We start from the raw sequence: 72089 nt of genomic DNA on the forward strand, positions 1-72089 counted from the left end.
TCAACTGGTTGCATACTTGATCAGCATTATCCCATTTGTGTCAAACTTAAGCCACAGTCACAACTCTACCAAGTCAGCTCCACAAGCAAGGCTGATTGGGCACCAAGCCAACATGAGTAACCCCACCCCACCCCCTTTCCCCCACCAAATAAAAAAAAAAGCTTGAATGAATGAGTAACAAGTTATTGGGTCTAACTCGTGGCATTACCAACCCTTTAAAAACCAACTATACATTGCTAATTAGAGGGTTTTAGCTAGGGGTGGCAATCAGGTCGGGTTGGCGGGTCAGCATACCTCAACACGAATCCGACCCATTTATTAAATGGGTCGGCTGTGGCAAACACGAACCTGACCCATTTATTAAATGGGTAACCCGTTTAATAAACGGGTCGGGTTTGGGTAAATGGGTTGGCGGGTCAAGTATGAGTAAACGGGTTGACAGGCAGGTTGGGTAAACGGGCAGGTTGGCGGATCTGGTTCGGGTAAACGAGTTGACCCGCCTGCCTAACCCGTTTATTAAACGGGTTGGCGGGTTGGCATGCCCCTAACACAAACCCGGCCCGTTTAATAAACGGGTTAAGCGGGTCGACCCGTTTATGACACGAATCCGTTTAAGCCAAACCTGAACCCTGCTAAGAAGCGGGTTGGCGAGTCGTATCAGATTTTGCCACCCCTAGTTTTAGCCCTTGGTGTTCATACAAGAGAGGTAGCAGGTCCCCCTCCCCCTTTGATGGATTCTCTCTATATTGGATCTTCCCCTCCAAGTAAGGCCAAGCAAGAGTGACCGTTGCTTCTCCACTTACTCACATTTGGGTGATGGACTTGGGGAGCGGGGAAAACAAAACTTCTACCGCCATTTTCGCCCGCCACCAACCTCATCAAAATTTGATTTCCAAACACCCTTCGGGAAAATTCTAGAAAAATCGAAATGAACCGTAGCGCCTTTTTTAAATTATTATTTTAAATGAAAAGACTTCCATGCCCTCATCCATTGGAAAACCTACCCGTCACACCCTAATCCTATTTACTTTACCATATCCACAAACTCATATGTTCGGCCTTTAAAAGAAACTATCAATTATGCCCATGATGCATATGATTGTTATGGGTGCCGGAGCAGATGGGTTGCAACCGAGCACAGAACTGGCTTGATGATCAGGAAGGCAGCGAGCCAACCGTGGGTCTGGATACGTCCAGAATGAAACCAAAATTCGGACCCAAACCCTTTCTTAAACTGCATGTTTGATGTTGATAAAATTGTCACCGCTTAGTCAAGCATTAAAGCCTAGATATGCACAGGAGACAGTTTTTACAAACCCGATTTGGGGAAAGTTGTGGCTTCGGAATAAATTTAAAAAAAGAAAAATCCGTTTTTGATTTGACAAAGCTTCGAGCCAGATATAAAGAATATTGATTTCTCTTAGTAGACCGCTGTTAAGGAAAATATAAAAAGAGAAGAAAGAGAAAAAACTTTTTTTCTAGAGCTTGGTTTACATGAAAAAGAAAATAAATCAATCTATTAATTTCATTCATAACTAATAAAAAATAATATAATTTATTTATTTGATGAAGTCTCTATCCAAGAGTTAAAAAAGAATAAGACGAATCCTAAAAAGAATAAAAGACTAAGAAAACTAGAAATCCAAAAAAGAGAAGCAACCACCGGTCGTTATCAAACTGAGATTGTTGAACGGATCCAAATCTTGTGGATCCTAAATCTGCTTTTAAACGAATCCGAGCCAATCCGTAACATAGGCTAAGGCGAGTCCGAGCAGGCCGAGTCTAGAGTGAAGAGTTCAGACCCTTCAGGTTGCAAGCGTTCATGTGGTTCCCGCCTGTGTCATTTCATAATTGATACGGGTACAAAAGTCAATCAATACAAATAAAAGAATTAAACAAAAAATCTAGTTATTTTGAAAAGGAGGAAAAGAAAAAGAAAAAGGAGCGGGTGAGCCATGAGGCGTTAGGGCTGAGGGGAGGCGTTGTGTGCAGACCGAAAACGTAGGCGAGTAAAAGGGAGAAAAAGAGAGGAGGGGGGAAGAGGCCTCTCTCTCTCTCTCTCTCTCTCTCTCTCTCTCTCTCTCTCCCGATTCCCACACACACATACCCGTTCCCCAAAAGGAGCGTAATATTGAAAAATGAATGCGATGCGAACGTTTTAGCTCTCGGACGGACGCGGCAACCCAGCCGTTCTTCTCCATCTCCCCACAACCCTCAACCGTCTTCTTCTTCTCATTCGTTTTCTCCTCTTTCATCCATCTTCTTTGTCGTTCGGTGTCATTTTTTGGCGGATTTAATGGTGGATAGACGACCGCAATTCAGGTATTTCTTCTCTAATCCAGTTTCCCCTCTTCTATGTTTTTCCCGTTTTTCGGTTCTGGTTTTGTTTCCTTGTTCCGCTATTTTGAACCTTTGCCTTGATGATGATGATTTAGAATTAGGGCAAAAAAGCAATCCGAACTTGCGATCTTAATTCGGATGTCTTAGAGATTACATGGGTTATGATTTGTGAATACACACAAACTGAAAACCGTAATTTGTGTTAGGTTTTCCTTGGGTTTTGTTTGATTCGATGGATTTGGAAAAAGTTAGGGCTCCCACGAGGAAGAGGGGGAGGGAGAGGGGCGGTGTTGTGGATGGGATGGGAGGGTCGGAAGAGTCTGCGTCGGTTGAGGGAAAAGGGCGGGTTGAGAGAAGGGGGAGGCGGAGGTTCGTCGGCGGATATGTGAAAAAGGAGTTTCCTGGATATGGAGTCTTCCTAGGGAAGGTGGTCTCGTTCGGTGCTGGGTTGTACATGGTTTGGTATGAGGATGGGGACTGCGAGGAACTGGATTATGATGAGCTCTGCAGGATTTCCGTCGACAAGAGTGAGTTCGATGAGAAGATGCTGAGTAGAAAGAATAGTTTGGATCAGTTGGTTTATTCAGGCAAGTTGATCCCGAATGCTACTCCTTGGAAGCGGACGAGACGGAAGGCTTTGGCTGCAAATCACGACTGGGCAGATGAAAGCTCGAGAAGTGGAGTTAGCTCCGAACCTGAATCGCTTGTTGTGGATAGGGTGGAAGAGATTGTTTCAGATGATGGAAGAACCAGTGCAAGACGCAAGCGGCAGAGAGTGATGGCCACAAAAGATGTGAAAGAGGGTTCAATGCTGGAAGACCAACTCAAGTTTTCTACGGTTGAACTGCAAAGTAGGGGTTCTACCAATCCTGAAACCAACTCATTGGTGACCCTAGAGAAGACTACACCCTCTCCCACTTCGCCTCGTGGTCCTTTGTTGTATGTTGATGATGGTAGTCGTACTTTTTCAGATGGAAGGTCTGAACATTGTCTTGATAGAGAAGCTGACTCGTATAGTGATTCTTGCGACTCCCAAGATCCTGTTCAGAGACGTGCATCACCTGCCGACAGCAGAACTATCCTTCCTCCGCCACAGCCTCTTCCTCCATCTTCATCTGATATAGATGTGCCACTGGAATCGGTGGGAGAACTCTTTTCTGTTTATAATTTCCTTCGATCATTTAGCCGCCAGTTATTTTTGAGCCCCTTTGGCTTTGATGAGTTTGTGGCGTCACTTAATTGTGGTTCTCCAAACTCCATCCTTGACGATGTTCATGTGTCTCTCCTGCGGGCTTTGAAGCGCCATCTTGAAAAGCTCTCTTCAGAAGGGGATTTGCTTGCATCAAGAATTTTGAGGTATGTCACATTTATTGCTCCTTCTCTCTAGTTTCATTTTTGTTTTGTACTTTTACAATTGAGGTGGCTATGCTTAATATATGGTTGTATCGAATCATTGAAGTCTCCGTATCATACTTGGAGTAAGTCGTTCCCTTCCATATCTTCATCTGGTTTTGATAAGCCTTGTCAACTTGATGTAATAAACCACTACCTCATGTAGAAAGTTTGTACCCAAGTTGATCAGGAACTTAAATCCTTTTTTTTTAGTTGGTGTATTTGGTTGCGTGTTGGCCAAGAACTCAGAACCTTTTTTTATTTATCTTTGGTTGTTATTACTACTAAAACATTCTTTTCAGGCACCTTGATTGGAGTCTTTTGGACGAGTTGACTTGGCCGGTTTATGTTGCTGAATATCTTATGGTATCTGGAGCTATCTCTAAAATAAACATGAAAATAACTGTTGCTGATCTTTTAGATGGGGAATATTATGCTTCACTGGTGTTCACCAAGCTCAGGATCCTGCAGACCCTCTGTGATGTTGTTATTGTATCTGCAGAGCTAAAAGCTGAGCTTGATATGCGTGAAAAGAAAGAAATATTCATGGATGATGATGTTGATCCAAGCCGTCCTAGAGAAAATGGACTTGCAGCTGCTTATCCTGAGCGAGCAAAACCCTTCTCTTCTGTTAAGTCAGATCTCCCAGGGGCCCCTGTTAACAATATTGATTCCTTTCTACCTGTTTCAAAGCCATCGTGCAATTCAAACTCTTCAGATGGTAAGGTTGAAGTTCCAGTGATTGACACAGAAAATGCTGCTAATGATGGGAATAGTGATGAATGCTGCCTTTGCGGCATGGATGGGATGCTGGTCTGCTGTGATGGATGCCCTTCTGCATACCACTCACGATGTGTTGGTATAAATAAAGTTCTCTTACCAGAAGGATCATGGTTTTGCCCAGAGTGTGTTGTGGATAAGATGGGGCCTACTTCATCCAGAATAGGGAAGGGATTAAGTGGAGCTGAGCTCTTTGGTGTTGACCCATATGGACGTGCGTTCTTTGGCACATGCAATTATCTACTAGTGTAAGGTTTCTAGATCAGTTGTCTTTTGTTCTTCTATTTCGTATTTTATTCTGGGTTTTCTTATGCTTACTCCTCTAGCGCGTGAACATGCTTATCAGTACTTTCTGAATTAAGTTTTTGTTCCTCGTGTCTTTGATCTATACTTCTGCTTAGTCCTTTTTTACCATACTCCTTCACAAACTATGAAGCAATCTGTGCCAGATGTCTCTTGAAATAGTGGCGACCATGGGATAAAATGATGTGTTATGAGAAACTGGGAGCCGCTATAGGAAGGAAGAGAGACAAAAAACCACCCCCACTCCTATCCCACCCAAACCACCACCAGTAAATAAAAAGAACAAAGGAAAATAAAGAATTGGGTAAAAAAAGGGAGAAATATTTACTGAGTGAGCTTTATCTATAATTTATATCTCTTTCCTCATACAAAATACCTTATAAGTGCCCACAAGGGCTCCACTCATCTGGTAAGGGTGACTTGTGAATGTCAACAAGTTGACAGGATGTCACAAGTTCAAAACTCATGGGTGGCATCCTTGCTGCAAGGTCGAAACTGGGTGTATTTCCCAGTGGGCAAGGGGGACCTCAAGGGTTTCACCAACCAGAGGCCAGCGAATGTGCGGTCCATGATGGGATGTTTTTTTTCCCTTGGACTATCCAAAAAAAAGGAATACCTTATAAGCCCATCCAGTTTTTCAGAAAATTGAATTTTGTGAATTGGGTTGCTTTTCAGTTTTTTATTTTCAAAGGAGCACTTGAACCATGTAATTTGTAGTTGGCACAAATGACAGACAGTGGTTATTTGTTCTTCTATGAAATGTTTAGATATCCCATATAAAAAGATGGTGCTGCTAGTGCATAAAATCTTGAGCAACTTATATAAATGAAAAACTGTTCATGCATAACTTCAGTGCATATGCTCCATTTATTTATATGAGTAAGCATTTTTTCTACCTGTTTGTTTGTTTTTCTTTTTTCCTTGTATGATGTATGGTTGAGGTGATTATGGTGTGCTCCCTGAAATTTGTATACTCGTCTGAAATTTGCTATTTATCTTTTAACTGCCCCATAAAATGGATATTGCAGGTTCGAAGATTCATCAAATCAAGAGGCAACTTCCAGATATTACAATGTGGATGATATTCCAATTGTCCTGAAAGCACTTTGTTTATCTGAGCACAATTCTTCCATATATTCTGACATTTGTAAAGGGATTTTTCAGTATTGGGGGATTTCACCTAAGGCATTATTTTTGAATTCAATAAATGATGCCCCTAACTCGGATACTGTAGCTGAAAAGGAAGATGCCAATGGAACTTCAATGCCACTTGTTGCTAAAGAAAATGATTCAGTTTTGAATAAGGTGGAGATTGATAGTTGCACAAGTGATATATCTCAAAGTCTTAATACTTGCAGGACATTATCAGATCATCAAGATGCCTGCCATGAAAGTGGGGGCTATGGTTCTCCTGCAGAGTTTTTGAGGAAGGTTGATCCTCCAGGCATTCAGCATTGTGATGGTGGGACCTGTGGGGAGCCTGTTAAGGAGGAATCAGAGGCTTCAGAAGTCAGGATGGGTGGAACATTTGGTCATTTTGCTGATGAGAATGCTATTCTGGCAGCTAATCCTTCAGGCAGTTCCATTAAGGAATATCAAAATCTCAAAATTGATCATGTGACAGTTGTTTCAATTGACTTGCCAACTGATGCTTTTCAGCAATGTAAGCAGCGGTTAGATGTGGAATCAACTACATGTGCGTCTGCAACTGTAGAGCAGCCTACTGGTACAAAAGAAAGTGATGCAAGAAATGAGAAATGTGTTACTACAGGGGGATCATATCAGAAAGTTGACTTTGTGCCGTATGCATACACAAACCAGTACACCCTTGGTGATATTGCAGCCTCTGCCGCTGCTAACTTGGCTATTATTGCTGCTGAAGATAAGAAAAACTCTAGCAATAATGCTTCTTCTGTAAATATCTCTTTACAAATGAAAGCATTCTTGGGAGCAGCAACCCACTTCTTTTGGCCAAGTTTTGAGAAGAAATCCATTGAGATTCCAAGGGAAAGATGTGGTTGGTGCATTTCATGCAAATCTTATATAAATAATAGTAATAATAGGAAAGGCTGCCTACTAAATGCAGCTGGCTTAAATTCAATGAAAGGAGTTGCCAGGGTTCTTGGCGGTGGCCTTCGCCCTGTAAAGAATAGTGTGGGTCATGTTGCTGCAATTGCTGCATATATCCTACATATTGAAGAGAGCATACGTGGCCTAATTACTGGTCCATGGTTAGTTCCAAATCATAGGAGGCAATGGCGAAAGCAAGTTGAACAGGCAACTACCTGCAAGAAACTAAAGCTGCTCTTGCTTGAGGTATGATTTCTAGTTTTATGAGATGACTTATCCTAATAATTCTTTAGTGGATCTTTGATGTGATTCCAAGGAGACCTGGATCCTAATGTACTTACCTGTCTGTGTGGAGATTAGTAAAAATAATGATATATTGGAGATAATGACTGCATTTTGCCTAAAAGTGAACATGCTTATGATCTAATATTGTATCTTATAATTGGCTTAATAATAAAAAAACATGTAAAAACCCTATAGTAAAGGAATCTGAAGCAATGCTATGGATAAGCTGATTGACACAAAAGTGGCCTTGGCTTGCCCTATATGCTTCAATGTTCATTTTTTCCTAAGTTAGTGTATATTCTAAAATCTAAACCTTCCATCCACAATGTCTTGCTGCATGATGAATTTGAAATTTTGTCTGGAAAAATAATAGGTCCCATGTATGTATGTTGTGGTCTTTCAATATATTACAGCCAAAATATTTGAATGGCTGTTTGGTTGCCGCAAAAGGGATAGACATAGGATAGATCCTAGAATTAAGTGGTGGGCACTGAAAGGAGCTAAACAAGGAATGTTTGTAGAGCAGGTAGTTAAGGAAGTTGATTGGTGTCTCGAGGAGGATTCAGAATCAATGTGGAATAAGATAGCGGGTGGTATGAGAAAAGTAGCTAAGGAGGTATTGGGTGAGTCTAAAGGCGGTGCACCACTAGGTAAGGATACATCATGGTGGAACGAGGATGTCAAATTAGCTATTAAGGTTAAAAGAGAGTGTTATAGAAATCTAAGTAAGAGTCGTGATAATGAGAATTTGGAGAAGTATATGATAGCAAAGAAGGAAGCTAAAAAAGTTGTTCGAAACGCGAGGGCTAAGGTATATAAGGAGGTTTATGACAAGTTGGATACCAAAGAAGGCGAGAAGGATATTTATAGGCTTGCAAAGATGAGAGATAGGAAATCGAAGGATTTGGGTATGGTTAGATGTATCAAAGATGAAACGCAAAGGGTTTTAGTCAAAGATGAGGAGATTAAGGAGAGATGGAAAGATTATTTTGATAAGCTATTTAATGATAGTCATGCTCAAGATCTTGGAGACTTCTCCATTCCTTTTCATGAGATAAATCGTGACTTCATGCGCAAGATTCAAAAGAAAGAAATTGCAGAGGCTTTGAAGAAAATGAAATCAAGAAGGGCAGTTGGCCCAGATGGTATACCTATCGAGGCTTGGAAATGCTTGGGAGAGAAAGGTTTAGAATGGTTGACAAATCTTTTTAACTTGATTTGGCGAACAAATAAGATGCCTAATGAGTGGAGGAAGAGTACTTTGGTGCCTTTATATAAGAATAAGGGTGATATACAAGATTGCACAAACTATCGTGGTATAAAACTCATGAGTCATACTATGAAACTTTGGGAGAGGGTGATTGAGTCTAGGTTGAGGAAGGTTGTCATGATATCGGAGAATCAATTTGGTTTTATGCCTGGAAGATCAACTATGGAAGCTATACATCTTCTTAGACAACTTATTGAAAGATATAGAGAGAGGAACAAAGATTTGCATATGGTTTTTATTGATTTAGAGAAGGCATACGATAGAGTACCTAGGGACGTTCTCTGGTGGACAATGATGAAGAAAGGTGTTTCTCTCAAGTACATTAGTATAATTAAAGATATGTATGAAGGAGTAGTAACCAATGTCCGCACTTGTGGAGGGGTGACAACCAATTTTCCGATAACGGTTGGGTTACATCAAGGATCTGCTTTAAGCCCTTTCCTATTTGCGATAGTGATGGATGAGCTTACGAGATCAATTCAAGAAAATGTACCGTGGTGTATGTTGTTTGCTGATGATATTGTTTTGATTGATGAGTCTAGAGCTGGGGTTAATGCTAAGTTAGAATTATGGAGACAGACATTGGAAGCTAGAGGTTTTAAGTTGAGTAAGAGTAAGACTGAATATATGGAATGTCGGTTTAGTAAGCAACGAAGTAGTGATGGGAGTGTAGTGAAGCTTGGTGAGCAAGATATACCGGTGAATGATTATTTCAAATATTTGGGTTCCATCATTCAAAAGTATGGAGAAATTGATGGAGATGTAAATCATAGGATAAAGGTTGGGTGGATGAAATGGAAAAGTGCTATTGGAGTGCTGTGCGATCGTAGAATGCCATTGCGGTTGAAGGGAAAGTTTTATAGGACGACTATTAGACCCGCTTTACTATATAGTACGGAATGTTGGGCTGCCAAGAGACATCATATTCAAAAAATGAGTGTAGCTGAGATGCGGATGCTTAGATGGATGTGTGGAAATACAATAAAAGATAAGATTCGGAACGAAGAGATACGTAAGAAGGTAGGTGTTGCACCCATTGAAAATAAGATGCGAGAGAATCGTTTACGGTGGTTTGGACATATTCGGCGAAGGCCTAATGATGCTCCAGTTAGAAGGTTGGAGAAATGGGAAAATATATTAGTTAAAAGAGGTCGGGGTAGGCCTAGGAAGACTTGGATGGAGATGATAGGAAAGGATATGAATGCTTTGAACCTCACCGAGGACATGGCGTTGGATAGAAATGATTGGAGGAAAAGGATTCATGTGGAAGACCCAAAATGAATTTCTTTTTTGGTTCATATCGCTGACCCCAATTGTTTTGGGATGAAGGCGTAGTTGTTGTTGTTGTTGTTGTTTGGCTGTTTGGTTGCCAGGATAAATGTCTCTTTAGGGTTCTGTCATGGCTACCCATGGTTTTAGCCAAGCTAATTCAACATGTTATAGGTAATTATATTTGCTTTTGCGCTCCATCTAGTGGTCATTTTTAACTTCTCTTTTTACTTTTGTCCATCACTAATTTGCTTGTTCTCGAAGACACATTTTGTTGCTGTGGGTGTTTCAGTTTGAGTAACAAGACTGTTATCCTTCTCTATGAAGAATACAAGTTTAGATTGTGAAGTGTGCACTTGTAACTCCATGCACCTGCATACATATTTTTTCTCAAAAAAAGACATACACATGCATGCATGCATGTATGTATAGCTGCATCCCCAGATCACTATGTACCTGTACCTGCACCCATACCTATGTGACATAGATGCATATGTGATTTGTTGAGTCTTTGTAGGATACTGCCAAACTAGGTGACTGGTTAGCAAGGATTTAAAAATACAAACTTGGTCTCTTTCCTCTCTTTTCTTGCTTGCTTGTCTTCTGTTGTTAAAACGTGATTTGTTGATAGTCATACAGGCCACTGACCATCCAGGTGATTGGTGAGCAAGGCTAACTTTAAAGTATGCAATCAGATTCTTTCCTCTGTTTCACTGCTTGTTTGTGTTGAGATGTGCCTTGAATTCCATGTTACAATCCCGACACATGTCACTTGACGAAAACCATATTGAGAAATTTTTGGAAGTCTGTGGTGGTAACTTATAGCCCCAATGGACCGATCCATTTGTAACAAGGTCCTATAAATACTCTTTTAGGGTTTTCCTGTTAAGGTAACTTATTTTGTGAGTTTGGGTGTTCTGTGCGGCTTTAGGGTTTTCTGTGACAGAGAGCCATTATCTACCTTTGTAATCCCTTTTTAACATAGTTAAAATCCCTGCTCCTCTGTCGCCCATGGACGTAGGCCTTTGGCCGAACCACGTAAATCGTGTGTCATTGTGTGTGCTTGTTTTCTTCTCTCTCTCTCTCTCTCTTTGTCATGTTTATTCCGCTGTGCAACTTTCTAACAGTTTGGCTGTTGTTAGCTTCTAAATATCTTTATCAAATGATTACCATGTATTATTTGCAGTTTGAGGAGAATATTCATCTTCTGGCATTTTGTGGTGCTTGGATCAAACAAGCAGATGCTTGGTTGTCTGAGGTTTCAGCAGCAGAAAAAGGTGTCATTTCTGTTCGACCAATTCAAAAGCATGGTACTAGTAAGAGGGGAAGGAAAAGTTCAGGAACTTCTGGAAGCACATCTGATTCTGTTGAACCCAGTTCAAATGATTTTCACTGGTGGCGAGGGAAAAAACTATCGAAGCAGATCTTCCAGAAAGGGATTTTGCCTTCTGTCACAGTAAAGAAAGCAGCTCGGCAAGGTAACTCTAGTTTTTTAAGCGGTCTCTGGCATCTATTCTTCTTTGTTTTCTGATCATCTGTTCTTTTAGCTGTTCTTTTTGAAATGATGACTCTGGCTCAATGACAGGTGGTTCTAGAAGGATCCTTGGTGTTTTTTATTCTGAAAGTTCTGAAATTCCCAGAAGAAGCCGGCGTATTGCTTGGAGATCTGCAGTAGAAATTGTAAAGAGTACTTCTCAGCTTGCTCTCCAGGTACGTATTTTTTGCGCGGCTTAATTCTGCATGTTAATACAATGCTATCAATAATAATCTTGGAAATATAACTCCTAACAGGTTAGATACCTTGATGCTCACATTAGATGGAATGATCTCTATCGACCTGAACACGTTTCTCAGGATATGAAAGGGGCACAATTGGAAGCATTTAGAAATGCAGTTATACGTGCAAAAAATGTTGTTGATAATGAAACGAGGTATGTTCTAGATTTCGGGGTTCAGAAAGATCTCCCTGCACGTGTTATGAAAAATGTTATAATAACTGATCAAGGTGAAGATGGCAAGAGCGAGTTCTGGTTTTCAGAGAATCATATCCCACTTTACCTTATTAAAGAATATGAAGAGAAGATTCCTCTGACATCTGCAAAGAAGTTGATGATGCTGTTCCATAAGCATCAGCGAAGGCAGTCAGTAATACTCCACAAAGACATCTTCTCCTATCTCATTCAGAAACTGGACATGCCCGAGAGGCCCTCTTGCGTTCAATGTCAAAAGGATGTGTTGCCAAAGTAATAATTCTTTATTATTTTTATTTTTAAAACCAGGGCAAGATCAATGTTCTGTTCTCTATTTTACCTTGAAAAAAACCTGATTGCTTTTTTTCTGGTATTCTCTGCAGGGTTGCTGTCAAATGTGGATTTTGTCAAGGTACAGGATGGAAAATCTCTGGCACATTCCTTGAGAAAGTTTTTAAGGTCCAACGGTATTAGGATGCTGATAGGATTAGTTCATAGATTTATGTAACTGGCTCTTCCTGTTTCAGGTTCTTTCCACAAAGACTGTGTAATGGTGACATCAATCATTGGGGAACAATCAAAAGCTGCATTCACTTGCTATGCATGTCACAGCAATGAACAGGATGCACAAAGTAATCTTTGTAATGATTATTCTGGAGGTGGTAAAGTTCAAGGACAGCTGAACAGTTTGAATCGTCCAAATTATCAACTCATGGGACCATATCTATATCCCTTTACTCCAGCTCCTGTGGAGAGTGTAGAACTGCATTCGGAGGTTCCCACTGCATTAAAGCCCCATCCAAAGTGCATTAATAAACGTGGGGATTCTTCAGACTATGGTCTTATATGGAAGAAAAATAAGGCCTATGAATCTGATGTGGATTTTTTGAACAAAAGCATTTTGCGGGAAGGAAACCAAAGCATTGATAGGTCAATCAGACCTATGTGCGGCCTCTGCTATAAGCCCTATAATCCAGAGCTGTTATATATCAGATGTGAATTTTGTGGAAGTACGTCTTATACTAGTTTCTCATGGCATTGGTGCCAATCTATTTTTATTATTTTCTTTAATGTTTTTTCCTCCCTGATATATGCAGAATGGTTTCATGGGGATGCTGTCAAGCTTGTGGAAGACCAGATTAATGACGTTGTAGGATTCAAATGTTGCAGATGCCGGAAGAAAGGCATGCCTAGGTGCCCCTACTCTGATGTTCAAGATACGAAGAAAGTGATGAGAACTACATGTAAAATCAAGCGAGGAAGCAACCGACAATGTTTAGCTGCACAAGAGTTGGAAAGGATGCCCAGTATAACTTTACAGGAACACATAACTGTTGATGGCACTGAAGCACAAGATGATCCTCTTCTTTTTTCTCTTGAAAAAGTTGAGCCTGTTATTGAGCAATCCATATCGGAAGTTGGATCTACATGGGACAACTCTGGACCATTATATAGAAGTCCACAAAAGCTAGCTGGCAGACGGCGTCATGTAAAAGAACAAAATGGATATCTGTATAATTCTAGTCACTCAGAGGCTCCAACATGTGAGGGAAAGTTGGAGAGCATGATGGAGACAGTATCTTCTCATCTGGCAGAGTGGCAATTTTCAGCTGCAAGCCATAGTAAGGATGGAGAAATGATGCTGGGCCTTGGTGAAGGGCTGATTGATTGTGAAAATGGTGGTCTTGACGATATGCAGTTTGAGCCTCAAACATACTTCTCATTCACAGAGTTGCTGGCATCTGAGGATGATGGGGTAGAAGATATGGTTAATATGTCTATGGATGCCATGGGAAACTGGGATACATCCAGTGCTGCTGCTTTTGGAACTAACGAAGTAGTTGCAACAGAAGGCTGCTTGCAGCCTGGCATCTCCTTGGATTCATCCTTCATGTTGGGTGGGTGTGGGATTTGTGCTGTCAGTGACCCATCACCTGACGTCTCATGCACTAACTGTAGTTTTTTAGTACACAGGGCGTGTCTACCCTATCCCATTACAGAGAACGGGTGGAAATGTGGTTCGTGTGAGAGTTAACTTGTGTTGCTTAGAATTCCCCTATATTCAACAAATTTTGTTCTACCATATTCATTTTTCTGGAGTAATAATAGTTCATAACTGAAGGATCAAAACCAATCTCAGACCTTTTGATGCTCTAGACTGAGATTCAAGTTCTGGATTCTTACTGTACAGCACTTGGGGGTAGCAGTCTTGCAAAAAAGAAAAAAATTTCAAGGGACTACAGTAGGAACTGATTTTCCTGTTTCAAGCCGCAGTGCATTTCAAGCATTGTGATACCATGGGGATACTTCTTTCTGTCGGACAGAGGAGGTAGGATTGAGCTATATACAAGAGGTGATTTTTTGGACAGGATTTCATAGTGCATAACATTGCTGGTAGATGGGATGATGTAAAAGTGTAAACCTGTAAATTAACGTGGGAAACAATAGTCATCTTTTTTCTCAAGATACTTTTAGCCATTGAAGTTTGTTTTTGCTCTTTTAACTGCTTAGTTTTCGGTTTTTGTCATTTTTCTTCCCTTGTGGTGTATCATGCGTGAACAGATTTTCTCCTTTCGTGCCATCTGGTCGTGGTGGGGGCACTGAGGCACAGCCTATGCTGGTTTCTTTCCCTCTTGTTTTTTTTTACGTTAATAATTTGAAAGGGGAACAATTCCCGTGCAGTAGGACTTGGAAACGACTTTGTCCCAGGGAGAGCTCAGATGTGCACTAGTAATAGATACTGATCGACCAGGGGTCGGCAGTTTAGACCGTATGTATTCCCTGCCTCGCCGTCGGTCTGAAGCAAGAAAAGAGGAGAGATGGTTCAACTATGAGTCTGTAAGGCACTGTCTCAACTGTGACTCTGATTGTTGCAAATCTGAACTTGTCTATAAACATAACTGAGATTGCCAGTTGCAAACTAATATGATGATTAAAGAAATCGAACGAAAAGAACAATAGCTCTCAACTATTTCATGCGGGTAAGGTTAAAAGGACAAGGGACACGCTAAAGGGACACGCTATTGTTTCTTTAAATTTTCTTTGAAAATGATATGCATCAGGACATGACAACCCTGATGTAGCCTGTGATTTTGCTCTCAATCACGAAAGATGAGACCTTTTAACCTGTGAAAGTTGGTCACAGGTTTTAGCCTATAACCAGGGGGCGGAAGAATCAACAGCCGTGACCAAAACAAATGTGCTGTTTTGTTCAGTTCATCCAAAGCTCTCTGCACCATTGAAACCCGCTTCTATTTATAATGAAATTGCAATAAAATACGATAATAGGTGTATCATCGCTTCAACCTGCATGCTTCAAGAGTTTAAAGAACAGTACAAAAAGATGATCGGATTATTCCAATGTTCATGAAATATTGGATCCAGAACTGGGTCCAATCCTGCTTACAAGTTGATTGGGGTTTCAGGTGCTGTCTGCAATTCTCATTTATTTTACTGTAGCTCCATTCCATGCATGATCGAAAGTTGAGTGTTGCCGCCACTGAATCAGCAAAGCGAAAATGATGGGATGGGAGAAGGGGAAGGTGGTGAGCGTGGTTTACAGGGGGCTGACCTACGCTCTCACTCCCCTCATCTTCCTGAACTTTGGTTTGAGGAGGCTTCGTGGCCTGGAGCATCCCACCCGCTGGACCGAACGCTTCGGCTTCCCTTCGTCGCCTCGCCCAAATGGACCCCTTATCTGGTTCCATGCCATCTCCTTGGGTAGCTGTTCTCTCTCTCTCTGGTTGTTGATGTTATCTATGTGTTGGTGGTGCCGTGTTGTTAGCAGGTGAAGGAATGTCTGCTCTTCCCGTCATCAGACATTGTGTCCAACACCATCCTCATGTCAACGCGCTGATGACCACCACCACCACTTTCGCGTTGTAAGATGACATGAACTCTTAACACGTTGCCTCTCATCAACCCATCTCTTGTCAGGGCTTTCACTCTTGTGAGTCTGATAGCATCACCCATATTGTTGTTGGTCTAACTGAGCCATTTGTGGTGATGCTCTCAATTGCGTCGCTCGTTTTACTGTAGTTCTATTGCCTGTCTTAGACTTGTAGATGTATTTGTAAAACCTCATAAACATGGTACACTGTGAGTCTTTTCGTGTAGGATAGTTCTTTACATTGATATTCTGCTTATCCATGAACAGAGTAAGCTGTCAACTATGAAAGGTTAACAGTCTGTTTGTTTGGTTCTCCTTAATCTCTTGGAAACATTTCGTTTTAATGATTTAGGATAGTTACTATAGTCCATGCTGCTAATAATTGATATTAGAAGGAAGAAATCAGTATTCTTCCGTCAAAAATATATATTCTAACCTCTTTTGGGATGTCAGTTGGGGCAATGAATATGTGACGACCTCCTGCTTTTGCAGCAATGTCATCAAGGACCGGCTCCCAGATCGTGTTATCTATCAGGTACAATTTTTGAGCTATTTGCCTTTGGCATTGATACTAGTAAAAAGTTGATTGTCTTCCATACACGCCCATTGAAACTAGTAAAAAGTTGATTGTCTTCCATACACGCCTAATGAGTTCTGCGATGCATGGATCTATAAATGTGGGTGGCATGAATGGTATCTTTAAGTTGGTTTGGTATGTTATATTTTGCAACATTCATGCCAGTATTAGTTTTTATATTCTAAATTATGCGTACAATGGAATGGTGCTTCATAACAAGGGAGGAAATACTGTCACAATGTGGAAGCTTCAAAGTTTCTCATTGCTGAGACCTCATTGAAACAAAGAATGAAGTGAAATTAAATTACTAAAGTTCTCTTTAAACTGAAAGTTGTTTCTACCTGATATTATCAGGGAATCTATGAACTTCATAATCATTTGATAAGTGGCAATTCAAAAGTTTCTCTATTATCTAATGTGCATTTGTTGGATAAATTTTGGTGAAACCCTTGATGACTTCCTTGCCAGAGATCAGTGTTTGGTGTTTCGTGCACTTCTGTAACATCAACATACATTCAATGATTTATCTCTATCCTTCACAAGCATGAAGTTTACATCCTTGTTTTTCTGTTTAAATGGCTGTTTTGCTGTTTCTGTAGAGGGGAAAATAAAAAGTAGTTTTACGTAATGTCATGATATTCTAATTGAGAGGCACCAGTGCGACGGTCAGACACACCGGTTGAGTGAGCATTAAAATCTTGTGTCATCCTATCCTTCCTGTGAAAAATACAGGCTTTTATGCAACATCATGAAAGGAAAAAACTTACAAGTTAGCCACAAATTAAAAAAAATGAAGTATATCTTTTAGTAGTATCAGACAATATGATCTAAATTTTATATAAGGGTGTCAGCAGAGCTAGGAGTTCAACATAGTATCCCATAGAAAAAGGTTGCTTACAGATGGAACATTTAGGGAGGGGAAATTGAGGTGCAGCCCATTTATATGCAACCATATATGCTCATGTCATGATATATTCTGCAATATGGAACACACAAGTATGCTGTAATCAAAGTCTATACGTGCATTGTGGATTCTGTTATGATGTCAGAGGGCCACGATAACCACTCATGGCAGTGATGTGCAGACAAGTGGTGCATAATGGGCTGCATACTGTATACCTTTGCTGTTTCTGGAGTTAAGTGGATTGCCTCCATGTTTATGTACGTTAGCACTAATGGGCAACCATGTGTGCTCTAGCCTGTTTGTGAACGAGTTCGAGTTTTGTTTGTCATCTTCATGCCTTTCTTAATTTCTTTTGAAGACACTTTTTATTCATATCAGGCTAATAAAAAATTCTACCATATATGAAGCTATTTAAGTTGTGCGGGCAATTGTGCTTTGCCAGTGTTCGAGATTTTCAGGACTCTCTGCTGAAGTTTTTAGTTTTGATACGACAAAGTGCTATGGAAAACTGATATATCCAAATATAGTTACAAATGATTCTTTTGGTAAGTTTTTCTTCCTCTTCCTCATGTATCACCTTGAATTAGAAAAGCGTACTATATGATCATTGAACTTTATTACGGAATATTATTTCATGCGTTTCTGAAGGCAACTAATTTATCACACACTGCAAGTGTAACTCTTGATTCCCCTAGTGTTTTTCTCAACTCTTGTTATTCTCAATCTGCTAGAACCTGTGATGTACTTCTTTGCTGTTCGTGGATGTATAATTTTGCTTTTGCAGTTTACACCATCCATCCTTCAAATTGAGTTTGTTTGACACTTCGACTCTGTATATCATGAGTATTTAGTAGCTTGAAGGGCAAAACAGGTTCAACTACTCATAGATCTTGGTCTTTCTTTTATTATTTGAGTTTTATTTATTTGAAATGATTCTACCTTCTCCCAAAAAATTACTTGGAAAGTTGGAATGATTCTACCATCAGTTAATACAAAGTTTTGCACATTACCCTTCCACATCCTGTTCTGTAGCCTTCTATTCAAAATGACCTTGTGGGTGTGTTGGGTTTTCTATACATAGTTTACTCAAACTTTGGTTGCCTAACGTGTTGCAGTATGCTCCTCTTGACATTCCTACTGCTGTAGATGCTTTCCTTGATTTCTGGAATCCTGATGCAGCGTTTTCAATGGAAAATGAGCTTTGGCCAAATCTTTATCTTGGCTACTTCTAGAAAAAAGGTCAGTTATCTTTGTGAATCCAGATGGTTTCAGTTGTTTTGGACATTTAATCATTGATGGTGAAAACTAATTGCACCACATAGAAGAACAATTTACTGGAAATGCTTCCTGTGATCTGTGTTCCTGTTTCCAAATTGATATGGCTTTTATGTTTCCTAAAATTTCTTGTGGAATTACACTATCATAACAATATATAGAAGGCACATAATCTCCTCTTGATGCCAAAGAGAAGGGGTAAAAATGTTAAGCACCATCACTTAACATATGAAATATCTTAACTTTGTTGGTGGAGTTGGTTATTCATGTTTGATGGATGACAAATTTGAGGGAGAATCAGTACATGCTCCAGAAACATAGATTGTAGGTTCTAGATCTCATAACTTATTGTGTACTTATGTGGTAGTTTCTGGATAGGCAAACCTGCAAGCACTTAATTTATTAGTGCAGCCAACAAGGTGGGAATACTTCAACTTCCAAGGAGATACCTTCAAACTTTTTTTTCACTGTATGTCCGACCTAGAGCAACTGCAACTCCTTTGAGTAAAGGTGGTCCTAGATATATAAACAGAAAATTTCCTTTAAGACAAAGAAATCTTTAAAAAGAGCTAAAGGCAAGAAACAAGACTTGCTTGCATTAATTTTAAGGCTAGAAGGTTTTCTAGATATCTTCGTGGTGGTCCATTGTGTTCCCAATCTAGATCCTTTCTTAAATACATTTGCACGCCAGTAGATTAATATTGTATGTTACAACATGAGAAATCGAACAATGCTTTTGATTTTTACTAGGAAGACATTTTATGGTATAAGAATAACTTTCTGGTGAAAAATGAGTCGTCCACCTCTCTTTGGTTGAATAAAGGGGAAACCGACCTTTGGTATCTACTGAAAGCATGATTTTGGGATAAAAAGTAGAAGAAATGTTCTTCTCTTATATCGTGGAAAACAACAAGAAAGACTCCAAGTTTCTTTCCTTTTTTTTTCAAAGTAGAAAGGAAGGTGATATTTATTTTAACAATTGTTCTAAAACTTTGCCACCTAGCTACATCAGCTTAAATACCACAGTGGAGTGAAGATTTATTATAAATATTAACTCTTACTACTTTGATCTCTCTTTTACATTTTTTTCCTCTTTTAAATGTCATTGCCTGTATAACTTAGTATAGTGATGCAGCATGACAATCAGATTGCCACACTTTTATATAATAAAACTGGTTTTTAGAATATCATTAAGGCTTTTTTGTTGGAATCGTTTTGTGCTTTTCTTGTTGCCTGATGTCCGTAATTTTGCCCTTTCTGTTTAAAAGCATTATGACCTTAAAAATGTGAAAAATAAGATCATATAAGAGCTTTTGTGTTTAAATTCTTAGCAACTTTCCTTTTGATTTCATAAGTTAGCTTCTCATCCTTATATTGATTTGGCCTATGTTTTACCTTCATTGAGTTTGTTCCAGATTGCATTGGCATTGTTGAATGCACACGTCTATCAAATCCTTCAAACTATGGTCACAACTTATCGTGAAGCCATTGATTTCATCAATGTTGTCTAGATTTTCATTGATTGCACCACTAGTAAGTTTCCAATAAAGCATTGTGATATTCTTCTTTATTTTTATTGTATATTGATTTATATCTGTCTTAAGAGTACAGATGAGGCAATCCAGTTCCAACTGCTTGGAGCACCACCATTTATCATCAATTTTGCTGGTGATTTGAAATATGGTATGCTCATCTTTTAGTGCTGCATAATATTCTTATTGGATAGAAATGATTGGAGGAGAAGGATTCATGTGGAAGACCCAGAATGATTTTCTTTGTTGGTTCATATCGCCGACCCCGATTATTTTGGGATGAAGGCATAGTTGTTGTTGTTGTTGTATAATATTCTTATTGGAGTTGGGAGAAGTATATGAAATTATCTTAGTATTATTTCCTCTTTTACCTAAATGTCACTTTGAGACTCCAACATGTTACAGTCTGATTTGGTTCCAATTAAATGTTTATCAAATTAAGTGAAAGTGTACAACTGGTTCATGCAAGAGAAGTGGTCTGGAGGTGAAGATGGTGACATTCACTCTCTTAGAGAAAGAAGAGATCATCACCCTATATGTTCAATAAAAGTAAGTTCCCTATGGTTCTTCTTTCAGAAGCCATAACACAACACCATAAATGACTAAATTGTGATATAATAAGATGATATTGCATTCTCTCGATAACTTTAAATTTGTCAAAAATGGAGGCACTAAGAGTTTGCTAACATGTTTCCTGAAAATGAGGAAATCAGTGAGATTATGAATAGCCTCTGATAAAAGAAACAGAAGAAATGCTGGGTTAGGAAAGACGACAAGCTGAATTTGCCATTGATCAAAAGTTAAAATCAACCTCAGATTACAAACTTAGGCAAATTAAAAGCAATATCAATGAGAAAAATCTAGACTAAGAAGCTTTGCTGTTGTTTTGCTATGGCTTCATATTCCAGCTGAGTATATGATTGGTCAGTTCTTTTTGGGTACATGTGGGCCTCCATGGAAGTTGTTAGGGAGTGTAAGGCCTCCATGGAAGTTGTTAGGGAGTGTAGGTGCACACTGAATTTCGCCTGACCAGGCCCAATACAACTGGGAAAACTGTGCTCTGATTGAGCTTGACATGTGTTTTGTTGGACGTGCCTAGGCCTCAAGTATGTAGCATAAAGATGGGCATGGCATAAGTGCAATAGTTAACATACATGCAGCAATACAGCAATTTTAACACATTTATATATTTAACTACTTAAATATTGTGCAACTCTATACAAGTGCTTATGACTCCATATCTGTTGTTAACAAATCAAGATTCAGTATCATTAAAGAAATACAAATGTACTGTCATTGACAAATTATAAAAAGGAAAACAGCAACTAAATGAATCAAGACCATAAATAAAATGAGTGGTGTTAAGAGGCATTGACTGTGTCCATGAAGCGTTGGGTATTTGTCTGTGCTCTGTTGATACAAGGTACATGCTGAGCGGATGTGTCCATCTGAAATATCCTAGGTCTGGTTAATTTAGCTGAGGTTCATAGTCCCAGCGTCAAGCATATTTGTGTTAAGCTATGTCACATAGGTGCGTGTGCGGGTGCAACGATGCAGTACTTTAAAAAAACTTGGGTGCGGGGGAGCGGGAGGGCATATATATATAATTTTTAACAATTAACAATAACACTAATGAAATAAAAAACAATTATCATAATATCATTAAATCAATTCATCATGCATGCAATAAATCAAATTAACAATCTACAATTCTATTCTTGTCATAAAAATTAACACCACAATTAAATCAACCTAAATATATTATAGAAACAATCCAAGTAAAACAGAAAAGAAGTAAATTATACAATATACTAATAAAAGAAACAAACAATGCATAATTACATACCAAAAGTATATCCTACATAATGTATATGACGATGAGGTAATGAATCCTAATAATTTTTTGTTTCATCGTCAAATGCATCATAAGAAGGAAGACTAGGCTCAGATAAGTCCATGTTTGTAATGTTGAAATCATGTTCTCCTTCTAAGTCACACTTTTGTGGCTTTACATCCCAAAATTTGAACGATCTTTGTCTGCATTACGAACTCAATTTGAAAATATTAAATACACGTATATTTAAATGAAGAAACTAATAAATAGTCAAATAACTAAGAGAGTAATTAGTACCTGTATTCATCATTGGTTTGCAAAAGTAGTCGAAGATTAGAATGAACATATACTAAATCCTCTGCATGCTTGTTGGTGAGTTTGTTTCTCTTCATGTTGTGGATTTGAGAATATGTACTCCAATTTCTTTCACAACAGGATGAACTAGCAGGTTGGGATAACAATCTCAATGCAAGACGTTGGAGAAGAGGTGTTTTTGATCTATATATTGACAATCATGTGATAGGATCTATATTCTCCTCCTTTCACGCTATTAATGCATGTCCATATAATCTTGAAGATGAAAATTTTTTAAACTCTTGTTAGACTTGATTTAGAATATGTGATTCTCGATAAAGTCTTGCCATACATATGTTTCTATGCCTTGATAACTTTGGGTTTAAATTTGGAGGGACATGAACAACACCACCTTTCTACCACTTCTTTGCATAATATTTGGAATTGAGAGAATTTGCTATGCAATACAAATGAGTGTTGCTCTTATCTTATCTTCTGAATAAAATTGAATGAATATAATTAAAAAATTGTGAATCATCAAATGCAGGATTTTTTTCCTCGTGCTTGAAAACTACAACTTGTATTTTTTCAATCATATTATTCCACATTTCATAAACTTTGTGAAACATGGGCTCATCCTTATCAACTTCTCTCAACATTTCCCAAATAGGTCGCGTAAGCTGAAGAAAGTATACGATTCTATCTCCAAACTCATCATCAACAATGTATTTCTTAATTACTTGAGCCTTGACAACATCATCAGTATGATAGAATGTCCAATTTTCATCAATCACCATGTTAACCAAAGCATTTCGCTTCCTTAATCATTTTCACCATTACAATGATGGACGCAAAACGTATTTTAACAACCTTCAACAATTTCAGATCAGAATGCCTGTTAAATATAGCGTTAGTATGATAGTGGTTGATAACAAAATTCTTAATGCTTTTGGCATTTTTCTCTAATTCCTCAATCTATGAACATAGAGCATATGCTGGTGAATTTTCTTCTTCTTTGGGGTTGCAGATGCTTCTGAGGGCTAGATTTAAGCTGTGTGCTACATAGGAGTTCAAAAAATATGAGGATACTCACTCTTCAAACTCAATGTTGCACTTTTACAAACTAGAGCGTTGTCTGTGATGATTTGCACTATTTTATGATCACCTACTTCTTTTATTACTTCTATAAACAACTCTTTCAAATACTCAACATTTTTATATTGCCTAGATGCATCAACTGCTTTCAAAAATACTGGGCTACTAAGCGAAAAAACAATGAAATTAATCAGTGAATGCCTTTGAATATCTGTCCACCCATTAGAAACAATGAAAACTCCATTTTGTTCTCATGATTTTTTTTATTATCTAGCGATCTCTCAACATTTGCTCTCTCTTATGTAAGAATTATCGTTCGTAGTTTTTTTGAGCTTGGAAGTACATAGCCACTCAAGTTACAATTTGCCAGTAAAGTAATTAATGTTAAAATATGTAATCTCATATATTGTAATCTCGTATGTAATCTCATAGGCACATGGCCTCATGTATTTTTCTTTTCTTTTAGTTAGTATTTAGTTTAGTTCTTTCTAGTTGAAATATAACTAGAAAGAACTAAATCGGTCTCCTTTTAGGACATTTAGAGCCTCCCCTTTTTGACTAGTCAAAAAGTACATTTTTGACTAGTCAAAAAGGTGCACCCCCATGGGAGCCGTTGGACTCCCTACGACTCTAATAGAGCCGTTGGGAGTCCAATGACTCCCTTAAGGCTCTTCTCCTCCCTATATATATCCCTCCTATTTCCCCTTGTATTGTATTTTTCTTGTATGGGATTTTATCCCACTCTATTAAACTTATTTATTTTATATTTTTATACCCTTGTTGGGTTGTATTTGTTTGTGAGTTATCTTTGTGAACCATAGAGGTTCTTGTGGTGTATTTGTGAGAACTTGTTGAGAGATATCTTTTGTGGTGTATTTTCACTTTGTTACATGGTATCAAAGCCGTTGGTAGACGTGCATTGGGAAGCATGCCATTCAAGTTTTTTTTCAAGAAAGTGAAGGTTCTTTGAAGAATTGATTGTGTGTGGCCATGAAAAGCTTGGAAGGCTACCTATTCTTGTTCCTTGTGGTAAAAGTATTACCTTTCTTACTTGTTTTTCTTCTTCCCCTCTCTTTCTCAAGATCGTAAAATGGATGACAATGATAATGTCACCATTAAGCTCATAAAACTCAACGATTCAAATTATGTAACATGGGCTTCTATCATGAAACATCTCATTTGGGGAAAAGGTTTATGGGGCTTAGTTGATGGAACCGATGAGGAACCTCAACTAACTCTCACTAAAGAAGGAGGTAAAGAAGTACCTCTTTCGGAGGTAGAAAAAATTAAGGCTATTTCCATGTATGAAAAAAATAGGAAAGAATGGAGAATGGGTTACGCCAAGATCATGTCTTGGCTAATCTCTAGTGTGGATATAAAGAAGTGTTCAAACCTCGCAAAATTTGAACACACCAATGATGCATGAGAGCAGAGTTATCAGTCGAGGAAGCGGGAGCGGGAAGCGAGGCACTTTCAAAAATTTAGGAAGCGGGGAAGCGTGGGACCACTTAGAAGAAAATTCTGAACCGTCTCGGAAGCGACCTAGGAAGCGAATCGGAAGCGAGGGGGAAGCGAAAAAATTGGGGGAAGCGTGGGGGAAGCGCGCTTCCCATAAAAGGGGGACGCTTTCCCTCACGCTTCGGAAGTGCGACGTTTCACGCTTCCGAAGCGCGCTTCCCCTTTTACCTAGGCGCTTCCAGTAACTCTGCATGAGAGTACCTTAAGATAATGTATTCTCTTAAAGATATTGCTCACATTTGTAATTTGCAAGAAAAAATTTGGAATATGGTTCAGGGGGAGAAAAGTATTAGAGAGTACTATAATAGCTTATCCGAGTTATGGGAAGAGTTGGCTCTTCTTGAACCAAAGTGACATTGTCTACAAGATATTGAGCTTCGCCAAAATCAAGTAAATGCGGTGCATTTCTTTCAATTTATTAATAGGTTGAGACCCGAATTTGAAACAACCAAGTTTGATCTTCTACATAGGGGAAAGGTTCCCTCTATTGAAGAGCTAAGTATGAAAGAAAATAGACTCAAGAAACGAGTCACCAAGAGTGATGATGATACAATTCTAGCTGTATCAAGATCCGACAATCACATTCACACATACAAACCACCACATATTGGGAGGACAAATAATGAAAGGCAAGGAGGCGATTTTGAAAGAAGAAAAGTTATTTGTTATTACTGTCATGAACCAGAACACGTTAAAACTTACTATCTAAAGTTGAAAAAACCTTATGAGAAGAAGGTAGCTACTCTGGAATTAACGAGAGAATCCAATGAGACATCGATTGGAAATATGTCTCTAACTCAATCAACTGGTGGAGGCTCTACAACCTCTCCTTAAAGGAACTTCTTCCTCTGCTGGAGCTGTTGTTTCTTCTGTTGGCATCTCCGATCCAGGTAAACTCCTATGACTTCTTGACTTTGGTGCTTCTTTTCACATGACATCAAATTTAAAATTACTATCACACTGTTATAACTCAAGTGGATTGAATGTTTTGACTGCGGATGGATCAACCCTTAAGATAAAAGGAATAGAGAATTTCGAAAATAGCTCTCAAAACTCAAAAGGCTTTTGTGCTCCAAAAATTAGATATATTCCTAAGCTTAATCTAAACCTCTTATCTGTCTCACAATTAACTGATCATGGGTGTAATGTTTCCTTCTCTTCTCATGATTGTCAAGTACAAGATCACCAGTCAGGGAAGCTGATTGGGGAAGACCATAGAGAAGCAGGATTGTATTACATGGACTTTTTGGAATTACCCAAGAAAACATTATGCCCCAATGTTCAAAAATTGGGCATCGATCTTTTACACCAAAGATTTAGTAATCCTTGTATATCCAAGCTTCAGTATTTTTCCAAACATGGAAAATTTTTGTAATTTTGAAACTTTCACTTGTGAAAAATGTCTTCTTGGAAAAATGAAACGACTACCATTTCAAGAAAAAAACTTTTGTTTCTACTCGACCACTCGAATTAATACATTCTGATGTTTGGGGTCCTGCACTGATTATTTCAAAAGGTGGTTTTCTATATTATGTCATTTTTGTAGATGATTTTACTTGATATACCTGGATTTACTTCGTTAAACACAAGTCTGAAGTGTTCTCATTTTTTCAAATATTTCATAATATGGTCAAAAATCAATTTAAAAATGATTTTCAATATTTCGCACTGATTCAGGGGAAGAATATTTGTCTACTGAATTTAAAGAATATTTGAACTTACATGGAATTTCACACCAAAAATCTTGCTCCTATACCCCTCAACAAAATGGGTTAGCCGAGAGAAAACACATACATATTATAGAAACAACTAGAACGTTACTTATTACACATCAAGTTCCTAAGGTTTTTTGGGCCGAAGCAATTTTGTCTGCTGTTTATCTTATTAATAGAATGCCCTCATTCTCGATAAACAATATTTCTCTCACTGAAAAGCTTTTCAAACAAACTTCTGATTATTCTAGATTGAGGGTATTTAGGTGCAAATGCTTTGTTTTTACAGATAGGAATGATAAATTCTCTCCCCGAGCTGTCTCCTGTGCATTTTTAGGATATGCAAGTCATAAAAAAGGATACAGGTGTTTTGATCCTAAAAACAACAAGTTATATGTCTCAAGGAATGTATCCTTTCTAGAAAATGAAAGTTTTTTTTAAAACAAAAACTCTACTGAAATAGATGAATATTCCTTCTTGTTGGATCTAGTTCCAAGAGATAGTGAAAGATAAATTAATATGGATGATCAGACGGATGTGACTTATTCTGATCCTGTTAGCAACAATCAGGATTGCATTCAATACTTCTAGACGAGGAAACTTAGAAAGACAACGCGCTCTGGATAAATACATAAGGAAACAAGAACCTGTGACTTTATCTAGGAAATCCACTAGGATCTCGAGGGTTCCTGAAAAGTTTGTGTCATATGAGTCTTTTTCACCAAAACATCAAGCCTTTATTGCCTTAATTCATTCTTATGAAGAACCTCCTAGTTATGAGATAGCCAAGATTAAACCAGAATGGGTCAAGGCTATGAAAGTCAAATTAGAAGCCTTAGAAAAGGCAAATACTTGGTCCATTCAAGACCATCCTCCAAACAACAAGAAACCTATTGGGTGTCACTGGGTGTACAAGGTGAAAACTAAGAGTGATGGCACTCTTGAAAGATTCAAGGCTAGATTGGTAGCAAAATGATACGCTCAAGAGTATGAAATAGACTATGAAGAGACCTTTGCTCCAGTCGCTAGAATGACCACTGTTAGAATTTTAATAGCGCTTGCATAAATAAAAGGATGACATATTTATCAAATGGATATCAAAAATGCTTTTCTAAATGAAAATTTAGCTAAAGAAGTATATATGGACCCACCACCAGGAATGAACGTCCCTAAAGGGAAAATTCTCCATTTGAACAAGGCTTTATATGGTCTCAAACAAGCTCCAAAAGCTTAGTATGATAGGTTTAGTAAGGTTATGCTTGATTTTGGTTTTCGTTTTTGTCTTACTGACAACTTTATTTGTTAAGAATTCTAATGCAGGTATTATCATTCTTCTACTCTATGCTGACAACATGATCATCACCGGAAGTGATAAACAGGGAGTATATGACATTAAAAAATTTCTCAAAACACACTTTGAAATGAGTGATTTGGGTTTCTTGAAATATTTTCTTAGTATAGAAGTTGCTTACTCACCTAGAGGGCATTTGTTAACTCAATCTAAATTTGCATTGGATATTGTTGTCAGGTCAGGTATTTCAGATGAGAGACATGTTGATACCCCTGAAATTGTGAATGTCAAAATGAAGATTGATGATGGGGAACCACTCGAGAATCCAACTCCCTATAGACAACTTGTCAGGGCTCTATCGTATTTATCCATCACAAGACCTGACATTGCACATGTTGTTTATACAACTAGTCAATTTCAGCATGCCCCAACCTCTGTTCATATGGGAGCAGCTTTGCGCATTATTAAATACATTAAAAATTCTATTTCTCGAGGTTTATTTTTATCTGTTTTTTCTAATTTAGAATTGCTTGCCTATACTGATGCAGATTAGGGTGGAGATCCAAATGACCACCACTTAACTACAGAGTTTTGTGTCTTTTTGGGAGAATCCTTGGTGTCATGGAGATGCAAGAAGCAACAAAATGTTTTTCTTTCATCAACAAAAGCTGAATATAGGGCAATGGCTACAACCACGATGGAATTAGTCTGGCTTCGACGTCTTCTTTCCGATATGGGAGTTGAAAGTTCAAAAGCATCAAATCTGTATTGTGACAACAATAGCTCTATTTATATTACAAGCAATCAGACATTCCACGAACGCACCAAGCATATAGAGATGAATTGTCATTATGTTCGAGGGGAATTCTTGCGCGGCACCATTTATCTTTCTTATATTGCTTCAGAATATCAGTTGACCGACTTCTTCACCAAGCCTCTCACTGCTCCTAGATTTCACTTTCTCTTAGGCAAACTTTCGGTTATCCAACCGTAAGTTTGAGGGGAAGTGTTAAAATGTGTAATCTCATAGGCACATGGCCTCATGTATTTTTCTTTTCTTTTAGTTAGTATTTAGTTTAGTTCTTTGTAGTTGAAATATAACTAGAAAGAACTAAATCAGTCTCCTTTTAGGACATTTAGAGCCTCCCCTTTTTGACTAGTCAAAAAGTACCTTTTTGACTAGTAAAAAAGGTGCAGCCCCATGGGAGCCGTTGGACTCCCAATGACTCTAATAGAGCCGTTGGGAGTCCAATGACTCCCTTAAGGCTCCTCTCCTCTTCCCTATATATATCCCTCCTATTTCCCCTTGTATTGTATTCTTCTTGTATGGGATTTTATCCCACTCCATTAAACTTATTTATTTTATATTTTTATACCCTTTTTGGGTTGTATTTGTTTGTGAGTTCTCTTTGTGAACCATAAAGGTTCTTGTGGTGTATTTGTGAGAACTTGTTGAGAGATATCTTTTGTGGTGTATTTTCACTTTATTACAATTAAATCCTTCCAATAAGGATTTCTAGCTGCATTAAATGAAAGTGAACTAGAATAAAAATACCTCTCTACTTTTCTATCAATCTTCTCCCTTCCATATGTATTGAATGATGCTTGTATCGTTCATTTTCCTCTGCCTCTTATGTCTATTTTTCTTTTTTTTTTTAGCATCTTCTTGGTGGCTTAAAAAGGGTATATTAATTACACAAGAATCACTCATTGTCTTCCTTTTCTCATATTCATCTTGTATTTTCTTGTATTGTCTTTATATTGCTTCATCAACTATTTTGCATTCTGAAATGCCATGTTTTGATATATTCAACAAATGAGCCTTAACTCTTGTTTAAGGCCCAATATAATCTCTCTTACAAAGCTTGTATCGAAATTTCTTATTTCCATCACCTCCTCCAACTTTTTCAAGCTTATCCACATGTGCCCATAGTGGGCCCCATCATCACATGTTGCAGCTAACAAACTTGAATCAACATTCCCACTATCACTACCTGCAACACTAGTAGTAAAACTTACATATGGGAATGAGGATGACGCAAGTTCTTTTCCTTTATCCGTCATTTTTGTCCTTAAAACAAAAAAAATATTATATTAAAATAAAATTCATAGAGAAAAATAAAAACAATAATCATCGATGAAAATACAGAACTCATAAATAACAAAATTAGGAAAATAGAAAACTTACAGAATATTCACACAAATGTTATAAATTTTATGATTATAAATTGTGTAAATTTTGATTAATAACCCTGCAATATCAAAACAAAAACTCAAGGATTTCAGCTTTCATGTTTGGCAGTGACATTGTAAATTTTCTGATTATAAATGGCTGAAAACATCTTAATAGAAAGAAGATTCTCAATGAGTCTGCAACCCTGTCCCTGGCATACCCTGAGCCTAGATTGCTAAAGTATATTCCGCCTGCACGACAAGAAAATTTAAGATATATATATATATACACACACACAAACAATTACCTGATCGAATCCTTGTTTACGCACTGTGTTACTTGAAAAATGAGATAACGTCTAGAGAGATACTCGGATCCTTGTTTACGCACTGTGATACGTGGTCAAATCTTTTTTTTTTTACACATAATGTTACTTAACCAAAGAGAATACCTCTCAGCTGATCACATCTAGAGAGATACCCGGATCATGATCAACTAAATGAACTTCCCACCATCCCCATTAGTAGTAGTTTGAAGAGTTCCCTCACTGATCCCCTGATGCAGAGTAGGGCAAGATGGGGCCTGTACTGCGTAACCCAGGCATGACCAGGGAACCCGACCCACCACAAGGGATGGACGATCGGATCCAGGAGCTGGATCCGATCACAGGTAAGGTGACCCGATGCAGGGACGTACTGCGCACCTACTCCAGAAGAGGGAAGGCCCAGATCGCCACCGATCCGGCTCCAGAATGAAGCCATCTCGGGTCCAGGACCGGACTGAGACCCGAATCCACTTACATCTTTAAATACTCTATTCTAGGGTTGCGTGTGGCAGACATTTGCTTTTGAGAATTGCCGCAACCCTCTGTTGATTTGTTTTCTTCAACATTTTTTTTCTCCTTGCTTGTTCCTGTTTTATTTGAAGTTTATTTCATTGTTCGGTTGAAGATTATATTGAAAATAATAAACAAGTGCCATCATTTCGGTGGTCGTTCTTCTTATTGTTGTGCATCGCACGACCGTCAGGGTCGTGCCCTCATCTGTCGAAGCTAAGAACATGAACGTCGGTTCCCTCCACTGCATCAACTTGGTATCAGAGCCCAGGTCTTCCTCCTTCGTCTGCGACATGGTTCAAGAGGCGAGGAATGATCCCCCAAGTGGTAAAGAGCGAGAGTAAACCAACATCGACGATCCGATGATGCGGGTGCTCGACATGGTGAGGAAGATCCAGGAAAACCTACTGCGCGTAAGCAAGGATGTAGCCGGTATGTCGAAACATAAATGAAATCAAAGATCGGCTTGTTGTTCTCGAGTCGCCGGTGGAGATGCTCGCAACGACCGTGCTGAAAACGACTATTGGGTTGGGCGACGAGACTGCAAACCCTGTGGCTGCTATGGTGCTCGAACAGACCCACCCGAAACCCCACCAACTTGCTGTGCACCCAGATGGTACCGAGGCAGGCCTGCGTAGAGGTGTCGATCGTGTGACGTTCTAGCAAGGGGTACCGTTCATGAACCCTGGCGTGACTGCCACTCGGGTGGTCGAAGACCTCCAACCGACCTAGGGGGCCAATGACGGGCCTTTCAACACAGGCCTGGCCTCATGTTGTTGGGCCTGTGCCGCAGCACAGGCCTGGTTTGTAAGGTCCCAACGTGATGCTGGGCCAGACTGCCGGCACAACAACGTCAATCAGGGTCGAGGCTTACCCGACCTACTTACCCGAGCCCACGCATGGGTCCATTGCTACGACCCACCAGCGTGCAGGGGGTACCGGGTCCTCGTGGATGGGTCCGAACCCGCGAGGGTCCGGACCAGACCATGTGACAGCAGGACCCAGACCTGTATTCTGGGGGCCATCCTTTGGGTCCCAAGGAACGGGTTCGGGCTTCGAACCCCTTTACCCGACCTACCCAGTTGGATCCGGTTCACAGGCCACCCCGAACCCGATCCAACCTAATACTTTTAAACCCTAATTCAAATCCCCTGCCGACCCAAAATCATATCGGACCCGGATGAAGCTCCAGTTTGAATTTGAGCCGTGTCAAAACCAGACCCATCCTGTTATGGATCAAGGATCGAGTTCAAACCAGGCCTTCTCACACTACAACTCGATTCGTGATCCTACCCATCCCATTTTGGGTCCGACGAATAGTTTACGACTTGACCCGATCAAAATCCAATCGGGTGAATCATTCTAGTATTACACCAACCAAACCCAATGCCCACACCAGACCCAATCCATTAACCCATCCCCGATCCAGAACCCAGTACCCAATTCACTATCCTAACCCAACCCATAACCCAAACCCATATTATCCCGTTCCTACCCACCTAGAGCCCGAGACCTGACCAACCCTTCTACCTTTAGCAGGACCCCCTTGTCATATCGGTGCCTCAACGTCGGCCGCAGATGGTTCCCACTCACGGGCGAGCTAGACAGGGACCGATTCTTATGCAGATTCAGCAGGTGCCAGCGCAATCTGAGCGCCGACCACATGTTATGGGAGTTCGTCAGCACCAATTTCCAGGCGAGCAATACCGTGAAGATGGTGATGAAGTAGTGTTGGATGATAACACTTTCTGGAATGGGTATCTTGCAGGAATGGTGGAGAATCGTCAGTAGAGAGCACCAGAGCACCCCTCCACCTACGGGGTGAAGCTAGACCTTCAGAGTTCGCAGGACGATTCGATGCAGAGTAGTTCTTCGATTGGGCCTATACCGTACATTTTTTCTTCGATTACCACACTGTAGCTGAGCATCGTTGTGTCTCTCTAGCGACCACTCGGTTGAGGGGCCTAACGCAGACATGGTGGCTTGAGCTGCAGAGGTCGAGAGAGCGGCAGGGATAGAGCACATACAAACATGGGAGATGCAGCGGTTGATGCAGTCCAAGTTTGTGCCTTCAGACCACGTCGAGCGACCCTAAAAGGAGTACCTGACCCTGCGTCAAGGCACCCGTACCGTGGCGGAGTACACTACTGAGTTCTATCGTCTATCCCTGCGAGTGCAGATCGAGGAGACCGCCCGCTAACAGGTCACGAGGTATATTTCTGGTCTCTATCCTGCTATTTCTCACGATTTCAGTTGTGTCACAGTCGAGTCATTAGATCAGGCAAGCAGTTATGCCATAAATGTGGAAGAAAAATTGAGGAGGCAGGATTATAGAGTCTCCCGCATTGACCAGTCTAGTCGACCCAAGTCGAGTTTCTCAATCAGAGAAGCGAGCTCCCCTAGGAAGGAAGACTCAAAGTCCAACCCTAAAATAGACCCTATCAAACCCGACCAGTCTGGACCCGCATACCATACCAGATCCAAGGCCAAGCCTAGTGCGTCTACCATCTGTTGTTTTAGGTGTCAGGAGTTAGGACATGTCGCGTCCAAGTGCCCCACCGTGAGCAAGAATGCCCATTTCGTCGAAGGTATTGTTGAGTCAGCGTCTGATAGTGAAAGTGAGGGTGAGTCATTGGTTGGAGAGGATGACGAGAGGGAAGTCGTAGAGTTCAACGACAATGTCGAAAATTTGTTATCTATACGTCATGTTTTGACCGCACCCCAAGAGTCGACCCCTGCAAAATGGTTGCGGAATAATATTTTTTAGAACCCGGTGCAACTACGAGGGGCATGCATGTGATGTTATAATTGATACTGGGGCATGTGAGAATATGGTGTCCGAGAGTGTCGTGTCCACCTTGAACCTGAAAACGGAAAAATTGTCCCAACCGTACAAGATGACATGGTTCAAAAGAGGAAACGAGGTTCCCATCACCCAGCGTTGTCTAGTTCGGTTTTCCATGGGGGAGCATTACCACGATGAGGTGTGGTGTGATGTAGCCCCTATGAGTGCGTGTCACATTCTTTTGGGACGTCCTTGGCAGTTTGATCGCAGGACCATTCATGATGGCCGCAGAAACATGTATTCATTTATTTTTAAGGGTCATAAAATAATCCTTCTCCCTATCAAGGAGACCGGTTTTCTTACTGCGGATAAGCCTGAGCGAGTTCCTCGGCTTGCGGGCCTATCGTATCGGACTTTCTTGAGCCATTGCAAGGAGGACAATTATTGTTATATCCTGGTGGCTAAGCCGACTACGAGTACGTCGTTGCCCGTTCCCACAGACATCGCACCCCTTATTGAGGAATTTTGCGATATTATGCAGGACGACCTTCCCGATGGTCTACTTCGATGAGGGTGGTACAACATGCCATCGATTTTATCCCAGGATCGAGTCTACCTAACCTTTCTGCGTATCACATCAATCCATCCGAGCATGCGTAATTGTTGAGACAAGTTCAGGAATTACTGCAAAAGGGTTTTATTCGTGAGAGTGCGAGTCCTTGCGAAGTACCCGCCCTGCTCACCCCTAAGAAAGATGGGTCCATGTGCATGTGTGTTGATAGTCGAGCGATCAATCGCATCACTGTCAAATACCATTTTCCCATTCCTCGTTTGGACGATATGCTCGATATGTTGGCTGGTGCCTCTATTTTCTCTAAAATTGATTTAAAAGTGGGTACCACCAAATCCGTATCCGGGAGGGGATGAGTGGAAGACGACATTCAAGACACGTGATGGATTGTATGAGTGGTTAGTCATGCCATTTGGGTTATCGAATGCCCCGAGCACTTTCATGAACATGATGACCCAAGTGTTGCGTCCTTGTATAGGGAAACTTGTCGTTGTATACTTTGATGACATTTTGATTTATAGATCGTCCTTGTCTGATCATTTGAGTCACTTGCGTCAGGTCTTAGAGATTTTGAGGGAAAAGTTATATGTCAATGCCAAGAAGTGTGAGTTTATGACGTCAAGTGTTGTATTTTTGGGTTTTATTGTGTCGTCTGATGGAGTTAGGAAAATTGTTTTTAATGATGTGATTATGACAAGTAATTAGGTTTTTAAAGGGGTCAAAAAATCAGTGTCCCGCAATGTGCCAAAATTTCATAACTCAAAAGATCACATTTTTATATCAGAAAAGCACGATCCAAGGCTTGATCCTTAGCAAACAAACCATGCTGAATACATCTGTAGTTAGATTGAGTCGATACAAATTGCACCTATGATTTCTAGATCATTAGTTCCTTATCTTCATTAGTAGCAAATATTTTTCTATACAGTAATGTGTAAGTTCTATACCATTTATCTCCCGAACCATCCCAGACCCTTTTGAAAAACATATTTACATCTGTTTTTTACTTAATCTAAATGCGTAGATGTGATCTCTATGCTTTATTTAGTAGAAAACATGTATTGGTTTAAACATTTTTCATGTTTAGATGTATTTTTAGCTGAACAAAAAAAATCAATGGTTCATATTACACTAAAAAATTGATTAACTAAAAATCAATAATTCTTGTTAAATTGATTCAATCCAAACTATGACTCTTAGTCAATAACCAATGATAAATTCATCTACATGTTTGGATTAAGCATTAAACACATGCAAGTGCATTTTTAAAAGGGTCTGGGATTGTTCCTTTGCGACTTACATTGTAAAGTTGCGTCTAGAGTCTGTTTTGCTTTTGCTGAGTCTGATGTAAGCTGCCCGGCTCAGGTGAATCAATACCCCGAAGGGGCAGTCGTATACTTGAACTGTAATAGCTTGCGGGCAAAATTGTGAATGAATTAAATGCGTTGAGCTTTCTTTTGTTCACCCTCGTTGTGATTGCTTCTTGTGATTACAATTCTTCTCCCTTTATTCTCTCTTGCTCTCTTGCGCTCTGATTACAAGCTTCCGCGACTGACAAGCGAGCTAACAAGTAGGCTTGTGGCGGTGAGGAAGGACCGTCACTCCGCGCTGGCCTATTGAAGGAATTAGGCCTATGACAAGTGGTACCAGAGCCCGTTCTCGTGCTGGGGAAGGGACTCTGGAGTTGGTGTCGACAGAGACGCCGACAAGTTGTGATTTGTGAACAAGACATTGTGGCGCCTTATCAAAACTTGCGCAACATCAAAGGCAAGGCAGTTGCCGAAACTGAGGAGATGGGTTCACCTCGGGGTCAAGAGGAGATGGCTGCAACTGTCAACAGGGTGGTGGAAGATGTGACTTTGCACGAGGAAGCAATTTCATGCGCAATTGAATCATTCGGTGGACTGAATGATGTGGTGGCGATCCTGCAAGAGCAGGTGAACTTACTAATGGGGTAGGTCACTCTTAGAAAGAAGGCCTTTGCGCTCACCTGTGCAGGAAGAGGGAACGAGATATTGAGAGAAGAGGCTGTGGAAAGAAAAAACGTCAAAATGAATTCAGCGCATCTTACTTCATATTAGGTTTTGAGTATATATTTAATACATAATTTTAGGGTACAAAAATACCCTCTAACAACAAGCTTAATAACAACACTATTAACATTTAGATCTTGACCCGATCCAATACAGAAGTTGGGTCTAGTCCTGCACAGACCCGACTTGGGTCCAAGACCCAATAACGACTTCTTTTCAGCCTCCCTCAAGTTGTGCATGGTCTTGGACCATGAACAACTTGCCTTTCAGAAACCAAAATTTGTCCTTTGTCAGCCCTTTGGTGAAAATATCCGCAACTTGCTTTTCAGTTCGCATAAACATAGGCTCAATCTCTTTTTCTTCAACCTTTTTCCTGACAAAATGCTGATCTATCTCAATATGCCTTGCTCGACTATGATGAATGAGATTAAAAGACATATTGATGGCACTTTGATTATCACATAACAGCAATGATCGAGCAATCGGTTCTCCCATCTCTGTTAGGAGATGTCTTATCCATGTAGCCTTAACAGTGGCAGCAACCATCGATCTGTATTCAGCCTCGATACTCAACCTAGCAACCGCCTTTTGTTTTCTACTACTCCAAGAGACCATGTTCGATCCAATGAAGCTGCAATAACCAGATACTGACCGTCGTTCATCTGGATCACCCGTCCAATCAGCATCAGCATAAATAATGATTTCATGACCACCTGGATTTTCACTTTTCCTGTACACCAGCCCATCACCAACTGTACCCTTCAAATAACGAAGTATTCGTTTAACAACCTCCATGTGCGGTGTATGAGGTTCATGCATAAATTGAGATACCTGATTAACCGAATACACTATGTCGGGTCTAGTAAAGGTTAGGTATTGCAGCATGCCAACTATGCTACGATACCTAGTGGGATCTCCATATATATCCCCTTCTTTAGAACTCAATTTTTGATGGATGACACTTGGAGTTGCCAATGACTTACAATCTTCATGTCTGCCCTACTAAGAATATCCATCGTGTATTTGTGTTGAGTAAGAGTGAGTGTATCACACGTCTTATCAACTTCCACCTTAAGAAAATATCGCAGCTCCCCCAGATCTTTCATTTTGAATCTTTGATTTAATAACTTATTTACTTCCTCAATATGATTTCTGCAGTTCCTTGTGATAATGATATCATCTACATATATCAATAGAAGAGTGGTGACCTCTCGTTCATTGTGGATGAATAATCAGTGATCTAGAAGAGACCGAGAGAAACCGTGCTTCTGTATTTCTAGCAAAAAACTCTTAAACCAGGATCGAGAGGCTTGTTTCAATCCATAGAGTGCTCTTTTTAGCTTACATACATACTGATTGGCGTCTTGTTCTGTATACCCAGTGGGTTGTTCCATATAGACTTCTTTTAGATCCCTGTGTAAAAAACATTTTTTACATCTAACTGACTCAATGTCCATCCATGTTCAATGGCTAGACTCAACACAATACAAATGATTCCCATCTTAACGACATGACTGAAAGTTTCATCAAAGTTCTGTCCTTGTTCTTGTGTGAATCCTTTGGCTACAAGTCTAGCTTTATACCTTTCGATGCTCCCATCTGGTTTATATTATATCTTGTAGACCCACTTGGACCCAACCACATTTTTATTTATTGGTCTAGGCACAACTTCCCATGTACCACATTCATATAAGGCTTCCATTTATTTATTCATTGCTTCGATCCATCTCCTAAAACTTGCAGCTTGATAGAATGTGAGATGCTCGTCCTCTTTATTTATGGACGTTAGGAATAGTTGAAAATCCAATGAAAATTTTTTATAGCTTACCCACCTGTCAAGCGGATGTCGAGTCCGAGAGGATCTTATGATGTCCAACATTTGTGGAGCGGGAGTAGAAGGACCCGTATCTGTGCAAGGAATGGATGAGGGCTCTTTCTCTCGCCGGGTGTATACAACACCCTTATACCTTACTGGCTCCAAGTTTTGTGTGGTAACCTCATCTGGTTGAGATGCATTTGCTGATTCCTCATATATCTCCTTCTGACTGCAATCTGCAGGACAATCTTCCTTAGCATTGGAGAAAAGTTCTGAATTTAACCATGGATAGTACACCTTAACACTGGGACTTGAGTTAACATGAAGACTTGAATTAGCCGGCTGATCGTCAAAATTCATTTCGTCAAAAATGACATTTCTCGATATTTTGACATGTTTGCTCAATGGATCATAGCACCTATACCCCTTGTAGTCTTCAACATATCCCACAAACCTGCACTTTAAGGCTTTATCTTGAAACTTATATCTCAATGAGCTGTCAATGTGAACATAGCAAACAAATCCAAACACACGTAATTCATGATAATCGGCTTGTATGCCAAATAGAGAAAAAAATGATGACTTATTTTCTAAAATGGTCATGGGCAATCAATTTATCACATGGACTATGGAGTGGAAAGCTTCTGTCCATAGTGTAATAGGGAGATTACTCCCGTGCATCATGCTCATTGCACTCTCAATAATATGTCGATGCTTCCTCTCAGCAATCCCATTTTGCTGAGGTGTATGTGGGCAAAACACTCTTCTCTTTATCCCATTATGTTGAAAAAACCCAACAAAATCACTAGAAGAGAATTCACCTCCTCCATCATATTGAAAATTGAAAATGTTGGTAGAGAAATGGTTTTGGACAAAGGAATGAAAATTTTGAAACAATCCAAAAACTTCTGATTTGTGCTTCATGAAAAATATCCAAGTATAGCGTGAATAACTATCAATGAAAATAAAGTAATATTTACTACCAGAAAGAGAAGCAATCGGGGCAGGACCCCAGACATCAGAACATATGACCTCAAAGGGCCTTGAAGCTCTCTTATTAATTGAATTGAAAGGCAAAACACGACTCTTACATAAATGACAACTAGAACACTTTATATCAATGACTTCTGAACTCAGACTGGACTTAGGAATGAGATTATTCGAGACAAGTTTTTCAATAAACTGACGACCACAATGACCCAAACGACTATGCCAAAGAGTTGGCTTATTACATTCAGAGATGGCAAACACAAATTCAGAAGGAACAAAAGATGGATGCTGATGAGGCTTCAAGGATGAATAGGCAGAATGAACAGAGGAAGGATCTTCCTGAATGATATACATGTTGTCCCGTCTCTTTCTCTCAGCGAATGTCTCTCTCGTGCGAAGATCCTTGACATAAACAGAAAATGGAGTAAATTCAACTTAGGCATTAACATCATCAACAAGTTTTGAGACAAAAACAATGTTCTTCTAAATATTAGGAGCATGAATAACGTTTGAAAGATTAAGAGAAGACTTGGACATGGGTATAATGACATTTCCAATATATGAGATGGAGTGATGAGAACCATCTCCTGTGACTATGCTATTTTTACCAACATAAGGAGTAAGATTCAAGAGTTTACTCGCATCACCTGAGACGTGGGTCGCTGCTCCGTAGTCGACATACCAAATGCCTTTATCATTTTGTTTCATATTCAAGCCTGCCAATAACAACTGCTTCACTTCTCCATCCCTCTTAGCGTTTGCTTGTGGGTCCCTTATTTTGAGGATTGAACCAACAATTTGCTTTAATATGCCCTTTCTTATTGCATAGGAAGCAAGTAGGAATGGGCTTTTGTCCCTTATATACTGAGCGTTGGAAGTAGACCACGACCCCCAAAAACATTTCTCCCTTGTCATCTCCTTGAGAGAAATTTCCTCCTCTACCTCTACCATAAGTCATCCCCGTGGCCAACACATCTTGAGTTCCTGAATGCACATGGGTGTCCTCAGAAAACCCTTTCAGGGTCATTTCATACTGCAGTAGCTTTGCACGAAGATCTTCAAATTTTGGAAGCTCTGGGAGACACAATAAAGACGTCGCCAAAACATGATAGTCTGGCCCCAATCCACTCAAGGTCTGCTGCACCTTATCTTTATCACTGACGAGACATCCCATAATAGCCAGTTGATCTGTGGTGCCTTTCATTTTATTCAGGTACTCCATAATAGACATCGAATCTTTCTTCAACATTTGAAATTCTCGCTTGAGAAACATGATTCTCGCTTCAGAGATTTGCGAATATGTCTGAACTAGCTTGTCCCACAACTCTTTGGCTGAACAATCATCGAGAATGGCTACAAGAACTTCCTGTGAGAGTGTTGAGGTGATGTATGCCACTAACGCTTGATCTCTTTTCATTCAAGCAACATATTTTGGATTTTTGAGCAGAACAATAGATTGCACCCCTTTATCGTCCGTCTTTTCCTGCGAAGTGAACTCTAGAGGGGGTGATGTTAAAATGTATCATTCAATCTTTGTAATTTTATATACATTTTATATATATATAAAGGATGATACATATACATATATGGTATATATGCATATGTATCTTCCTAATTATATATATAAAATATATATTTCTCTATTATTAGGCATAAGGGTAGTTTAGTCATTTCCCCTTTTTATGCATATTTCATTTGGAATATGTTTGTAATTTTATTTTTATTTTTATTTTTTTATTTTATTCATTCTTGTGGTTTGCGCCACCTAGGGAGGCTCCCCAAAGAGTCGTTGGGGGCTCCCAACGACTCCTTTGGGAGCCCCCTATGTGACTCCTCTCTTGTTATAAATAGGGATCTCCCCCTTGTAATTTATTTACTCCTTTGGAGGAGCCTTTGCTCCATGTAATGGGTGTTACACCAACTTATGCCTTATAGGCATTTTTGCCCCTTTATGTGTTTATGTGTTAGCACATTATGTGCTTGTGTTTTCCCCTTTAGTGGGTATATTCGCACTTCATGTGCATGTGTATTGGTTCATTATTGAACCTAATATATTCAAAGCCGTTTCCTTACATGGTATCAGAGCAAGGTTGGGATCGAGTTGCTCTTTGTTGCATTGGAAAGCATGCTATTCAAGAAATTTTAAAGAAGAATGGTGAAGTTCTCGTTTCTCTCTTTTACTTCTTAAAATTATTTGATATGCATTATATTTTTTTAAGTATTATGCATTATGAAGAATTATATGTTTTTTCATATGTGTTTCTCTCTTTTGTTTCTTAAAAATGTTTGGTATGCATTATATTTCTTTAAGTATTGAGCATTATAAAGAATTAGATATGTTTTGCATTTGTGTTCTTCATGTCATTATGAGTTTGGATTCTTAACAATTTCATTGAACTTTTTATATTATTCTCTTTCGTATGTCTTTTCTTGAAAAATAAGTTTTTTAAAGAAAGTTATGTTAGAAGTAAAATGTTTGTGAGAGATGTAGCATTGCTCACATACTCTCATCATAATTATTTCATATTAAAGGTATGTGTTTACCCTCTAAAATGTCCTATATGAGGTTTTTTTTTCATAATAACATGCGTCTTTGAAAAATGATGTTTTATTTTTCTACCTAATGAGTTCTTTTTCATACGAGCAATGTTTGATTAAGAAGGCATTTTTATAATATCGGTTGGATTAAGTTTTAAAAATGATTTCATAAAATATGGTTATCCTCTTTTCATTCTTCAATTCAATTTCAAGAATATGTTTTATTATTTATGGTCTTCATTAATGTTGCATACTTATTACATATGTTTTAAATATTTCATGTTGTGTTTATTTAAAACATATTCATGCCATTGGTTATAATCTATTAAGTCATATAATATTATGAATTTTTGTTTATAGATTTATGCCATAACGCAATCCTAGTATTATCTTTGGGGATTTTTTTCACTTTAATAAAGTTTTCCCTCTTTCTTTGAGAATTTTGTTTGTTGGATCTCTCCTTGAGAGGCCTTTTTATCCTTGTGAATCTTCTTATGAGCATATACTCTTTGAGAAGATTTCATGATTGTTATAAGCTTCTTTTTAATATTAGTTTTTTTTTATGAGATTTTTTTAATATTACCATCTTTGTGAAAGCTTGAGAGTCTCAAGCATTTGCTCCTTTTTATACATGCATTATTGCATGTTTGCTATTATTATGCTTTTTGCGTATTTTGTTCAAATGTTGTGAGAGTGTCTTCGTATACTTCTTTTATAAAGTATTCATGCTTGTATGCATATTGTCTATTCAGACATTTTCACATGGTACTCTCTTTTCAATAAAGAGATGATATATATTGCCTTCCTTAGGGCTTGTTTTGTCCTTTAGTGGACTTGTGAGATTGTTCCTTTTATCATTATAAGTACTTCCGCAATTTCTTGTTACATGTTGTCCTAAAATTGCTCATTTAAGATTATTGTCATTCTACATCTTGGTATGCATATAATTGCAATTTATAGAGGCTTGATTTGATTCTTGGATTATTCCAAATCCGTCCTCACAACATGACATTGCTTAAATATTTCATGTTGTGTTTATTGAGTCTTTTGATAATGATCATGATTGAACATAATTTCGTATTTATGCAAAATTATTATAAGGCATATTGTTGTGATTAATTATGTTGACCTTTGAATCGGCCCTCTTTGTAAAATCACATATTTGGAAAATGATTTCCCTAAGTGTTCATTGCCTTTTTATGACATTTATTTTTATCCATCACAAGTTATATGATGCATCAATCCTTTTTGTACGGCCTTATAGTTATATTAGAGATAATTGTTGAGGTGAGTTAAGGGCACCTTGTGTTATGTAATTTTAGATTGTCCAATTACCATATTAAAGATGATTGTTGAGGTGAGTTATGGGCACCTTGGGACTCTAGAATGATTTGTTATATGATCTCTAATTATGAGTGTGTCACTCGTTTTCTTTTGGCCATTGATCTTATGGATGCTCTTATTTATATATAAATGTGATAGATATATGGTGTCTTGGAACCTTAAATGTTTTAAAGTATATTTAATTCAAGGGTGTTGGGGATTATTGCCCAACCTTTTATTGTTTATGAATCTTATGAGTGCATTTGCACATTTGTGATTTCGTGTTTTGTGCACAAGTGTTCCAAGTGTTCTTGTTGTACGTATGTGCACATATTTATTTTCAAAATATTGTCCAAGGTTTTATATATATGTTTGTCATTACAAGTTTTATTGCTTCAAAAGTCTTCTCCTTTTATAACTCTTATCTAAGTGTCATCATATGTAGACAAGAATTTTATTACACCTTTGTGTGTTGGTAGCCCTTTGTTGGTTTTGTTTCTCTTGGTCTAGTAGCTGAACACACTTGTCTTGAGTGTTATTATATGTAGACAAGGCATGTTGATTCACACCATGGTGTGTGATCTTTAGTCCATGATGACATTTGTGTCCTTGTTCTAGTCGCTGAGATGTATGCCCATGGTTGACTTCTTTCACTCAATTCAAGTGCCATTTTATGTAGACAAGAGATGTATTGTGTTTTTAGCCCATGGTTGGCTTGATACTCTTGTTCTAGTAGCTGAACATACTTGGTCTTGAGTGTATTTTTACGTAGACAAGAGATGCTTTTGGTCCATGTTGGCGTGTATTCTCTTGTTCTTATCGTTGATGCACTCATTTCAAGTATTATTACATGTAGACAAGAGGTTCTTTGTGTGTGTCATTTAACCTTTAATAGCATTATATTTATATTCTTGATTTAGTAGCTTATACACTTGATTTATGGGTTTTGGAGGACTAATGAGGTAGTTGCTTGTAGTGGATGAACTATTGTTGAAAGTTATGAAATTACATTCATTTTTTGCCCTCTTTTAGATACAACTGAATCATATATTTGATATGCATATTTTAAAATCAAATCAATATTTTGGCATTTAATCTATATATTAAGTGCTTATGGTTTTTTGGCCACTTTTTGATATGCAAAATGAGTTTTTTTGTCATTTGAGTGAAATTTTCCTAAAAGTGTGAGGTTCTCTACTCAAATAACACTCATTATTTTGCCTCTTAAATGGATTTAAAATCTTTTTGAAATCTTGTGCTTCATACACTCCTTTTATGCTCTTGAAGCATTTCCCTCTTGAAATCGCTTTCAAAGGAATTGCTAAAATCAATAACCCTTGTCTTTCTATATGTTTGGAGCATGTTCATTAATGTTTCTTTTAAGTGTTGATTCATTTCATGATAATATATGCATATGCTCATTTTGGCCTTTTAGGCCCTCATTCAATAAAGCTTATATAACTTATGCCTTTTCGTAGGCTTCTTGTGGTGTCTCTTAATGGACCATTGTGTTATTCCTCATTATGAGGTTAGGTTTGTCCAATATTGGACCTCATGAATGCATTATGCACTCTTTAAACATGATATATGATTATGAAAATTGGTTTTCTAAAATCATCTTGCATACATAAGCAATTATCTTGTTCTATCAAAATCTTGTATGCATAGAATATCTTTTTGCACCATTACTTTTGGATGAATTATATAATATGATTTTTTTTTGGTTAATTCATCTTATTTGGAATATTTCACTTGATTTAAGTGCAAAGATATTTTTTACTTGGACCTCTTCTTGATTTGTTCCACAGGATCTTGAAGATGAGAGGAAAAGATGTACCTTGGATAGATCATGAAAGATGCTCATCGTTAAAGACTTTGGAGGAAGACATTTGCAAATTTCAATGGCATTCAGACTGAAGGCTCTTGAAGCCTTGAGATTCTTCCTCTTGTATTCTTCAATCTTTTCGTTCCCCCACGCAAAGTTTGAGGGGAGGGTGGTAAAATGTATCATTCAATCTTTGTAATCTTATATATATTTTATATATATAAAGGATGATACATATACATATATGGTATATATGCATATGTATCTTCCTAATTATATATATAAAATATATATTTCTCTATTATTAGGCATAAGGGTAGTTTAGTCATTTCCCCTTTTTACGCATATTCCATTTGGAATATGTTTGTAATTTTATTTTTTATTTTTTTATTTTATTCATTCTTGTGGTTTGCGCCACCTAGGGAGGCTCCCCAAAGAGTCGTTGGGGAGCCCCCAACGGTCACAAATGTGACCGTTGGGGGCTCCCAACGACTCCTTTGGGAGCCCCCTATGTGGCTCCTCTCTTGTTATAAATAGGGGTTTCCCCCTTATAATTTATTTACTCCTTTGGAGGAGCCTTTGCTCCATTTAATGGGTGTTACACCCTTTCTCTTTTCAATAATATCAACTTATGCTTTATAGGCATTTTTGCCCCTTTATGGGTTTATGTGTTAGCACATTATGTGCTTGTGTTTTCCCATTTAGTGGGTATATTCGCACTTCATGTGCATGTGTATTGGTTCATTATTGAACCTAATATATTCAAAGTCTCCTTACAGGTGAGACCGATCCATCCAGATGACCAGAGAGATCCTGACTCCTTATAAAAGGAACAATTTGCCTTTTCTAGGTCAAGAAGTTGGAATTATTCAGCTTTTCAGAGACCAATTGGCCGAGAAAATTAGAGGAAAGGCCTGACTGCGGATAAGATGAGTCCATTTGAAAATATTGTGAAAAGGAAAGAAGAAAAAGAAATGCCTGGACTGGACAAAGAAATCAGTCACTCGAATATTCTGTCTTTTTTTTTTGGAGTGACGAATATACTATATTCGGGTATGATCAGAGAGAAGAAAGGAAACTGATCAAAAACTGAATATCAAAAATTGAATCAATGTCAGATTCAGTGAAGACATGAAACAGGGTTATGAATGCTTCAGGATAAAAGTATTACAAACTTAAACAACACAATATTGATTTCAGAAAGTAGAATATTCAGACTGAAACAACACAATAATGAAGAAATGGTTCCAGATTAAGTAAAATCGTGAAACAGGAATATGAATATTTCTAAATAAGAGATTATGCAGATAGAAATATCACAAGCATTAACTTCAGCAAGTAAAATGTCCAGATAGTTATGGAATCAATTAACTGATTTCGAGAGAATCAGATCTTAAAAGGAAAAAGGAAGAGAAAGAGGAGACGCTGACGGAAGAGAAGGGGGAGACGTTGATAAGGAGGAGATGTTATAGATCTTACCAGAACTGAAGAACAACGGAAGAAAGGGGGAAGAAGACTATAAGGAAGAAGATGCACGTAGACGAGAAAGCGATCTCAGGCCAAGCTTCAACACTGCTCTGATACCATCTTAGAAAGAAGGTCTTTGCGCTCACCCTTGCAGGAAGAGGGGACGAGATATTGAGAGAAGAGGCTCTGGAAAGAAAAGACGTCAAAATGAATTCAGCGCATCTTACTTCGTATTAGGTTTTGAGTATATATTTAATACATACTGGGTACAAAAATATCCTCTAACAACAAGCTTAATAACAACACTATTAACATTCAGATCTTGACTTGATCTAATACAGGAGTCGGGTCTGGTCCTACACAGACCCGACTTGGGTCCAAGACTCAATAACGACTTCTTTTCAATCACTTCGTTGACGACTACAGTGGCCGACTTGCAGACTGAAGTAGGGGAGCTTCAGTTGAAGAACCACACATTACAATGGTCAGTGACCCTAAATGCCGAAAATGGTGAGAGGCCATCAATGATTGATGTGTCAAAACCTGCAAAATTCAATGGTTCTCGTGACAGCAAGGCCATTGAGAATTTCTTGTTCCAAGTAAAAGACTACTTGGATATTCAGAATGTGATTGTTGAAGAGCTGAGGATTAAGGCTACAGCAGCTCTACTCGATGGAGATGCTATCACTTGGTGGAGGTGAAAGCGCAGTAACATGGAAAGGGGTCAATGTGTGATAGACACCTTTGATGACTTCAAAATGGAGTTGCACAATTACTTCATGTAGAGGAATGCGCAAAGGCAGGCGTACCAGATGGTTGGCGAGCTTAAACATACTGGTTCGTTACAAGACTATGTCAGAACGTTCCAGAAGGTTATGCTGGAGCTGCCTAACATGATAGAAGAAGATAAACTCAACTAGTTCATTGTGGAACTTCAGTCATAGGCACAGTCTGAAGTGAAAATGAGCAACCCCCGTATTTTGGAAGATGCATATGTGGCGGCCGATCGCTTAGTTGACAATTAGAGCAAGCCTTTCACCCCATCAACCAAAGTCAGGAAGAAGCCTGACCACGAAAGAAAGATGGACGAGCGACGCGACAACGAAGGTGAGGCGTCGACACACCATCAATCCGACAAGAAACAAAACTACACAAAGCATAACAACAACAACAAGGGTGCGGTTGTGACATGTTGGTTCTATGGCGATAGGCATATCGTCAGGCAGTGCCCCAAGCACCTCGTGAAGGACGACAAGCAAGTCAATGCAACACAGGAGGAATGCAGTGATGCTGAATACAGTGACACTGAAACCATGCAACCAAGGATGAGGGTCATGCGATCGATTAACGCAGCTAGAAGTTGCACAATTGAAAACATGCAGGTCAATAAAGAACTGATGTACTTGGAAGTCATTACGAATGGAAAGTCTATTTCAACAATGATAGACTCCAGGGCCACATACAACTTCGTCTCGCAGGAAGAGGCGAAGCGGTTGGGTTTGAAGCCCGGGCCAAAGCAGAAGACCATCAAAACGGTAAACTCTGAGGCCAAGCCCATCCTTGGTGAAGCAAGAGATGTGGCTATCCAAGTGGGGAGTTGGGCCGGCAAAGCCAACTTCTCTGTGGTGGCCCTGAACGATTTTAAGATGATTTTGGGTATAGAGTTTCTGCAGAGCTAGAATGTTATGATGCTGTCAACGTTTAACACGTTGACGATCATGGGGCCAAATCTGTCTCACACAGTTCAGTGTCTTACGCAGAAAGGAAGGTCTTCAGTGTTATCGGCGATGCAACTGAAGAAGGGTGTCAAGCATGGGGATCATACATTCTTAGTTGCTGTGCGGGCAGAAGAATGGAAGGTAGAAGCAACAGTGCCACCGACCCTAGCCCCACTGTTGGAAGAGTTTCGGGGGGTGATACCTCCGGAATTGCCAAAGCGTCTCCCACCAAGACGTGAGGTCGACCACAAGATTGAGTTGACCTCGAGAGCGAAGCCTCCCGTAATGGTTCCATATTGCATGGGGCCAACTGAGTTGAAGGATCTACGCAAGCAGCTAGACGAGATGTTGGACGCAGGCATCGTTCGTCCATCTAAAGCCCCATTTAGCGCCCCGATCCTATTTTAGATAAAACATGACGGCTCCAAACAGTTATGTGTGGATTACCGTGCTTTAAACAAGGTTACAGTGAAAAACAAGTACCCATTGCCACTGATAGCGGACTTGTTCGATCAGCTAGGCAGTGCCCGTATCTTTTCCAATCTAGATCTACGATCGGGTTAGTGGCAGGTGAGGATGGCTGAAGGCGATGAGCCGAAGACAACTTCCGTCACCCGCTATGGTGCTTACAAATTCTTAGTAATGCCATTTGGGTTGAGGAATGCTCCAACCACGCTCACGACTTTAATGAACCAAATCTTTTACCCTTACTTAGACAAGTTCGTGGTAGTCTACCTGGTTGATATTGTGATCTATAACAGCAACATGGAGGAACATGTCGGGCACTTACGAACAATGTTAAGGAGAATGACCTCTGTGTCAAACGAGAGAAGTGTCTCTTCGAGCAGGAGGAGATTAACTTCCTTGACCACATTGTGGGGCGTGGTGTGCTGCGTATAGATGGGCAAAAGATAAGAGTCATCTAGGAATGGGTTTCGCCAAGCAAAGTTCCAGAGTTGCGGTCATTCCTTGGTTTGGCAAACTATTATCGACGTTTCATCGAAGGCTATTCTTTCATTGTTGCGTCCCTCACAAATTTGTTAAAGAAGAATCAGGTATGACTCTGAACATGAGTATGCCAAGATGCCTTCGACGGCTTGAAGAAAGCCTTAATGAGGGAGTCAGTGTTGCGACTGCCTGATCACTCAAAACCCTTTGAGGTCTATACAAACGCCTCAGACTTTGCCATCAACAGAGTTATTATGCAGGAGGGTCATCCGATTGCATATGAGAGTCGCAAGCTGGAGGATGCAGAGAGGCGTTACATGGTGCATGAACGTGAGATGACCGCCATTGTGTATTGCCTCAGGACCTGGTGGCACTACCTCTTGGGTGTCCAGTTCGTCGTCAAGATGGACAATGTTGCAACGAGCTATTTTCAGACACAGAAGAAATTGACGCCCAAGCAAGCTCTATGGCAGATGTTTTTGGCTGAATTTGACTTTGCCTTGGAGTACAAGGTTAGAAAGACCAATGTTGTGGCGGATGCCCTGAGCCGCAGGGTTGAATTGGCAGTTACGCGCGCGGAGCCTTCTGAAGTGCATTTAGAGGGCGTATTGTTGAGCCGCATCCGCAAAGGGACGCAACATGATCCGACAATACAACACCTTATTTCTTTGGTGCAGGCAGGGAAGACTCGACGATTTTGGCTATAAGACGGCCTCTTCATGACAAAAGGGGGGTGCGTCTTCGTGCTGTGGTGGGGAAGCCTCCGCTGAGAACTGCTTAAGGAGTGTCATGATACACTATGGGCCGACCATCTTGGTCAGGAGCGGACCTTAACACTCATTGAGCGTGGCTACTATTGACCGCAGATGAGAGACGACGTGGAGGGGGTATGTGCGAACATGCCTCATATGCCAACAAGATAAGGGGACAAACCAGAAGGCTGTCAGTCTTCTTGAACCTCTACCAATTCCAGAATGTCCTTGGGATAGCATCTCCATGAACTTCATTGTTAGTCTGTCAAAGGTAGAGGGCCTTTGTTTCATCCTGGTCGTGGTGGATCGTTTCTCAAAGTATGTCACATTCATCCCAGCTTCGAAGGAGTGCCCTGCAGAGTTGTTTGTAAAGCATATGGTGAAGCACTAGGGCATACGAAAGAGTATAGAGCATTGTGAGCGATTGTGATGCTCGCTTCATAGGCAAGTTCTGGCGTGAAGTATTTCGACTACTTGGCTCTGATTTGCTGTTTTCAACAAGCTTCTATCCGCAGACAGATGGGCAAACAGAGCGCATTAACGGGATACTCGAGCAATACCTTAGGCACTTTGTTAGTACGAATCAGAAAAATTGGGTAAAACTCCTTGACGTGACACAATTCTGTTATAATCTGTAGAAGAGTGAGTCTTCAGGCCACAACCCGTTTGAGATAGCCACGAGGCAGTAGCCACTGATCCTGCACACTCTTGCAGCACAAGAAAAGGGAAGGCCATCATTCGCCTATCAGTTTGTTCGTGACTGACACGAGCAGAATGAGTTGGCGAAGACATTCTTACACAAAGTGACAAAGAGAATGAAGAAGTGGGCAGACAAGCATCATCGGCCCGCTAGGTTCCAAGTTGGGGACCAAGTGTTGGTGAAGTTATATCCAGGTCACACAGGCATCTTCCGCGGGCAGCACCGTAGATTGCTCAAAAAGTATGAAGGACCCTTCACCATCACAAAGAAGGTGGGTAAGTTGGCGTACAAGCTAGAGTTGCCCCCAGATTTTAAGGTGCACTCGGTGTTTCACGTGTGCAACCTCAAGCAGTTTCACCCAGACGATGGAGATCTGGAACGGAGCGTGCCACAACGCGCTCCCATCATGAAGAGGGCACCGACAGCATAACGGACCAAGAAGCACCTCAGTAAGATCCTTCGTCATAAGGTCAACTACTTGGGCAAAGCGAAGAAATATCTAGTGCAGTGGGAGGAAACCGCAAAACTAACGCGGGAGCCTGCATTCCGAATGAACAACCGCTACCCGGCTGAAGTCAGGGCTTACTATGAAACAGATGGCACCGAGGACGATGCATGATTTGAAGGGGGGAGCATGTTCTCTTGCGACTTACATTGTAAAGTTGTCTCTAGAGTCTGTTTTGCTTTTGTTGAGTCTGATGTAAGCTGCCCGGTTCAGGTGAATCAATACCCCGAAGGGGCAATCCGTATACTTAAACTGTAATAGCCTGCGGGCAAAATTGTTAATGAATTAAATGCATTGAGCTTTCTTTTGTTCACCCTCGTTGTGATTGCTTCTTGTGATAGCAATTCTTCTCCCTCTATTCTCTTTTGCACTCTGATTACAAGCTTCCGCGAGTGGCAAGCGAGCTGACAAGTAGGCTTGCGTCAGTGAGGAAGGACTGTCGCGCCGCGCTGGCCTATTGAAGAAATTAGGCCTGTGACAGGGATAGTTTGGGAGATAAATGGTCTAGAACTTACACAATATATATATATATATATATATATATATATATATATAGAGAGAGAGAGAGAGAGAGAGCTGCACAAGTATACTATATTTTACAAAATGCTTTACACATGAAGTTTTTTATTGTGAATACGAACTAAAGTTCTAAAACATGTTAAAGAAATATAACTAACAATTCATAATAAAAAAGTACATAGTTAACATTGGACTCATTTGAATCCGAGTGTTAACTACACATTCATGGGATCATTAAATGGATAAAATGGGTTGAATTAAGTCCGAAACTCAGTTGACCCATACCTGAAGTACCAAGATCTAGTTCGGGTAAGAAGGGCTGGTAGAAGTACATGTTACATAGCAAATAATCTATTTACAGGCACATCTTACCAATGTATGATTTTCATGTGTTAATTGATTTTTTCAGTTTGAATGACCCAAGCTTGCATATTCTGTAATTAACAGGCGTTCCATGTGTAGGCACTGCAGAGGGAAGGCATGAATGTTGTGTTGTGGTCTCAAAGTAAAATTGTTCTTCCTAGCACAAACTTTTATGTGGTTGACACTTTAGGTTTGTGGCTCTCTGAATTTGAATATCATGTAAAAACTGTTTTTATTTGGACACACTATTGGCATGATTCCTTTAATTTCTGCTGTTCTCTGACACTGTAGATGACAAAAATCTCGTGCTAAAGTTTATACCAAATAAACGAGATCACACTTTAAATAATACTATGAAACAGACATCTTAATGCCTAAACGGTTGCTAACAAAAGATACTAGGGAAAAGTTTAGAAAGTCATGATTTTGTGTGAATGGATATTTCAATAAAACTAGTTAACAAGTAATTTCCTGACATGGTTTACAGGTGAATTGAAAAGCTTTTATAAGTTGACCCCAATTGCTGTGGTAGGAGGTTCGTTCCTCCCAGGAGTATCTGGACATAATATTTCTGAAGCTGCTGCTGCTAGTTGTGCTGTTCTGACTGGTAATTTTTGTCTTATGAATGCAACATTCTTCAAAATTAAGGTGAACATTGTGGTTTATGTCTTACAATTTTTGTCTCATTGCATTTCGACTTGTTTTTAGGTCCCCATGTAGGCCATTTCTCTCAAATGGTACAAGAAATGCAACGATCAGAACCTCTTTCAGTGCAACAGGTGTGGTTCCTTCATTTGCGTTACTTCACTTCTATGATGTTGAAAAGGAATATTGACTGTTCCACAATGGTTTCATTTCCTGTTCTTCAAGATCTGGTCATGAAAGCTGCAATAATAGCTTTTGACTTATCAGCAACGAGTAAAACGAAGGATAATCAAATGATGGGAGGGGGGGGGGGTGTTAATTGGTTGAAACACTTTTTGTGACATAATATGCCAAAATATTTTTGATGTACTATAAGAGATGGCATTTATCCTAACAATGAATATTTGATGATATATCTCATAGGTTGCTAAAAGACAAATTCTTGTTTACCAACCGCATATTGTTTAAGCAAATCAATTTCTCTCTCGATATTGTAATACAGGTGGTGCCTTAAAATGTGTCATGGCCTGTGTATCACAAACTTTTGGTGATTATTTAAGATTTATTTTCTTTAAGGCACTTTGGTACAATAAGGATAGAAGCGGCATCTAGCGCAATTCTGGATAGCTATGGTACAATCATCCTAGCAATCTATCTGCTACCATGCAACAATATTCATGACATTTATTATGACATAAAAGTATTTATTAACAATACCGTGTAAGGTGTTTCCTGCTTTATTAGCTCATGTAAAGTTCTGTACAACACTTGCAGGTCTCTGGAAAATTTGAGCTGCTTGATTCTTTGAGAGAGCTCCTTGGTGATGCTAAAGTCTTGGAGGCAAGGCAGGTGGCTGCCAGAAAAGCAGCTTTTGGACTATCACAGGTGGTCCAAAATGTTTGGAACCCCATTGTTATACATGTATTGAAAAATCAGTCATTCAAGGTGTGAGATGTAATTTATAGTGAAACAGTTCGTGCATAATGCATTTAATAAAAGTTCAATTTTATCTACCTAAGATCATAGAAATGAAGTTGAAGCGACCAGGCTAAAAGCTATGAAACACCGGTACATCGAAAATTTGTAGGTGCCTCATGCTCACTCCTACCCTGCATCAGGTAGACGAGAACCCACCAGGCACATAGCGCAATACTCAACCCTCGCACCAGTTATTGCTATTCACTTTCACATACGTATTATAGATTTTCACAATATAGTAATGCTAACTTTATATACATATTATAGATTTTTGTTGTAGATTTTGTGTATAACTTTAAAGCAGAAGACAGCTTTCACATTTCCTAGACCATAGTAACAATGGAATCATACTTGGAAGGCATGCTTTTCTTATTTTTCTTTAACTGTCAAAAAGAAAAAGAACCCTTGATATAAGATCGGCAACATCACAAAGGGATGAATATTATTCTCCAAGTTCCCTCTCTTTTCCTTTTCTTCTCCCTGCCCTGTTTAGTCTCCAATCCATACTTGTCAAGCTTTTGCATTTTCTGCCATCTTCTCTTTCCCTTCACTTGTATTTATCATGCCTATTTTGAAGCCTCTGCCCTTGTCCACCTCCTCTTTTCTCTATCCATCCACTTATTTCCTCATCTTTTAACTCTCAACAATGTGCACCATCTTCCTCATCCACATCCTTTGATTTTCTTGCACTGCCAACATAAGTCTTCCATCTGTTCTCTTTTTCATTTTCGTGACATTTGGCAGCCTATGCTCTTCTACATGCTGGGTTCCCATGTTGCCTCTCAGATATTCCTCAAGCCCATTCCATGCTAATTTCTTCTCAAGTGTTTGTTAGAATGTGCAGCGGTGCTTCTCCAGGTCAATCAAACCCTTGGTTTTTTCTGTGTAATTATCTCCATTTCTTGGCCCTCATTCTGTTTCTCCAGGATCTTAACCAGCAGATTTGTCCAGGCATTCTTCCACAGGATATGATGGATTCCTGCATTCTGGCTAGTGCTTTCATCCGGATCAGCTCTATCTGTTGGAACCGATGGTTTGTTTCACAGGTAGGCAAAGAAGATGTTGGCATCACTAAATAGGACTAATGATGCTTGATCCATAGGGAAACAATATATGCACTATTTTGCCACCTTATGAGAAAAGAGGGAACTGCCTGAAACAACTCTTTTCACATAGCTTCTGCCTGCACAAGGGCAGAGTGCTGATGTTATATTCAAGCTGAAAGTTATAAGCTTCAATGACAAATAAGAAACAAATATATAAAAAAGTTTGGTTCTTTTGCAGAAAAACTACAGCAGATACAGAAACAAGGCTGCTAATTTGAACTGGTAAAACTTAGATAAGAAAAGAGCTGGCTTCCAGCCGTGCAGTTTCCTGATAGGCTAAAACAATTGAAATGGTAAGATTAAGAGGCAAAACATCCTACGTAAATTAGGTTTAGGAAACTTAAACTTTCTAAACTTCAATAGATTCAAAGGACAACCTCCACAGATTGTTCCCAGTTTAACCTGCTTTAGGGTAAATGCTTAATTAGCATAAAATGTTGTAACCTGGTAGCGCAGTGCATAAAGGTGTTAGGTTCCTTTTCTTTTCTGGTTGAGTCAAGCTTGGGAATAACACCATATGATTCTAAGCTGTGTTATGAACTTATGATGGAGTGATCTAACCAACCAGCTATCTCCTTCAATTGGTTAATAAGTAGTTTATAACACTGTTTTCATTCACACATACATACACATGGATGCACGCAGGCAGATAGAGAATGTTATCATCTGCTCATACCTGCACCTATCTGCATATGAAACATATCTAACGTTTGTGTCTTCCGGAGGGAGCTCTGACCTCTAGAATGTTGGAAGCCAACCAAACCCTGCTGTCGTTGGTGCCCTCGTAGTCATTATGCTGGATGTTGTGAGACAGTGGACTCTTTCACCGTCTTCCTAGCTGAAAGGAGAGTGAAGAACCCAAAAAAGAGAGAGGCATTGCGTTATGCCAATGTCCTGTCAATGATTCCCTGAAAAATCAATTATCATGTCAATTCTCTATATACAATATCTCACCATCCAATTCTTCCTCAGACATAAGACCAGCCTGTCTCACCTCCCCAAGCAAGTTCTTTGAAACTTCAAAAATTTCTTCTGATTGAGAATTCCATTTGTCTCCCACAACAAAGCTCTGTGTTTCTTTATCAATCTCAATCCAACTGCACCCTGGGCTCTTCTTCAGTCCTTTCTCTTTCATCATCTGCCTCACCATTTTTGCATCTTTCCACCTCCCTGCCTGTGAATAAATATTAGCTAGAAGGATGTAATTTCCTTCGTTCTCTGGCTCCATCTCAAACAACCGATTGGCAGCAGATTCCCCAATGCCGATGTTATTATGAATTAAGGCAGCGCCCAGTAATGCACCCCATACTCGGGGGTTTGGCTCCTCCTGCATCTTTCCAATGAACCGGACCGCTTCTTCAAGCATCCCAGCTCTACCATAGACATCAACCATGCATGCACAATGCTCAACAGTGGGATTTATCCCATAACTAGCCGGCATACTTTCAAAAATCCATCGAGCTTCACTCACCAGACCTGCTCGACTACATGCAGTTAGAACTGAGGTCAATGTGATGGAATCAGGCTCTGCACCATTGTCCAGCATTGCGCGAAACAGAGCAAAACAGGCATCTGCGTGGCCATGGGCTGCATACCCGGCAATAATTGAAGTCCAAACAAATGAGCTCTTCGCTGACGTCCAAGAAAATACTCTGTAGGCTTCTTCAAGACTTCCAGCTTTTGCATACATGTCAATCACTGCAGTAGCCACATAAACATTCTGGTCATGGCTGTTCCGGATAGCGTAGGCATGGATTTCTTTCCCACTGGACAAAGCAGAGAAATATGAACAACTGGGTAGGATGCTAGAAATAGTGACAGTGTTCGGCCTAAATCCTGCGAGCTGCATTTCTTGAATCATTCTTGGAACCTCACTATGGCAACCGTTCTGCACCAAACCTGAAATTATCGCATTCCATGTGCTGATGGAAGGACGCTCATCATCTCTGCCATTCATCATAGCCCGGAACATCTCCATGGCCTTGCTGCAATATCCATATTGCATGTATCCCGAGATAATTGCTCCCAAAGAGACTGCATCTCTTTTAGGCATTTCATCGAGCAATTTTTGTGCGTAGTTCAAATTCCCACATTTCGCATACAACGTGATCAACGAATTCCACACGGCGGTGTCCATTGTAATCCCACCCTCCGAAATCTCCTCCTGGATTTGCATCCCAAGCCTGAGATGCTGTATGTTTGAGCAAGCCTGCAGCGCGCTAACCACAGTAACCTTATCCGGCCGCAGACCGGCCATCCTCATTTCATCGTACAACAGAAGACTCTCCCCATACCTCCCGCTCTGTGCATAAGCACCAATCATTGCATTCCAAGAGACAACATCCCTTTCCGGCATTCGATCAAACACTCGCCGAGCAGCAACCAAGTCGCCCATCCTCGCGTACCCAGTCACCAAACCATTGACAACAAAGATATCGGAATCAAACCCATTCCTGAGAACGTACGAGTGGATCTCCGCGCTAAATTGCCCGTCTTCGGCGTAGCTCGAAGAACACGCTTTGAGAAGACACGTGATCGTGTAATTGTCCGGCCGGAGACCGGCGTCCAAAAGGGAAGAGAATAGCCACAGGGCATCCTGGTGGCGATCATGAAGCGAGTAACCGATAAGCATGGCGTTCCAGGTGAAGAGGTTTCTGTGCGGCAAGCTGTCGAACAGTTGGCGAGCACATCGTAGATCTCCGGATTTTGCGTAGAGGGTGACGAGCTTGGAGCCGATGTAGTTGCCGGGGCGGATGGCAACAAGGACGAGGCGGGCGTGGAGCTGGCGGCCTTGCTCCAGCAGGCGGTGGTCGGTGCAGTGCTGGATAAGAGACCCCACGGCTGTGTAGTTGGGAGATTCAACGGGCTGCTGGAGGCTCGCCACCACCCGCCGGAGGCCGACCTTTTTTATCGGCGGCAACGGCGAAGCCGGTGGCGGTGGCATTCTCTTCTTCTCGTTTTGAATTTGAAAGGACCCGTTTCTCTTCTTCTTCTTCTGTTGCCGACATCGTCAACGGATCACAAGATCACTGTTTGGGCCAATGTCACAAGTGCGATCTAATGTGCGACACGTTCGCAAAATTTTTGAAAATCAAGGATTACTGATTTTCTTACTTTTAATTAAAGCAGTTAAACATATTGTTATACGGATTATAAAACTACACAAGGTAAGGTTGGCACATCAAGCCTTAAAAACAAGACCATTACTTCCGTTCTTTCAAGTTCCTATATTGGTGGCAACTGGTGATGGATTAGAAGTGCAACCTTCAAGTATGTAAATTGTATAGAAAGGATACATTACTCAGATGCTCAATAAAGCTGCTAGTGACTGGTGAATTCATATCCACCAAAGTGGAAGATAAGGAAATGGCAGGGAGATTGGTCATTTGTGCTCACTCACAGCACTAACTTGCATGGAGAAGCCACCCCAAGATCAGAAACCTAACTGCACGGGCTTTGCCTACCATACTTATGGTCACTGTCATGGCAACATACAACTCCGTGGGCCTACCCCTTACCCCAAGGGAGTCACTATTAGAACAAAAAACAATATTATGTTGTAAATAAGATTTTCATATAACATGATGTAGAAATAAAACATTTGATTCAAATTGTAAGAGGGTTCAAGCATGTCATATACGGTTTTAAACCAAAATTCAGACAAGAGCAAATGATCAAACACATGCATTGAACAAAATAAAAACAATAAAGAAAACATGTTATTATTCTGCAAAAGGCTAAGGCGTATAAAAAATACTCTTCTTAGAGAAGATTCGACCCCATATACAATGCAAAAAGGTTCGGCGTCCTTCTCCCATGATACAGTAGCCTCAACGATCTGGATCTGTGCACTCCGATGGTAGATCATCCTTCGAAGATAATCTCAACGAATGGATGATGCAGAGCTTCTCTTTCAGGAGAACACCCACAGGAAAAACTGAGAGAGATATAGCAGGGAGAGAGAAAACCAAAAGCGCGAGAGTCACAGACGTCTTCGTGTTTTTTAAAACCCCAGTCCGCTAACCACATTTTATAACCCCTGAACAATTACGCAACGTGAAAGAGACCCGTAACAGATTACGAAGTAACGTGACCCGATAACGAAATGATCTGTTATCCGTTTCTCTTATCCCATTATTTAATCCAAATAAAAACAATAATGCGGGACAAAAAGAACATTGAACTTATAATGGATATGGCCATAAAGGGCCAATTACCCGAACCCAAACTCGGCTCGGCTTGGCACGGTATGGCAGACGCGTGCGCATGTGCGTGTGTGTGGTAGCCATTCCATCCTCTTATTCTTTGGAACAAGTGTTAGAATCTCCATATAGGTTATAAAGTCCACAACCTTTTTGAGATTCTTCAATATGGGACTATTCCACATCATCAAAGTCCAAAAGCACTTCATAAAGGACTGGTCTCCAATTATTTTCTTTATTTGAATTACCTCATCATCTCTTCCTACATCCAACATTCCCCCACAAATTCAAAGAATGAAAATAGGAGAAAACAAAGATGCAAGATGAAGTAATCTGCAACAGGACATATCATGCTTTTAGTAATGGTACATTCCGGTTTGAACCACTACCTTAGTTGACTAACTTTACCCCCACAGAAACGAAGTGAATTAAAGTCTTGAACTTGAACCTTTGATGTAGGAGTGTCCATTAGCAAAAACACGATAAAGGTTCTGGTTGTAATCTTTAGGGGCGACGCGTTAATGGCTATACGCCTGAATCCTGTTTCATGAGTGACTTCAAGAATAACTCAATTCCTTAAACTGCGGCCACACAGTCACACTCACATAGGTGGGCTTCTCTAGAGATGCACTGCTAACATCTCACCTTGAAAGCTTTGAACACATTCAGAGTTTTAACTTTTCCTTTACTTGCAGTTACAACACCTTTCCAAAGTAATCAGAGGGAAAGACACAGATACATAGTATCACATTAAGAAAGTGCTATCCAGTTCACCTTACAACTTGTTAATACCTCATTGAACCTACTTTATGGGATCTTCACTCAGATAGGTTGGGTTGTCACTGTAGATGAACTACTGATGGGTTTCAGTTACATCCCCTCTCTGGATTTCAAGACTAATGACTTATCTAGTCCTTTCGTTACTGGATCAACTGTGTTCTCTTTGGATCCAACATAGTCTACAACAACCACTAACTGAGACACCAGTTTCCTTACAAATTTTATTCTGACTTGGATGTGTCTTCTCTGTTTTTTATTATATTTTGTGCTTTTGATCTTTGCAATTGTGACCATATTGTCATAATGTACAGATATTGCAAGAATTAGTTTGCTCATTAGAGGAAGTTTCTCAAGAAGTCCCTTTAACCATTAAGATTCCACTCCTTTAATATCTAAAGCACAGAGCTCAGCCTCAAAAGTAGATTGTGACAAGATGGTTTGTTTTACTGATCTCCAGGTGACTGCGCCACCACCCAAGGTAAATATATACCCTGTTACGCCATAACTTCCAGAGTTCATGGCTATCTAGCTCGCATCAATATATCCCTCAAGAATGATAGAGAATCTCTTGTAATGCAAATTCAAGGAAATAGTTCCTTTCAAGTACCTAAGTACCATATCTAATGCCTTCCAATGAATACAATTTGGATAACTTATGTATCTACTTAAATTTGTCACCGAGAACGAAATATATGGTCTCATGCAATTTGTAAGATACATCAAACTTTCAATAATCTGGGAATACCTTAATTTAGACACAGGAATACCAGTCGTATTCTTATAAAGAGGAGTAGAAGGGTCATATGGAGTTGCTACAGATCTTTCTTTGTCATAGCCAAATTTCTTAAGTACTTTCTCAACAAAGTGAGATTGAAAAATAGCTATTCCATCAGTTGAACGAGTCAGCTTTAAGCTTAAGATCATATTTGCAATTCCTATATCCTTCATATCAAATTTACTACTAAGAAACGGCTTCGCCTCATTCACAATTCTCATATTAGAACCAAACAATAGAATATCATCTACATACAAGTATAAAATGATACATGCATCACTTTTAACTTTATAATAAACACATTTATCAGATTCATTGACAACAAAGCCAAATGATAAAATAACTTTATCAAACTTTTCATGCCATTGTTTAGGGGCTTGTTTTAATCCATATAATGACTTAACGAGTCTACAAACTTTATTTTCATTACCAGGAGCCACAAAACCCTCAGGTTAATCCATATAGATCTCTTCTTCAAGATCGCCATGCAGAAAGACAATCTTCACGTCTATTTGATAGACCGAGAGATCATAAATGGAGGCCAGTACAATAAGCACCCTAATTGTGGTCATCCGAGTAACCGAAGAATATGTGTCAAAATAATCTATTCCTTCTTTTTGTTTTAACCCCTTGGCAACCACTCTAGCCTTGTACTTATCAATGGATCCATCTAGTTTTAACTTTTTCTTAAAGATCCATTTACACCTAATAGTGGAGCTACCACGAGGGAGGTCAACTAGTTTCCAAGTGCCATTAGAGACAATGGAGTCCATTTCATTCTTTATGACTTCTTTCTAATGCATTGCTTCAGGTGAAGCCATTGCATCTCGGAAAGTGGGAGGATCATCCTCGATCAGGTAAATGATATAGTCACTTCTCAAATCTTTTGTAATTCGTGGTCTCTTGCTCCTTCTTGGTTTAACAACTTCCTCGAACTCAATTGGTCTAGAGTGGAAACAAGATGACTCAACCCCTACATCTGGCATCCTTTCTACATGTTCAGGAATGAAACCATAAGTTGAAGGTACATCTGAAGAAGAAAGATTATGAGGTACACCAACTTTCATGAAAAATACATCCTCAAAGAATGTAGCTTCTCGAAGCTTAACAATAGAGTTTACATCTAGGCCAGATATCTCATACTTAATTACGAAGAACTTATAGGCATAATTGTTCTTTACATAACCCAAAAAGACAATATCTACGGTTTTAGGACCCAGCTTCTTTCTGTTGTGCTCTGGGACAAGTACCTTTGCAAGGCACCCCTATACTTTGAGGTATTTTAAGCTAGATTTTCTATTTCTTCATAGTTTAAATGGGCTACTATCCTTATGCTTCTGGAGAACTCTATTCAAAATATGGCAAGCCGTATTCAGAGCACCCCCCACATATAGGTATGTAATCTGGAACTCCCAAGTAGAGCATTTATCATGTCAGTTAGGCTTCTATTCTTTTTTTCTGCAATCCCATTAGATTAAGAAGAATATAGAGCGGTAAACTCATAAACTATGCCAACGAATTTACAATATTCATCAAGTTTGTTAGACGAATATTTTCCCCCTCTATCAGACCTCAATCTTTTAAGTTTTCTACCAGTTTGTGTTTCTGCTTCATTCTTAAAAATAAGAAACTTATCAAAAGCTTCATCTTTTGATTTTAGCATATACATATAACAGTATTTAGTGTCATCATCTATAAAAGTGATAAAGTACTTTTTATGATTTCTAGTTAACACTCCATTAAACTCACAGATATCTGTGTGCACCAGATCCAATATTTTAGAATCTCTAATAACCATATGGAATGGTTTCCTACATTATTTTTCTTGTATACAAATTTCACATTTTTTAGTTTTATCTATGTAATATTCAGAAATTATTTTCAAGTTCATCATGCATTTTACATAATTAATTAAAATTCAACTAACCCAATCTATTATACCACAAATCAGATGATTCTATATTATAAGCAACATTAGACAATAAAAAAAAAACATTATTCTCTAATTTATTACTGCAAACATGTTCAACACGAAGTTTAAACAAACCATCATCTAAATATCCCTATCCAATAAATATTTTAGAATATAAAATATTAACTTTATTATATTTAAAATCAAATTCATAACCCTCCCTAACTAGACATGAACCACTTAAAATATTTCTTCTAACTATAGGCACATGGTGCACTCTATGTAAAGATAGAACTCATCCTGAAGGAAACTTCAGGTCCACGTGTCCAATCCCCAACACCTTTGCAGCCGTGGAGTTGCCCATAGTCACAGATCTGCCTGCATCAACCTGGTATGAGACAAAGACAGACTTATCAGTACAAATGTGCACATTAGCCTCAATGTCAACCAGTCACTCAGTTGACTCATAAACATGATAGATTTGCGGGTTAACAGAAATATACACAGTAGTGGTCCCAACGACCTCAGTCACCATATTGACTTGAGGCATTCCATTTGTGGTCCCATGAGCCTTGACCTTCTTAGAAGGACATTCCTTAGCCCAGTGCCCAACCTGTCCACAGTTCCAGCATGATTTATTCTTTGCCTTGTTCTGGATTTGGCCTTAGATTTAAATTGGTTTTTCATTGCAGGTTTCGCCTTTTGTCCCTTGCCTTTAAAATATCTGGTTATCATATTCACTTTAGGCTGTTCAGTTGGCATCACAACCATTTTCTAACTACTATGCTCTTCCTCAATGGCTATGGCTACCATAAAATCATCCAGAGAGATCTTTCCTCTACGGTGCTTGAGAGGCATGCCAAAGTCTACCTAAACTTAGATTTTTTTTACGATGGTCATTACTTGAAACTTCTCTTGAAGTTTCATATCAGCCTCAGCCAAACTATAAAGCAACAACAGAAACTCGTGTGCCTGTTCAGTGACCGACTTGCCCTCAACCATCTGATATTTCAGAAACTTGACAACCGAGTACTTCTCAAGACCTTGGTCTTCGGTATTGTACTTTTTGTCAAGTTGATCCCATAAGGCTTTAGCAGTGATAGACGAGAAATAGTATACATCGAACAAAGTATTGAACAAAGCCAACAGAATGCAACCACGACATATACCATCATTCTCTTTCTACTCTATAACCGCATTAACAACACCAGGATCAAGATCAGTCTCAGAAACCGAAGAACATTCGAGTACTAGAACAAATAACAAGCCTATAGTCATAAACCAAATTTTTATGCGTTGTTGCCAGCGTTTGAAATTCTAACCGACAAATCTTTCAGGCATACCAGTCATGTCTACTTTTGGTATAAAACCTGATGCAATCGACATGCTTAGACTCTTCTCTAAGACTGGTAGAATAAAAAACAGTATCATATTGTAAATCAGATTTTTATATAACATGATATAGAAATAAAATATTTGATTCAAATTGTAACACAGTTCACGCATGTCATATATGATTTTAAACCAAAATCCAGACAAGTTCAAAGGATCAAACGTATGCATTGAACAAAATAAAAATAACAAAGAAAATAAGTTATTATTCTACAAAAGGCTAAGGCGTATAAAAATACTCTCCTTAGAGAAGATTCGCTTCCACATACAGTGCAAAAAGGTCAGGCGTTCTTCCCACAAGATACAGTAGCCTCGACGATGTGGATCAGTGCACTCCGATGATAGATCGTCATTCAAAGACAACCTCAACAAACGAATGATGCAGAACTTTTCTTTCAGGGGAACACCCACAGGGAAAACCGAGAGAGAGATATAACAGGGGGAGAGAAAACAAAAACTGCGAGAGTCACAGGCGTCTTCATGTTTTTTGAAACCCTATCCCTCTAACCACATTTTATAACCCCTGAACGGTTACGAAACGTGGAAGAGACCCATAACAAATTATGAAGTAACATGACCCGATAACGGAACGATCCATTATCCATTTCTCTTATCCCATTATTTAATCTAAATAAAAACAATAATGCGGGACAAAAAGGACATTAGACTTCGAATGGATATGACCCTAAAGGGCCAATTACCTGAACCCAAACCGGGTCGACACAACACGACGCGGTGGGCAGGTGTGCGCGTGCGTGCGTATGTGTGGTAGTCATCCCATCCCCTTGTTCTTTAAAACAAGTGTTAGAATATCCATGTAAGTTATAAAGCCCACAACCTTTTTGAGATTCTTCAATATAGGACTATTCCACATCATCAAAGTCCAAAAGCACTCCATAAAGGAGTGGTCTCCAATTGTTTTCTTTATTTGAATTACCTCCTCGTCTCTTTCTACATCCAACAATCGCCACACTTTGGCTTGCGGAAGGGGTGATGCCCATAAGATTTGAACCTACACCACCTGCTTAGCAGCTTAGGTCCCATCCCACTACGCCAAGCCCCTTTGGGGCGTATGGTTGGACACATGGAATCTTTGTTGGATATAAATGCTAATATCAAACTTTTGTAAGCATTATCCTTTTCAATGCAAAGAATATTGAACATGAGTTTCTTTGTATGTCAAAAGCATAATACTTCTATGATAGTTTGTGGTAAAATATTCTCTCAAACTTTTAAAAAAAAATTAACTGTCAACAATTCAATTTAATCTACAATTGGAGCATGTTGCTGAAGCAGAACCAAAATCTGAAAGTAACGTAAGCATGCATTGCTAAATTATTTGAAGACCTGGATATGCTTTCTAATGATTTAGTGTGCTATCACAAGCATGTAAGTTTGGTTCTAGTGATAATGTTTCTAGTAGCATTGAAAAATTCCTGTTTAGTTTCAGTATCAATCTGCGAGTTTCATTTGATTCTGTTGTACCCCTGTACGTTAAATAGCTTGCTTCATTGAAGGTGTGAGAACCTTGTCCTCCAAGAAGTAGTGAAAACTTCTAAGGGCTGACTGCAATCAATGACTTGATATGAGAAGCAGGAAGAGAAATGGAGCAGTTAATGAAATTTGCACAAGAGCGGGCTCTTCGTCGGTTGGGACAGCACCAATGGAAAACAAAGCTTTAGAAATTGGGATGAGTGTGTCGTGTCAGCCTTACCAGCCAGGTTGCTTGCCTAATTGAATCTGGAACCGGACACGATGAGCCACATAGAACTAAAGAAGAAGAGCAAAGGGCATTAGGATTTGGATTGAGGATCCAAAAGGATCCTTAGCATTTAGGTTTTGGATTGCAGTTTATTTTTTTCATGTTTGGATTCTGATCTAAAGATCTGTCATAGGGATTAGGATTTTATTAGTTTCCTATGTATAGTTGCTATGAGGATTTTGGTAGACAGTCGATTGATTGAGACCTTGCTTAATTTCTTTAATCTTATGAGTTTATTTTAATTTCTATTTTCATTGTTTTCCCTTCTTTTCCTCTGATTTTTTGTGGATAAGAGCAGGGGTAACGTAGATTCTATTCATAATCTCGAATTTGGAGATTGCATCAAAGTTGGTAGCAGAGCTTCGGTTCAGCCTCACGAATGGTTGTGATGTCACGGAGTTCAAAAATCAATCTTGAAAAAGTGATGGCCGCATGGAAGCGTGACAAGAAGAAACAACTTTGTAACCTTGTTGAAGATTTCAAACTGAATTCAAGGAATGCGGAGTGACATCTAACCAGTAGCTTGATTCACATAAATTTATCTATGGTTCAGGGAAGAGGGTTCAGAGAGAGAGAGAGAGAGAGAGAGAGAAACAACAACTACTACGCCTTCATCCCAAACAATTGAGGTTGGCGATATGAAAAAAAAAAAATCATTCTGGGTCTTCCACATGAATCATTCTCCTCCAATCATTTCTATCCAATGCCATGTTCTCGGTGAGGTTCAAAGCATTCATATTCTTTCCTATCATTTTCATCCATGTCTTCCTAGGCCTACCTCGACCTCTTTTAACTAATATATTTTTTCATTTCTCCATCCTTCTAACTGGAGCATCATTAGGCCTTTGCTGAATATATCTAAACCACCGTAAAATGATTCTCTCTCATCTTATTTTTAATGGGTGCAACACCTACCTTCTTACGTATCTCTTTGTTTCGAATCTTATCTTTTATTGTATTTTCACACATCCATCTAAGCATACGCATCTCAGATATACTAATAGTTGTCCTATAAAACTTTCCCTTCAACCACAATGGTATTCTACGATCGCACAACACTCCAGTTGCACTTTTTCATTTCATCTACTCAACCTTTATCCTATTATTTACATTTTCATCAATTTCTTCGTACTTTTGAATGATAGATCCCAAAACAAAAGGAAAGAGAGAAAAAAGTTCAAAATAATGTGGTCATAAAAAAACTAATTATAAACTCCAAAATAATGTATTTATACTAAAACCATAACCCTAGCCCTAAGATGGATCCTGAATAAATCCAATATCCAAAAATAAAAATCTAAGAGTAAACTGATCAATTTTGGGTCCAAATGCATCCTGAATCTAATACTCCTCCAACTTCTTTGTGCCTCTCTTCTTATTTTTGGATCGATCTGAATTTAATTCTGCCTTGCATCAAAGAGTGAAATCAATATGAAGTTTGATGAGATCGTGAGAGCAATCATGAACTTGTCCGACGCGATTGCCATGAAGATCAATCTTCAATAATTGAACGGGAAGATCCGGCGAGGATTGTCGCTTGTCCAAGAGGCAGCAAGAACGTTGTTTTAATCCACCAAGTTGAACCGTCACAAAATCATCGAAAGTTCCTGATGCGCTTGTGGTAAGCAATACCAGTCCTAACTTTGAAAGCCACTCGTTGATACAAAATCCGAGAGAGACCTCATTGTTGGTGTTTGGTAATCAACACCCTCTTGTCGGAAAAATCCCTGATGTTGGTGGGTTGATGTCGGCCCAAGGTGAGTTTCAACTGGAACTCAATGAAATAGGTGGGAAAAGAGTAGTCAAAACCATCAACATTGTTCAAGTCATTGGCCATGGAAGCACCACAGAAGAGCGACCTTCAGTGAGCCTAATCTGAGCTACAGGAAGCAACATCGACCGACCGCAAGTCGAACCACGCCGAAACCCTACCTAGCCGGTGGTCGGAGCGACGCCGATGCATGACATGGGAGTTTTTCAACCCAAACTGAGTTGGGCCCATTCTAACCGGCTCAGGGGTCACCATCAGTGGGATGGGATATCGGTCGGTGCTCGTCCCCCTGCCGGATTTGGTCGGCTGTCACCCCCACAATAGGCTGGAACAAGCTATGGGGAGGCCCACCTGATGCTCTAGAAGGCTGAACCGGTTCGGTTCTGTTACCTCAAGCGTTGCTGATTTGACTCATAATTGGATAGGTTCTTGGGGCATTGAAGGTCAGTTTAGAGCTCATAGCGATTGGTTCCTAGTCTTTTTAGACGGGTTTCGGGGTCCAGAACCAGTCTCCATTAGTTTTGTACCCGAGCCCACTCCAAAACGCCCTTAATGTGGCCGGTTTTGGTCCAAATTCCCAAACTTATTATTTGGATCAATCTCAAACCCAGTCTTTTGGTCCCAATTTGCTAGATTCATCCCAAACTGGATCCATCTCAAACTAGACCTAATCGAACCCAAAAAATGCTCCAGTCTTGGGTTGGATCGGGTCAAGACCAGACTCATCATTATTATAGACTTGTATGTAGTTTAGGCCAGACCTAATATTCCCAAGACCCAATTCAGGCTCCAACCTAACTAATTATGGGTCTAACAAATTATCCAAACCCTAATCTGATCATGATCCAACTGGATATGAACCAAACCTATTATCCAAACCACCAAGCCCCAAACACAAGAAATGTTCCAAACCAACTTGTGATCCAGACTCAACCTGTTCTCCCAATAAATAACCCACCTAGGCCTAACCCACAAGACCCAATTCCCTTTACTAGTCTCCAATAGATCCAAGGTCCATATATGTTGGTGGATCCTCATCAAGCACCTTATGAGATCCGATTTGCACCTCTAGTAGCACGTGAACCTATTCAGAGAGATCATGGTGTGCCAGACTTTATTCGTCACCGGCCGAAAGTGGCACACGTATGTGTGCGGTACGGCGGAGACTATGATGATGCACACATTGCTAAGTGAAAAGCCCATGCCTTGGTTATGGCATTCAGCGGTGCCATGAGATAACACAACATTGCTCTTTAGCAAGTACAACAAGCAAGCCTAAGTGTGCATGCTACTTCTCAAGTGCATCTGCTCAGATTCATGCTCTATGCCATGAGAGTCTCTCTGATGACCCACGATCATGTGCTACCCGTGACTCATCTTAACTCCAAGCCCACAAACAAAGAACATCCATGCAAAATTCATGCATCACGGTCGAGTATTCTCTTGCACAATCATATGTGGGGAACATGTCTGTGAAGTCAGACCACATAAATGAACTACTTCATATGGAGGTTTTACGCCAGTGCCCATGTAGGCTTGACCGAACTTCGGGGTTGTGCATCTCTTTTCACATTGAGAATTATCAAGCCAAGATCAAAATCTTGCTGACACATTCATATGTGACGATGACCATGATACAATTATTTCGACAAAATACGAAGTCTATGTTCGAAAACTCCATTGAAAACAAAAGTGATGCATTTTTAAGGGATATTAGAGTTCCTCCTATTGACAGGGGGCAGCGCCCATAACACCTATAAAGAGACCTTCCTCTTGACTTGCATTGGTGTACCATCGCGCAATCCGAAGTGGGCAACCCCTTTATCTTGTGAGTAGCACATTGAAGTACACGAAGGTGCTCACGAGTATATAAATTTTTTATGGGCATCAGCAGGCATGTGCTCACGAGTATACAAATTCAATTGAGGTATATTCTCCCCCCACCACCACCATCAGACCGTAAAACTTCTTGACAATATTCTTTAAATTTATCTAATGCTTCAGATTTATAGGTTATAAGATAAACATAATTGTATTGAGAGAAATCGTCAATAAAGGAGATAAAGTATTGCATTCCTTTATGCGTTGGAGTCCTGAAAGGACCACATATGTTTGTGTGTATGATTTCTAATAATTGAGATGCTCTAGTGACATTTTTGGGAAAAGGTTTTCTTGTCATTTTTTCATAAATACAAGGTTCACATCTATGGAATGACGATCCATCAAAGTCTGGTATTAATTGTAGTTCAGTAAGTTTTTTCATCATTTTTAAGTTAATGTGTCCAACTCGTTGATGTCATACATTTACATTTACATCCACATTAAGGACAATATCAATATAAGCAGAAGTCAAAGCAATTTTATTCATGTCTGAGTCACAAATTTTAAACAATCATTGGTACTGATCAAAGACCCCATCAAACAGGACTCGACCATATTTTCCTATAGTGACTTTTCTTGGTAAAAAGCGAACTTCAAAGCCCTTGGCAACCAAGGTCAGGACAGACACTAGATTACGTCTCATTGACAGTACAAACAGGACATTAAACAATAAAATATTATTTTTGACAGTTTCAATCCGATATGTCCCAACACCCATAACATCAGAGTAGATGTTGTTGCCCATGTAAACTCGATCATGTCCACCATTCCCTCCTTTGGCATAGCAATATGTCGCATTGCCCCAGAGTCCACCCACCAACCTGAAAGAGCTTGTTCCGCATAAGAGCATTTTGATATCACACAGATAATATCTCGCATCTCTTTTTGTTGATTGCTTCCATTGTTTCTGCCATTGTGATTATTTGTCTGGTGCCTGTAATCTCTCTTGAAGTGTCCAGGTTTTCCACACTTGAAGCACTTCACCTGTGAGGCGACAGACTATGGCTTGCGGAATGTTGGACCATTTCTCTTATCAGATTTGTCATTGCCTTTAAAGTATTTCTTCTTGAATTATGGGCATCTCGAAGGGTTATAACTTTGAGAAGGTTCATCTTTAGCGAAGTGTAATTCGCTCTTTCGGTCTTGTTGCATGTGTTGTTGCTCAATTTTTAGTTGAGCAGGAAGTTCTTCCATTGTACCATTCTCCAAGAGGATGGTAAACTATGCAAAATTATGGATATCTGCATCCGGTCAGGAATCACATTTCCAACAATTGTCAGGTCTTTGGCCATAACTAGCATTTTGTTGACATGGTCAACAACATTGTCATTCTCTTGCATACGGCATGAATTGTATTGTTCCAAGAGAAGTTGAATGTATGTTTCTGACGTTGTGTTATATTTCTTGGAGATAGCGTCAAACATAGATTTGGTTGTAGGGTAATCCTCAAAAACCCTAATGAGATCATCATCCATATATGTTAACATGATGGTTCTGGCCAACATGTTGTCCCTTTTGCATTTGGTGTATGAGGTTTTAACCTCGTCAGAAGCAATAGCATCAGGGTCACTCATTTCAGTAGTAATGACATTTCTGATGCCCTCTAGTGTCAGAACAAGAGGAATCCTCCTCTTCCAAATATGAAAATTTGTATCATTGAGTTTATTAGTTTTAGCTAATTCAGTAGCACAAACTCTACTTGTCATTTTTCTGTTGGTTTTTAGAATATGGCATAACATGATAAGTTTAAGTCCAACAATCAACAAGCAGAATAATAAGACAATATTAGTCATGAATGCATAAAAGAACATGTTCATAATCAAAAGAAAAATTCATGATCAATAGCTCGATTTCATGTAATAAAATAAACTGTATGATAATCATGTTCTTGATTGTAATTGAAATTGAGCTAATTTGCACACTTTGACTACTCTTCTGTAATTTCAAAAAAGTCAAAAGAAAGGTTTTCAAGAATAATCCTCAAAAAATAGGAGCTAAAAAGAAATAGAGGTTTTCTGCAAAAAAAAAACAAAACAGAAAGCTAACCCTGTTTTGAAAATGTTTTGAAATTGAGTCCTTTTCTGAGATTACTAACAAAACAAGGACTTTTGTTGTAATTAAGGGATACAAAAGTAATAAATTACAAAGATTATAAGTAATGTAATTTTATAGCAGAAGGATATACTCGACAACTAATCTAAAAGAAGGGGTATTTATGTAAATTACCTGACAAAGGGATATGACCGACCTTTTTGAAAAAGACTGGAGACAAAAACGTAATTTTCCCTGGAAATCAGTATATAGTCGATCCCTTTTTTTGAAAACTGACAGAAGCTTCGTGATAAAGCTTCTTTTTTTTTATTTTTCTGCAGAGGAGAACATTGCCAGACCGATTCACCGAAAAAGGAAAAGGAAACTGGCGATGGAGTCAGATCTGCCCAGAGGTCGTCGGAGCAGGTGTTTCGGGAGTCACAACGGCGAGGAAGAAACAAAAAAAATGGCAATCCCCATTTTCTGGTTTTGTTTTTTTTTTCATTTCTCAAAAGGTGAGAAAAACAACAGGCAGGTCGCCGAAGGGAGAGAAAAAAAAAAGCCAAGTCGTTGTTCAGTCCCCGAAACAGCCTTGCCGCTGTTGCAGCGGTGAAGAAAAAAAAAGATTTGAACCATTTTTGGTCTTTCGCGGAAAATAGGCAGCAGCGGCGAACGGAGGGTGGATCGGTGTTTTGTTTTATTTTTTTTATGTTGTGACAGTCGACGATCATCGTCGGCTAGTTCACCGAAAAAACAAAAAATTTGATGTAACTCAGGCGACGTAGCAACCCAGAGATCACCAGAGAGTTATCGACGATGTGGCAGTGGAGAAAAAAAGGTAATCCCCTTTCCTTTTTTTTCGATAGGAAAAAAAAAACACTGGTAGATCTCCGAAAAAGAAAATGGTAAGATCGTCGGATGTCGACGACCTTTTAAACGAAACCAGAGGTCGCCGGTGACTGGCGACCCTGTGAAATTTTTTTTTTCGTTCCCCTTTTGATTTTTTTTTTTACTTGTTTTATTTTCTGAGGTCGCCCGATGTCGGTGACCTCTAAAGTTTTGTTTTGTTTTTTTGTTGAGGTCGCCTGCTGCAGGCGATCCTTTTATATATATATATATATATTTTAAAAAAATGACCCTGATCTCTTCTGTTTTGATACAGAGGTCGGGGGATCAAACTTTTCTTAAAAAAAATTTATTTATGTATTTGTTGAGGTCGTCGGATGCCGACGACCCTTTTTTTGTTTAAAAAATGGAGTCTCTATGCCCCTAAAACCTTATGCAGATCCCTGATGGGATCTGTGTTTTTTTTGTTTTGCAAAAAAAAAATGCAGATCTCTACTGAGAGATTTGCCTGATATCGAAACAAAAAAAAAACTGAACCTTTTTTTAT

The 72089-nt window shown here is 39.4% G+C and overlaps 3 protein-coding genes across 4 annotated transcripts; 2 read left to right on the top strand and 1 right to left on the bottom strand.

The window, feature by feature from the left end:
* Window positions 1-1987: 1987 nt before the first annotated feature.
* LOC149848468 (DDT domain-containing protein PTM-like) lies at window positions 1988-14206 on the top strand. Of its 2 annotated transcripts, none has more exons than XM_089995610.1 (10): window positions 1988-2322; window positions 2436-3696; window positions 4035-4760; window positions 5844-7131; window positions 10896-11187; window positions 11295-11419; window positions 11501-11952; window positions 12063-12091; window positions 12207-12689; window positions 12777-14206. In XM_089995610.1, exons 2-10 carry the CDS (start codon window positions 2573-2575, stop codon window positions 13712-13714), a joined length of 5457 nt encoding a protein of 1818 aa, XP_089851736.1. In that variant the 5' UTR covers window positions 1988-2322; window positions 2436-2572; the 3' UTR covers window positions 13715-14206. The 2 variants fall into 2 exon arrangements, with proteins under 2 accessions (XP_089851736.1, XP_089851744.1); XM_089995618.1 differs by having other exon boundaries at window positions 2547-3696.
* Window positions 14207-15197: 991 nt separating this feature from the next.
* Window positions 15198-54332, top strand: LOC149848469 (putative 3-deoxy-D-manno-octulosonic acid transferase, mitochondrial). The gene is made up of 11 exons (XM_090004413.1): window positions 15198-15399; window positions 15467-15560; window positions 16061-16103; window positions 18165-18270; window positions 47403-47491; window positions 51561-51651; window positions 51949-52068; window positions 52170-52240; window positions 52881-53051; window positions 54011-54130; window positions 54261-54332. The coding sequence occupies exons 1-11, from the start codon at window positions 15198-15200 to the stop codon at window positions 54330-54332; spliced, it is 1179 nt and encodes a 392-aa protein (XP_089860539.1).
* A 786-nt stretch (window positions 54333-55118) lies between these two features.
* Window positions 55119-57134, bottom strand: LOC149848470 (pentatricopeptide repeat-containing protein At2g37310-like). The gene has a single exon (XM_090004422.1). It carries the CDS (start codon window positions 57132-57134, stop codon window positions 55119-55121), a length of 2016 nt encoding a protein of 671 aa, XP_089860548.1.
* Between the last annotated feature and the right edge of the window lie 14955 nt (window positions 57135-72089).

Source organism: Nuphar pumila, chromosome 1, assembly GCF_984573655.1.
Source record: "Nuphar pumila chromosome 1, dmNupPumi1.hap1.1, whole genome shotgun sequence".
Lineage (NCBI taxonomy): Eukaryota > Viridiplantae > Streptophyta > Magnoliopsida > Nymphaeales > Nymphaeaceae > Nuphar > Nuphar pumila.

Coding starts and splice junctions, on each gene's coding strand:
- LOC149848468 (XM_089995610.1), top strand. CDS start 2,573: ATGGATTTGGAAAAAGTTAGGGCTCCCACGAGGAAGAGGGGGAGGGAG. Junction 7,132..10,895: donor TAAAGCTGCTCTTGCTTGAG/GTATGATTTCTA, acceptor TATTATTTGCAG/TTTGAGGAGAATATTCATCT. Junction 12,690..12,776: donor CAGATGTGAATTTTGTGGAA/GTACGTCTTATA, acceptor TGATATATGCAG/AATGGTTTCATGGGGATGCT.
- LOC149848469 (XM_090004413.1), top strand. CDS start 15,198: ATGATGGGATGGGAGAAGGGGAAGGTGGTGAGCGTGGTTTACAGGGGG. Junction 18,271..47,402: donor TTGGCCAAATCTTTATCTTG/GCTACTTCTAGA, acceptor CAACAATGATAG/ACTCCAGGGCCACATACAAC. Junction 52,241..52,880: donor AACCTCTTTCAGTGCAACAG/GTGTGGTTCCTT, acceptor CAACACTTGCAG/GTCTCTGGAAAATTTGAGCT.
- LOC149848470 (XM_090004422.1), bottom strand. CDS start 57,134: ATGCCACCGCCACCGGCTTCGCCGTTGCCGCCGATAAAAAAGGTCGGC.